Raw genomic sequence first — 55,231 nt, 5'->3', positions numbered from 1 at the left:
ATTTTGACTAGTAATTAGTGCTATTTGAAAAAATCAATACATGTTTATTACTGTTCCGTCTGTTAGGTACGAAAATTTAAATAAAATATAATTAGTAAATAATTTAAAAATATATTGGTAAAAATAATTACTATTATATGATAAAAATTATTGTAGACAAAAATTAAGATAATTAAATAGTTCAATTAAGATTAACAAAATTATAAATTATAAAATTTACGTGTATAATCATATTTTCAAAAAGCAAAAAGACAAATTATGTATGACGAACGAAAATAAGGCCATCTCCAACCCTCCACTCTATTTTTGCAGTTGCTACAGTAAAAATACAGTTGATCTGCAGTAATTTTACGCCAACCATAAACTTCAATTTTCACTCTAAAAAGTATATTCTCTGTATATTCCTCTTTTATATTATTTTATATAACTTTTCATATTTATAAATTACACCCCAACTTTAATTTATTTTTACATTAGATTCATACACATAATTTATATTACTTTTCAACAGTAGAATTATATATCAATTTAGAAAATAAAGTTATACATTATTTTTTAAGAAAATAAAATTATATTACTTTTCAAAAATTAAAATTATATCACTTTGAAAAATATAAAATTATACATTATTTTTCAAAAAAAAAAAAAATTACATACAACTTTTTAAAATATAAAATTATATATTATTTACTAAAAAATTAAAATTACACAATATATCCAAAAAAAATACCAAAAATATAAAAAAACACCACAAAAACTCCACTCCAAAAATGGAGTGGAGTAACAGTGCTACTCCATTTTTAGAGTAACACTGTGCATATCTGTAAAAATGGCATTTTGTAGTGAGTTGGAGATGATATAAAAATTAGGGACACTTAATGTGGGATGGACAAAGAAGTATTTGAAATGAAAATAAAAGTGGTGATTACAATTTGGAATTAGAGGAGGAAGTTATATTGAAGACTTTAAGGACAAATCTTGTCTTGGGAATACATAATTTAGTCTCTAAAATCGAACCAATTGTTGAAATTAGTTGTCTCTTGATGTTTGTATTTATGTCGGCCATTGATGCTATTTCTGCAAATGCTGCTGCCTCCTTTGTCCCTCCAAATGTTAGGCCAACCGAACCCTTTATTAGTATCATCACCAACTGTTGTAATTAATTGTACATAAAATCAAATCATTAGGGTTTATTCACATTTTTACTATGCCTTTCTAAATATATATATATATATATGATTTTAATAAAAAAATTTAAGCTTATAAACTGAATTTAGACCCAAAAGAAATACACATTAAAAGATTAAAAAATGGTAGGCCACCATGTCATAAATTTTATATAATTAATGTTTGTGTGTGTTTGTTTTATAAGATCTTTGGAATAGAATTTTATTTTATTTTTTTTAATACCGGATATAGAGAATATAAAAATAATGAATATATGCAATGTATTAATTTATTTATTTTTAGAAAAATGCATGGTAAAAAAATAGAAAGAACAAATATGCACACATAAATTGACACACCGTATGCACGGGCGAATACACATGTGATGGGTGGTGCTAAGTGTTATTAGTAATTTTATTTCAAATTTTTTTGTGGTACCTCTAAAAATATCAGTATTTTTATAATTTTATTTGAAAATTTGAAATATACACGTTATTCAAAAAATTTAATAGATTATTTAAAATTTTAAATGTTATCAATTTTTAAATAATTAAAATTTAATTTCATCAAGATAATTTTTTTTGCATAAATATATAAATACACAAAAATAATTTTATATTATTATTTTAATATTATATATATATATATATTTTATCTATTATACGGCGTGGATAACGTGCGGCTTATCGGCACCTTGTGAAGGCACTGATGCAATGCTGTCTGGTCCCGCTATTACCAGTTTTAGTGTACTTTTATATAAAAAATTCCGTATTTTGAAAAAATAATATTCCTTTCGTTTTTATTTTTGTGCATTCCAAGATAAGATTATCTTTAAATTTAGTAACTGTAACATAATAAATATTTTTTTTAATTTATCATATATTATACAAATGTAATTACTATTTTTGTCTGTACCAGCAAACGACAACCTTGCATCGAGGGACGAAAGGGAGTAATAATAATAAATAAAATACTGAAAATATATTTTTCAAATATATATAATATATTTTTAAAAAAATATTACAAATAAATTATTGCAAAAACTTCTAAATAATATTAAGAAATAATAGTATTTAATTAAAATGAGATAAAAAATAAAATATAAATGTGTAAAATACCCTCTTTTTTTGCTTTTTGGAGGGTTTAAAAATGAGTCAAAGTAATTTTGAAAAAGCTGAGAAAATAATATTATTATAAAGTGGAGATTACAGTTACTAAATAAATAAAAAAATATGACAATTATATTAATATTCAAAATATTAATGATATATTAATTTTTTTTACAAAAAAAAGGAAGGAAGAGTTTTTTTTTTTAAGAATTTTTTTAAAAATAATATATTACTGTCATTTTAATATTATTTAAACAATTTTTTTATAATTTAAGTAAAAAAAATCTGTGTTAGGTACACCTGATTTTACTATTTTAATTTTTTTTTCTAAAAAACATCAAATTAAATACTCAATTTTTATTTATTTTATTATACTAAAATTTAATTTTAGTGTCAAAAATATCAAATATATATTTATATCATATCAAACAATTATTTTAATTTAAAATTTTATTATTTAAAATCAAAACTCAAAACTAAAATTCACGGATAAACGCACCCAAAATATAAACAACAGCTATAATAATTGGCTCAACACAAAAAGGAAAATCTGAGGAAGAATTCTTACAAAACAGGAAGACTATCAACGACAAACCTAGCCTAGGGTTTGGCCACAAACACAGACCGAGCGGTTACCGATGATGCTATGGCGATCCGCTCAAAAACATTAATTGAACCTCAAGCTCGTCGTCATCGTCATCGAACGAGCGTAATAATTAAATAGAAATTGAGATGAGATTCAGATACGTACATTTTCGGAGACTCCGACGATGCGAGAAACTGCTTGGGTGAGGTCGGAGAAGAGAGGATCGGTGTCGACGGCGTCGAGATTAACGTTGGTGGAGATGTCGAGACACGGCATTCTAATCGCGTGCTTGTCTGAAACTGAATGATTGACTGATTGATTGGCCTTTGCTGCCGTTGTGGTCTTCGTAGCCTCTCTCATCTCATCTCTATCTCATCTCATCTCATCCAATTGCATTTATATATAGTGGCGTCGATCGTGCGCCACTTTTGCATTATTTAAATAAATTAAATTTGTAAAAAATAAAATAATACTCCCACTATTCTAAATAATTTGATTAAAAAAATTAAATAAAATATAATTTATAAATAATTAAAAATATATTAGTAAAAATAATTATTATATAGTAAAATAATTATAAATTAAAATTTAAAAAATATAAATTATAAAATTTAAAATCATATATTTTTTTTAAAAAAATAATAAATTATATAAAATAAACGAAAGTACAAAATTGACAATGAAACCGACAGACTACTGAAATGAATAATTAATCCATAAAATTCATTTCACTTGGAAGGACGTGCCGCTATAATTTCCATCTTATTATTTTATTGTTTTATAATATTATTTCAATAGGTACTATTTTCTATTTTGTCCTATTAATTTAGATAGTTTTAAATATTACTTCCTCGGTCACACAATACAATAGTATTATTTACCATTTTTATTTGTTCTAAAATAATAGTTTCATTAAATAAATAATTATATCATTATAAAATTACTTTTATCTTTTTATTATTATTACACAGTTATTACTATTTTTTACACTAATACACTTACAAGGACAAAAAAGTATTTTACATATACTTTTTATTCACTATCAATATAATATTAATATTTTTTGAATTCCGCATCAAACATCAGACTATAGTTTTAAGACGGAAGAAATATATAATTAATAAATATATTAATAAAAAATAATTATATAATTAAATTATAATAACTAAATAATTTAACTTAAATAAAAAAAATTATAAAATATAAATTTTTAAATATAATTAAAATATATAATTATATTTAAAAAAAATAATTGAACAAATTAAATGAGATAAAAAAAAATTAGCTTAGAAAATATACTTTTTATAGGCTTCCGGCCTCCTTATATTAGACCGTAGCCATAAATTCAATCTGACTTTCTACCGAGCCTAGACATAAGTATATTTTATTTATGCTTTTATCAAAAAAATTTAATTCATTAAATAAACTCATGTCTCATACAAAATAATAAATTTTGTCATAATATCATACTACTAGATACTGCTATTTATCTTTACTTGCAACTTTTATACTCTTTCCTTCAGCCACTTATTTATCTGTTTACTTTTTGTACGTATTTTAATATTATTTTAATATGTGGTACAATTAATATACATAAAAAGTATTATATCCTTTAACATTTATGGTATTAAGTTGTATTATTTGATGATATTTGTATAATATTATATAAATGATGGGATAATTTTATATTTTAATAGAAGATACATTTACTGAAAAATGAAATAGATACATTTGCGATGGACATGTTAAAATGACAAAATTGATAGATTGACGGTGGAGAGAGAAAATATATAATTCTTGATGCCACGACGACACGACAAATCCCAACTACAGATATTTCAGAAAGATACTTCATCCATCAAAGTAAATATATTTATTTGACTTTTGAACGTAAATTTTGATATATTAGTGTAAGTTCTTTTTTAATCATTTATATTAGTATTATTAAAAAATAATGACAAAAAGTATTTTTACTAAAAATGTATTTATATATATATTTTACTAGACAAATAAAATTAACAAAATAAACACCTTTATTTGGACAAAGATAATATTATTTATCTTACAATATATAATTTAAATTTTGTGTATATATATATATATATTGCTAATAATCAAACCCATTCCTATAAATATGTTTTTTTTGTTAATATTATATCCAATGTTTATTTTATCAATAGATTAGAATATATATATATATCTAATAATCTAATAATTGTTTTACTTTAAAATTGCTAAAATGAAATTTTAGTTTGATTAACAATAACTTTGAAATGATTTATATTTATTTTTCTATAAAAACATACAGAAGTTCATTACAAAAAATTACATTTAAAATTACTATGTAAATAAAAAATTAAAATCATAATCTAAAAAGAAAAGGAAAAAAAGAACACGTGTGTTTGATTGTAATTTTACATTGAAATTAGTACTATATATAACTATATACAATTTATAATAAAATATACTATTTACTATCATAAATATTATTAAAATAAAAATTCAAAAACTATTTAACTTTGAATTAGTTTTAAACTACAATCAAGAAAATTTTAAAAATACAAAAATATACATATGTGGCATTTGTTTGCTTTGACATTTTTTCTTGTTTTTTTACTATATAGTAGTATATCATTTTATAAAAAAATATAATATTAATATTTTATAAAAAATTATATTAAATATATTATTGAAATTATACATTTGTTTTTTAGATTAAAAAAAATATATATTTTATTAGTAAGTATGATGGATAAATTTTTGTTTTTAATTTTGTTGTATTTAGGAGTATTACTTATAGTTATGAAAATATGTGAGAAAAATTTGATAAATTTATCATATATATTACATATTTTATGTAGAAGAGGAATGAACGTAATGAATAAAAAAGATTTATTTCATAAATTTAAATTATCCTCTACTCAATTAAATAAGAAAATAATTACTCTTATATTTGAATTTTCTACTCTATATTTTTGGATGGAAGACACTCTTAATACCATTATTACTATCGTTATATTTAATTAATAGAAATATAAAATTTGTTTTCTTGTGATTCATGAAATTGTTTAAAAAATTATTTTTTTTAATATAATATAAAAAAAATTCTATAGATAATACTTTCTCCATCCCACATATCATATCGGTTTATGTCCGTCCCACATTTCATGTTACTTTATTTTTTGGAAAATGATTATACACTGTAATCTCATTTTAAACTTTTAAATTATATATATATTTTTAATTTTAATTAAACTAATTAGTTATTCTTAACTTATTTATATTATATGATAATTATTTTCACTAATACATTATTAATTATCTACTAATTACACCCCTCATAAAATACCGTGTTTACAGTATAACAGACACTGTATGTGGGAGGGAGGGAGTATAAAAATAAAAAATATATTTAATATATATATTTTTAAAAAATACTCTTCTCATCCAATATAATTTGTTTATTTTTTCGTGATATATTTCTTAATTATTTACTAATTATATACTCCATACGTCCCATAACTAGTTATCAATTTGTTTTTTTATGGAGTTTTAGAAATATTAGTATTATATGGAATGTAGTAGGAATAAAGTAGAAATGATTAAAATAACGTTATCAGTAACAGTAATATATTATAAATTGTAAAAATATTTATAATGTTAGGTATATAATACTTACTAAAAAAATAAATAAATAAATATTTTATTATGAACAAACTAAAATAATGGAAAGGAGAAAGTAATATTTAAAAATTCTTTCTCCTAATTAAAATGGACAAATAAGTTGGGAGGGAATATGTTTATTTATTTATTTTTGTACAAAACAAACTCACTCAAAATTTTGGATTATATTGCAACTGCAAATAAAGGTCTGATTTAATATTAAAAATTACGAAATCGCCACTATTCCCCTTAACCATCTTTTTCCGATCGGCGATGGAGCAGCGCCTCCTGGCCGACGTCGGCCGGAACCCTAATTTATCCCCGAAGTGGACCGACGCTGCTCTCTCTCTCATCACCAATCCATACACTTCTGATCAGACGCTGTTTTCCATTTCAGAAAGCCTAATTCTCCAACTCCAGGATGCTGATTCCGATCACCGCAAAATACTCTCTCTACTCTACGCAATTTCTCGTCACCACCCCCGCCTGCGCCTCCGCATTGCCGCCGCGTCCCAGTCATTTATATACTTGCCGTCGACTCCAACTTCATCTCTTCCTCACGCTATATCTCTTATCGAGCCTGGTCATTCTGCCCCGATAGCCCCATTTGCGGACGAGTCTCTATTTCTTTCTCTGTGCTTCTGGAACTGCGTGAAGACAAGAAGATGGATGCTGAGAAACGTGAGCGATTATCGATTGAGGCCGTCGCTGTTGCTTATGGTTCTTTTGGGGTTAACTAAAGATCCGTATCCATATATTAAGGAAGCTGCGTTGGATGGCTTGGTGATGTTATGTAATAGTGTTGTGGTGGATGATCGGAGTTTGATCGAAGGCTGTTATTTTCGTGCTGCAGAGCTTCTTTTTGATGCAGATACCTCTGTCAGAGGTGCTGCTGTTCGTGTGGTATGCTATTGCCATTGCTAACCATTATTGCTTTGATACTTTAGTATGAACCATATCAGATGAACTTAACTATCATCAATCATTTGTGCAATCAGATAGCAAAATTCAGCGCTCTTTGATTTTTTTCCATTTTTTCCCCCTTGGTTTCAGGTCAGTAAGTGGGGACGGTTGATTCAAGCAATGAATCCTGATACAACTCATGGAGATTGGTCCGATGCATTGTTTGTACAGGTTTGTTTTTCATCCTTCCTGGTATCGTTTACAGTATGAGTGTTAATAAAAATACAGTTGCATGTATTGCAAGATAATGAGGATTGGCTTTGTGTTCTGGATACATGTTTTAGTAAAGAATGTAAGCATACTTGTTGAAGATATCTAACAAGAGAGTTTCACTGCTTAGCATAATTGTAGATGCGATGAAAAAATGAGGTTGCAGATTGTGTAATTTTGAATGAAAAAACACATGGTAAGTAGTCTGATCCATCGTCTATGTGTTGCAGTTGAATCTGTCAGTTATTCGTAGGATTATAATGGTTCTTTGGGAAATGTTTGCTCTCACACAACCTCATAAACAGCCTATATATAATAGTTCTATGTTCATGCAATCGATAATTTTGCTATTGTGGAAGGCAGTTAGGATGTGTTCTCTTTTTAGGTGGAAAAATTGTTTGATGTGATGTTCTGTATGAAAACTACAACCTTGTTGTAAGAGGAAAATTGAGAGACTGAATAGGAAAAAGAAGAAAAAAAACTCAAACCGGCAAACCCTTAATTAAGTAAAGATCTTGTTTTACATTTTTGGCATCATATTTGTGTCCAGTATAAGTTTTCTGTCTTTATTTATTTATTATTCCATTTGATTAATTATTTGGTTGCCGATATTCATAAAGCTCTGTATAATGGTAAGAGACACGGATATGGAGATAAGGGTTGCAGCTTTTGAAGCGCTTGGAACTATTCAAAACGTTTCTGAGGATATCCTGCTGCAGACACTGTCTAAAAAACCTTTGGCCGCAACCAAAGATAAAAATTACCGAGGACAGTACACTGCTAAACTGTTTAAAATCCCAGCTACTGCTGCTGCTTTTTCTTTCATACATGGATTAGAAGATGAATTTTATCAGGTAGTATGTTTGCCCTGAACACCTACTTCGTATAAACGCATTTAAAAGTGCTGCCTTATGCTTTATTGTCTTATGTCGGATGTCAATTCAACATAATTCCATCTGTACCCCCCCTCTCATTGACTATGCTGCTACTTTTAATTATCATTTTCTTTTCTTTGTGAAGGTCAGAAGATCGGCTTGTTGTGCCCTGCAAAAGCTGGCTGTTCTTTCTGCTAAATTTTCTGGTGGAGTGGTAGATAGAATGATGGATATGCTGAATGATGATGCAGTTGTTGTAAGATTACAAGCTTTGATCACTCTACATCATATTGCTATGAATGGCCATTTCACAGTGGAAGCATCTCAATTACAAATGGTATAAGCCTATTTTTTATGTTAACAAAGTTGTTGCTGTGATTTTTTTTTTTATTCGATTTTATGTGTTAGTTTTTCTTGGTTTACTTGAAACTGCAGTATGGTTTGTATGGAATTTATTTGTCCTATTCTTTGACAAATAGGAAATTGTTGATCCATCTGGAAATTCCATTCAATTACCTGCTTCTAATTAAGTTGTGTGAAGTATATTGTCATTTATTTTGAGGATTATGCATGTTTTGGAGAACTTTATGGAGTTCTTACGTTGCTTCTGTTACAATGTGTCAACCTTTGATTGAGCTTGAGCTTCACTGCTTCTGCTTTTATATGTTGGGCTGTTGCTTTCCTTTCATTGTGGGTATATGAATATATTCAGTCAACTGTTTTTGGACATAGAGTTGGACAGGCCGTTCCTGACCTTTATAAGGGCCGGGCCAAAACTGAAGTAAAGACCTTTATAATTATGTACTTTTTGACATACAGAAATACACAAATAAATATATTTAAATGATTAAGATGGAGTATATTTTTCACTTGAGCATCTTGAAATATAAAATTTATTTATAATAATATCAATATTGCCATAATACTTGGTAAAATCATCTGCAAAATCTCTAATTAAAAAAATGTACATTTTTTTTTTTTTTTATTTGGAAAAAGATTAGTGCAACATACTCTATTTACTGAAAAATCTCTATATATTTTTAATCTCATCTTGCAAATAAGCTTAATAATGTATTTAACACCACACATATATGTATACATATATAATTTTTAAGATTCTGGTCCCCCAGTGTGGGCCCTTAATGCCCCTGCTCGAGCAGGTGCTAGCTATCTATCTCTGGTGCAAACTTGAGGAAGTTCTGTAGTACAGTATAATGAATATTCTTGGGTTTCGTGTGATTGGCTGATGATTCCATTATTTTCTTTGTGTCTTGTTCTTTTTCATTGTGTTGTTTGAGGTATAACTACTGATTATAGTGTTCTTTCTGAATTTTTCTACTTGTTTCACTTGGTCTAGCTTGGAAATTGATATTCATCTACCACTTCCTAATTTTTTGCATGTCTAAACTTCTTTATCAAATAAAATATCTCTACTTTCCCATTTTTTAACCAGTAGTCCAATGAATTTGTTAAGCATTACTTGGTTCGGGTATATTTTGATATTTTTTAGTTCATTGCAGTTCTTGGGCACTTTGATTGATAATAATGCCTTGATAAGGTCTGCTGCAAGGAAGAGTCTCCAGTTAATTAAGTTGCAGAAGTTGGCGATGTTTAAATCATGCATAGATAGTCTTATCAAGAACATGGAACTGTATCCAGAGGTTTGTTTGCTCACAAAAGTTGTTCTTTGAAAATTGAACATATATGTGTTATGCTACCAAATTAGTGTTCAGGACTATTGTTTACATTGTTTTGGGCATGGAAAGCGTAGAAATTCTCCACCTTTCTGTGTTACCACATTCTTGGTTGAATAATTTTTGGAAATTTGCTGTAAGCAGTCAAAATGAGCATAAATGAATTTTTTATTTGTAACTTTTCATTCTTCAGTTAATCTTTCTTGACAAAATATTGCAGGATGAGGCTGATATTTTTAATGTTTTATACAAAATTGGTCGAACTCATGGAAAATACGTGACCACCATCATAAATGGACTTTCTGAAGAGGTGAGTACATATTTAACATTTTCTAGTAGATTTTCCTTTGATGCCCACTTTCAGAACAAAAATTGTATGATAATTGATATGTCATCATTCGCATCGGTGATTACAAATGAAAATTTTCAGATTTCTCCAAGCAACTTTTAAGTGGTAAATCTAGCTGATTTGATTAGAAGATCCTGGATAACTTTGGAATGGCATCATGAAAACCTTCCTTGGTTTGAATCTTTAAAGTGTATAAATGCATGCTGGAAAAATATCTTTGCTCTGTATAGTTTTTAGTTAAAATTCCTACCAATTGATTTTCTTTTTGTTTGAATGTTATCAATATACATATCCCAGTTAGAACCTTCTTTTGATGGAAAGTTGGATTCCAACAAAGCAAGAACAGCCGCTTTACTAGTACTGGCTATCTCAGCTCCAGTGTCACTTGAACGGCAGATATGCAGCATTCCTCCACAGATATATTCTTGTGCAGTTACACTATTGGGCAGAGTATCCTGTGGTCTTGTTGATTTCACAGATCAAAGCACCCTTTTATCACATCTGACTCGTTGCAGCCGATTCACTATTGCCTCTTCTTCAGAAAGTTTAGAAGGTGAAGTGCAGGGTTTTCATTCAAATCATGTCCAGTTTTTGAGGAAGGATGCGGAATGTTCTCCCCTTTCTCTTGAGTCAGCGGGATTGCTGAATCTCAAGGTATCAAACTGCTTGGAGATTGTCATGCAAAAAACTGTAGATTTGTGGTCGCTGGTGCAACTTGGATGCATGAATGAAGTACTTCAAACATTGAGGTAAATGTGGTGGTGCTTTTAGAATTTAAGTTGACATTTCAGTAATAGCTATTTTGGGATTGGTTCTCATTTGATGGAAGTTCTAATGAAGTTGCTTTATTTTGCAACTCAACATATCCCTGAATGTCCTTAGGGTTTGTAATATATTGATTGGAAGGAGAATATCGCTGTTTAAATGCGTAACTTTTTCCTTATCAGATCATATTTCCTTTGAATATGTTACTTGAATGATTTTCTTCTCTAATGATACATTTCTATATGTTTTCTAGCTGAGATTGATCGAATATATAAGGTTTTTGAAAAAGGTTCTCTTGAAGTAATGGTTCTAGGAGCTTTTGAACTGGTTTTGATGAAGGAAAGTTTTGCATGTTTTGTGATATATAGTTCATGACCTCTATAATTCTCATTTCTGCAGTTCAATTTTATGGCACTTGCAATCCACCTTTAGCTGTTTTTCTTTTGCATGAGCTGTCTCTGCAAATGTTTTCTTGTTCTATGTTTGCATGGCTAATGTGTTTCAAGGTATGCATGTGCAGGAGCTGGAAAGAAGAGCTGAAGTTTTTTTCTTGTGGATCATGCCAACTTTCTGGTGTCATGACTTTCGTATTGAAGTACTTACATGTTATAAAATTGCTTGCAAAGATCTGGTGCGAGACAAGTCTTCATTTCAGAGAGATGAGGGTCTATGATGCCCTGTTTGGTAAAATGGAAAAAAGACTCAAAGAAATTCTATACAGGTTCGTGGGTCTAGGGGGACAAGAAAAATTGCACATCCTTGAGCTAATGCTTGTTACATATACCTTGAAAGCATATTGTGGAGGGATCTGCTGTTTTGATGATTGTATGAAAAAGTTGAACCGCGTGCTTTTCCATGTGGAATGTCTTCAAAAAGAAGGATCTGTTGAACTTTCTGATTTTGTAATTGAGCTTCAGAAAGTTGTATCAGGTGAAGTTGACAACTTCAAAGATGGGAACACTCACCGGTTATCCTTGCTCAAGAAGTCTCTCAGCCTCTTCACCCTGAAACATATGGTGCTGGCCAAAGAACTGAAGTACTTGGATGTCAAATTGGATATCTCCGACAACGATTTCCAAAATCCTTACCCATTTATTCCGGGAATGCCTGTTGGAATCCCACTAGACATCACATTGTCCAACATTTCTAATGGAAGCAGGTTTTGGCTTGTTATTAATCTTGGAGAAAAATGTACTCAGTTTGTGTTCATGGATTTGGATGAGTTCGAAGGGTGCAATAAATTAAGGAAGCTTACACTTGTTGCTCCTTTCTATAGGACACCTAAAGTAAAGCACTTCTCATTGAAGGTTTCTGTTGCTATGGAATGCTTGTTTGAGGATCATTACTCCGGGCATAGTAATAAGCCAAAACATGAGCTTATTCACCTATGCAAAGGAAAAGAAGTTCATCTGTCTATGACTGTTAAGTGATGGAGAGTATTCTGTGTTATTTGGGTGGATTATTTGTGTGGCAATGTGACACTTGCTACATGAGCGTGAGGCATCTACACGCGCAGGCCAGTTGCAAGGTCTCTTGATGAATACTTGGTGATGGTTTGGTCACTCATCAGTGTTGGTCGACGAGTTTTTCTTCATCCTCTCAAGCTTTGTTGTAAGCTACAAGAAAATTGTGAGGTAATGGATTTTCTGCTACAAATTTCATTCATGTACATTGTGTAAAATGTTTACTTTTTCATGTGATTGTAACTTATATATTTCAGAACAGTTGGACAATAACACCTTTCTAATGTTTTATTTTTATCCTATTCAAACAGATCCCAGCAGTTCTCTGTTATTCTGGAAAATGGAAAACTTACATACAAGGTTGCTGCAGATTCATAATATTCTTTAGAAGGTTGGTTTTCTCTAAGTGTGGTTCTTTGCTTTGACTTAATTTATACCCATGTAATGTGCAACTAATCAAACTTCAACAAGTAGGATCATGTCTGTTTTTCTTTTTTATAAAATGAAGGATTGATTTGCATCTGGTTGTATGAGCAGGTGGTTTCATGTGTTTGTGGGGTGTCATTCATATTCTACTATGCATTTGCTTGACTTGACTGCACAAGGAATAATTAGAAATATCTATCTGCCAAGAAGTAAATTTTTTGTCTGTCATGCCAACTCTACAGAAAGTGCAATTGTACTCTTTGGTTTACTGGCAATTAATCAAACTCTCCACATGGTTATCTTGGTTGGAAGCCCCCATTTTAAATTCCATTACAATGTGAACACAACTTTAATATATGTTGGATTACTGCCCCCAGTGAAGATCCTCTTTTGAGTCTTCCATTTTGGTCATTATTTGAAATCGCATTTTAACAATTGACAACTATGTGGGCAAAAGCCGATAATTTGCACTTTGATATAATGCATTCAAATATACGGAACTGTTCCTGACACAGCACACATCACCCTTATTATGTCATAGCCTCAACAAACAAACATGTGCAGATTCATTTCAGAGGAGCTCCGAGGACTCTCTAAGAAGATGGATGTGGACCCCATGAATTTTATCAGGTGTTGAGATCCCTGGACCTCCCAAGAATCCCATCACAACCACCGCTTAAATTCACGTATGTATGACATGACTGCCCCCTTACTTTCTTTTCCAGTTTTCCGTCCAGTCCACGAGCTTCTCTCTTTTTCACTTTCTCACACTCCCCATTCCCGTTTTCACACATAGACATGGAAGCTACTTCGCCCCTCTCAATCCAGCAAGCCCTGGAGAAGAATCAGAGCCCGCAATCCTCCCCAAAGCCATTCAAGAATAGGTTGATTGCCGGAGTATTCCGATCTCCTTCCTTCAGAGAAGACACATATCAGATTTCCCACCTCAAAAAATCCGAGAAGAAAGCCCTGGGAGAGCTCAAGGAGAGGCTGGCGGCATCCACCGATGGCCCCATCTCTATGTGGGGAATACCATTGTCTGAAAATGCTGACGACCGTGCTGACGTCATCTTGCTCAAGTTCCTCCGGGCTAGGGACTTCAAAGTGGAGGATTCCCTCACCATGCTCCTCAACTGCTTGGCTTGGAGGAAGGAATTCGGTGCGGACGCAATTTTGGGGGAGGAGTTAGGGTTCAAAGAGCTGGAAGGAATTGTTGCTTATATGCAGGGGTTTGACAGGGAAGGGCACCCTGTCTGCTACAATGAGTATGGGGTTTTCAAAGACAGAGAAATGTATGAGAGGGTTTTCGGAGATGACGAGAAGCTGAACAAGTTCTTGAGGTGGCGAGTGCAGATTCTTGAGAGAGGAATTAAGCTGCTGGAATTCAAACCTGGAGGAGTCAATTCCATCATTCAGGTCACTGATCTTAAGGACATGCCTAAGAGGGAGCTCAGGACAGCATCCAAACACATCCTCTCCCTGTTCCAGGACAACTACCCTGAAATGGTTGCCAGAAAGGTGTGTGTTCTTCTCCCTCTCTGTCTTCCACCATTATTTTTTCTTCTTGCTTTCAACATCCTTCTTTTTTCTCAAGTTGAATTTTTGTTTCAGATCTTTGTAAATGTGCCTTGGTATTTCAGCCTGATGTATTCAATGTTTAGTCCATTTCTGACCCAAAGAAGTAAGAGCAAGTTTGTGCTCTCCAAGGAAGGGAATACTGCAGATACTCTCTACAAGTATGTGTTTAAAATGTTGTCGATAGATTCTTGATGGGCTAATCTTTAATGCTGTCTGGGTTTTCGTGTTCATATATGTTTTACCATTTAAGGGAATAAGATTCTGCCTTGTCTGTCATTAACCAGATTCATCAGGCCTGAGCACATCCCGGTTCACTACGGCGGCCTGAACCGGCCGGGCGACGCCCTCGACGTTCCCCCTCAACCGGCGTCTGAGTTCACCATCAAAGGCGAAGAGAAAGTGAACATTCAACTCGAGGGTATCGAGGTGAAAATAATAATATTAATAGAAAAAAAAAATCATAGATTTGCTCCCAAATTCTTATTACCTAAATGAATTTCCGACAGGGGGGTGCAACAGTGACATGGGAAATTGTGGTGGGAGGGTGGGAATTGGAATACAGTGTGGAATTCATACCGACTGCTGAAGGTAGCTACACCATCGCGGTGGCGAAGCCGCGGCGGATGTCGGCGGAGGAGGAGGCTGTGCACAGCTCGTACACCGCCGGAGGAGCGGGGAAGCTGGTGGTGTCGGTGGACAACTCGGGGTCCCGGAAGAGGAAAGTGGGGGCTTACCGTTACAGTGTCTGCAGATCGTCCAAAGGTGTTGTGCTGCAAATGTGAGGGAGGTAAGAAGAAGAAGAAATCTGAAATGAGTTTTGTTTGCATTAATTAATTAATTATGTTTGGATGGTGTGTTTTAAAGTGGTGTTTAGTGTAATGTCATGAGGATGGTGATTATGTATTGTAGTAGAATTATATATATATATATATATATGTGCTTGTTGTTGACGCTTGAAATTTGAAAGATACATGTGATATGTAGTGTAGCAGTGAAATACTGAGCAGTGGGGCACAGAGAGTTTGGACTTTTGGAGCATTGTTTGCAGGGTAGGATGGGGGGTGGTCCTCCCTTTCTCTCTGAATATGGTTTTGTTGGAATTGGGAAGGTCCTGGAAGCAAGAAGAAAGATTGGGTCCGGGCCCTGCCTTGCCTTGCCTTGCCTGATTATAGTTATATCCTTGCGGGCCCTGTCTGGGTTCGATTTGGTTCCTCGAGTATTTACAAGAACATAAAAATATATAGAATAAAAGCGTCGCCTTCAAATTTGTTTGGAATTCTATTCGGTTTTCGGTTAAAGATATTTTATCTTTGTTTGTAGTCCGTGTCTGGTAAAATAAATTACTCAATAAAAATAAGAATAAAAAAATGAAAATATTTTTATTTTATTTTTAATGAAAAAATTATACTACTGTATTTCAATTGTACTAAAGTTCGGCAACTTAAAAAATTTAGTGTGTGTTCGTTTATAGGTTTTATGCGAAATTTTATTATTCATTTTTTTTAAATATTAAATTAAATATACAAATTCTTTATATATTTTTTATATTATATTTAAAATTAATTTTATATTCAAAATATCATATAATATCAATGTCTATTTATATTATAATTTAAAATTTTTATTATTTAAATTTCGAATTAAAAATCCAAACCCCAAACAAACAGAAAGGTTGTATTTTTTTATAAATTTTACGACAAATTTTTATTATTTAGACTTTTTCTTCCTTAAAAATATTATAAAAATTTATTTATACAATATCAAATAATTATTTAAATTTAATTTTTATTATTAAAAATTCAAACCCAAAAATTAAAACAAACAAACACATCCTTCACCGAACAATTAGATTAAACAAAAAATTCCATAATGAATGAATAATGATGACACTCAGCATCCAATTCCATGGAGAAAGGCTGTGGCATGCAGAAGGCGCAAGAAGTGGACATCCTTGTACGTGGCATTTCCTTGCACCTCCAACACATCCATCACCCCTCTTCCTATACAATTAAATGCCGACAACCGAATCGAATCGATTCGATCACAAAACTACTACTAGTAGTAGCAGCAGCAGTAGTAATACATCCATCCATCCAAGCTCCAGCAACAATGGCGCAGGCGACGATCTCACCTCAGGCCGGACAAATAGAATCTTACAGATTACCCAGCGGCCATCTCATACCTTCCATTGGCGTCGGCACCTGGAAATCTCAATCCCCCCGCGACTGCGTTCAGAAAGCACTAATTGAGGTACAGTACACACAATAATCAACTACGCTCTCCATTAATTGCTCGATTCTGCTGCAAGAGTAAGAGTTTTTAAATTTGGGATGCAGGGTGGGTACAGGCACGTGGATACAGCCGCCAAATATGGAGTCGAGCACGAGGTCGGAACCGGAATCAGGGCAGCAATCCACGCCGGAATCGAAAGAACTGCCCTATTTGTTACATCCAAGATTTGGTACTTTTACTTGTCTTCAAGGTGTTCGATTAAATTCCTGACTGGGACAACACAGCACACCACCATATTCATTAATTATTATTTGATTTACATTTACAGGTGCACTGATTTGAGCCCTGAAAGAGTACGCCCTGCGTTGCAGAAGACATTGAAAGAAATGGGCCTCGATTATCTTGATCTCTATCTCGTACTACTAACTTTCTGTTTCTTTTTTTTTTTTTTTTCATTTTATAAGTGAATTTGGAATTAATCTATTGAATTAATTGAAGATCCACTGGCCGTTCCGGCTGCGGGAGGGATCGGACAAGGCAGGGGATGTGTTGGATATGGACATGGAAGGGGTGTGGAGGGAGATGGAGAAGCTTGTTAAAGACAACCTTGTAAGAAGCATTGGTGTCTGCAATTTCACCATCAAGAAACTGAGCCATCTCCTGAGCTTTGCAGAGATCAAACCTTCTGTTTGCCAGATGGAGATGCACCCTGGATGGAGGAACGACAAGATGCTCCATTTCTGCAACAAAAATGGCGTCCACGTCACTGTAAGTAAATCTCAATTAAGAAGACGACATAATCCATTACAATGACTGATTAATTAATTAATGGGTTGGGTTGGGTTGGGCAGGCGTATTCGCCTTTGGGGTCTCAGGAGGGGGGCCGCGATCTGATCCATGATCCGACGGTGGAGAAGATAGCAAGAAAGCTGAACAAGAGCCCTGGGCAGGTGCTGGTGAGGTGGGCACTACAGAGGGGGACGAGTACAATTCCTAAATCCAATTCTCCCGACAGGATCCTCGAGAATATTCATGTTTTTAATTGGGAGATTCCTCAGCAGGACTTTGAAGCTCTCTGCAACATCCCAGATCAGGTCCATTTCAATTCTCATCATATTATTATTATAATTAAAATATTTATTTAAACAGCCATGGCTAAACTGGACATATATATATGTATGTATTTATTTGTGTGAGGTGCAGAAACGTGTGTTGGATGGGGAGGCCTTGTTTGTGAACAAGAATGATGGACCTCTCAAAAGTGTAGCAGATGTTTGGGATCATGAAGATTGATTTAATTCATAGTTTGGGAATTTTACTGTCAATTTAGGGTTTTTTTTTTTTTTTCCTGAGATAGTATATAATAAGAAACACATTATCAATCTTTAGGCACAAACCATGTATGTATATATAGTATATATATATTTGTTTAATTGCAAGACAAAAATTAGATCAGTACTAAAAATCTTGTTAATGGAACTAAAGACAATTGGAGGACAAAACCCTAATTGAATTACGCATCAAGATTAATTGCAATTCAAATAATGGAAGGATTTCATAATTCATGCATTTTCTTGTACGAAACCCTTTTAAGAAAGATCATTTCTTTACACGAAAAAAAAAAAATAGAAAAATTATCTTTACAAACTCACCACCATTGATGAACCAAAACTCCAGTCTCTCTAAGAGAAGTAAACAATTCCAAACACTGACCGTACGTCTTCTGATACTTTGTCGATCTCTTACCAGGGCAGCATTTCTGCCATCGATTGTAATGACACTCGAGAAACAGTTCATCAATCAAACAAATCCCTCCATTTTCAAACAACTTCGGAATCAAATCGAATTCAGTCCCCTCGACATCCATCTTCATCACCACATAATCCCTTTCGGACACTGTCCTCTTCAACCATTCCCCAAAATCAAACCCCTCAATCCGATCACCGTCCGGCGGCGCCGATGATTGCGCGGGCCTAATCCGGCCCATCCCTTTACCGGGTTCACCATTGATGTCGAAGAACAAGGTCTCGTTCCTCACCCACGCCGCGTACGGCAACAATGTCACTCCCTTCTTCCCTCTGTACTGATCATGAAATGCCCTGTCGGCCTCGACTGCGAATATCTCGAATGTTTTGTTCTGTTTTGGATACTGCTTCTTGAACCAGCTTACGATGCTCGATCCATAGCTTCTTGCGCCGACATCGATGTATATGTACCTCGTCTTGAAGCTTATATCGACCATTGATGGCAGATATTTCATGTTCTGTAAATTCCTCTTAAGTGTTATCCATGGCTTCTTTGGCTCTTTGGCTATTAATGGCTCTGCTTGATTTGCCAAACTCTGTTTGTAGGTTGGAACAGAGCATTTGTTCTTCTTCTTCTTTGGTAATGGAGTTTTCTTCCTGGTTTCTTCTAGAAGCTTCTGCAGAACAATTTGTTGTAGAAATGGCGTTTGGGGATCAAATCCTGCAATGTTTTTGGTCCTGAGGAATTTACAGAAACTGAAGAGATTGAGTAAGGAATGGAAACTGTAAGTGTCATTTGTTCTTGTGTGGACGATGAGAAACCCTTCGGGTTTCAAAGTCCGGTCAATCTCCGCCGCGAAAGTCGCCGGAGATGCTGAATTGGCCGCCGTGCCGGCGGCGCAGAACACGAAATCAAAGGTGTTGTTGATGAACGGCAGATTGGAGCCCTTCCCTGCAACCACCATCGGTTTGAAATCCTTCTTCGCAACGCCGACGGAATCCTCCACTCCGATCTCCCTCAGCGCGAAAACGTCGGCGCCGGCGGCTGTATCGACGCAGAGAGCTTTGAAATTAGGGCGGAGAATGGATTCGCCGATCAGATCCTGAAAAATTGACGAGTAGAATTCAACCGCCGTTTGGAAACCCTCTGTCGCCCACAATTTGGGGATTTTCTTCGGCGTCGACGGAGCAGTTTCGCCGGAACTTGTCACGACCGCCGCAGACGCCGATTTCCTCAGATTTCCGCCGCTCACGGCGGCGAAACTTTCCGGCAAGGAGACGAAACAGAAATCGCCGACGTCGCATGATTTTCCGCGGATTATAACGACGTAAGCAGATCGAATTGCGATTAAAAACACCGAGAAGAGAATCAAACGCACCGGAATATTCCTCAGAAATCCAGCCTTCCCGACCGCCGGCGTCCCCATCAAAAGAATTTCAAGGAACTGCAAAATTGCAATCCGAATCCAACGAATTCGGCACTAGCGGGAGCAGAATCGAGCGGAGGTGTGATTGGCGCCGACGAGGGAGGAGGCGGCGGAGGGATATGAAAATGGGGAAGAAAGGGACGCCATGGGAGGGTGAAAGGAAGTTATCATAGTACAGTTATGGCGTTGATCTGCAAATTAGGGACGACGAAATTAGGGTTGAGGTGCTAAAATTAGGAGCCGCAATAAATGATCGGCGTTGAAACTGAAAAAATATATATATATCGACGAGACGGCTGTATCTCTCACCGTACGTGTAACGGTAACGGCGAGGCGAGAGGGGTTTTGGAGAAGACGACGGGGAGGTTGACTTGGTTTGGGCGGCCGTTATCAATTACTGATGGATACTATTCCGTATTTAATGTTTAATCCTTTTGGGGATTTAATTTGCCGTTAGGGGCAAGTTAATAGGATAAATATATTTAAATTTAATAATTAATTGAGGAGTGGAGTCACGCGGAAGTCACGTGACGGGCATAGGAACTGGAATCCCCGGGATTCCATGCATCAGTAACGGCTTTTTTCCATTTCAGCTTTATTAGTATTTGCCTTTTTACTGCACCCCCACCCGTGAGTGAATGGATCCGTTAATTTCGTTCACTTTCGTTATAAGGAGGATATGGGGATTCCAATAATTTATATATTTTTTTAAATAAACCAAGTTAATAATAATAATAATAGTAAATTAATTGTGTGTGATGGGGCATGAAAATGATTGAAGATTCTTTACTTGTGGACTACGGGAGAATAACATTTATTCTCTTTATTTGGGTTGAGGGGCATCCAATTTGCATTTAAATATATATTTTCTAATTTTTGAATTTATTTAAAAATAATAGATTTAATCATATACTCCCTCTCCCACCTATATTCTGGATCTCATGACGTGGCAAATATAAAATTTTTATTAAATTAATTGATTATGAGTTCAATTTCGATTTAAATCATTTAAATAAAATTTTTATTAAATTAATTTTAAATTAAAATAAGCTAAAAAACATATAAATTTTCGTGAATAAATTAAAAAACATAAATAAACAGTAGATAAATGCAAAAAAGCCATCAATCTCCATAACGCAACTACTTAAAACAACAGAATCATCACACTGAAACAACTGGGACCTCTCTCTCTCTCTCTCTCTCTCTCTCTCTCTCTCTCTCTAATCTATATATAATCTATAAAGCAGGGAAATTGAGTAGATTATGATTATGCACTGTTGGCAGGAGGGAGGGAGTTTTCAATATTTGAAGGCATTAGTATGTTGAAGCCATCTGCAGCTGTGGACATGAGCATGCCTGGAATTTGTGAATGCCAATGGATCTCTTTCAAGTCCTTTTGACCCTGCAAAACTCATATACCATTCAGCAATCTATCGATATTATGCCCAAAAAGAATCGATTTTCGAAGCTAAAAGTTGTCGCCATTGTCGTCACCTGATGAACAAACAGAAGCTGCGGTGGCAGGTCGTTGGGGGCGTTCACTTGCTCTTTTGTGCTGGCTTTGAACTCGGCCTCTTCTTCTTCGTCCCTCTCCAGAGAAAGATCCCAAATCCTGTCAATAAGAAGATCGTCATTAGAGAATAATGACAATGCACAGGAAATCGAGGTTTGGTTGGTGTTCTAACGTTAGCTGATTGTCTGACGAAGAAACCGCTAACGTGGAGGCCTCATGTGGGCTCCACTCGATCGACGTGATTGGATGCTTATGGTAGTCAAAATGTGCCACAACAGAGTCTTCTTCCTGTTCCATGGAAATTACACTTGAGTTATCTTCGAGTTTCTATCACCTGTGAAGATAAATATAGAAATATTTTTGAAGAAAAAGAATGAGATATTTAACCTTGAGAAGTCGAAGATCTCGGATGGAAAATGTCCCGTCGTCACTGCCAGATGCGAGCATGCAGCTTGCAAGGCTAGTTAGAGAATTAACAATGGTTAAATGAATTAATATACTTAGAAGTATGATGAGGAATGTAAATTTTAATTGAGAATGAATTGATCACCTGTTCCATGTAATTACATTTACGTCTGCTTTGTGTGCTTTTATCAAAACTGCCGGAGACTTTCCCAAACGGATGTCCCAAATTGCAACGTTTCCATCAACCGAGCATGATGCAAAGACAAAGGGTTCTGTCGGACTCCACTGCAGATACAGAAAAAAGAATCATACGTTTTATTCAATTAAGATTATCAAATCAAATATCTATCTTTTTATTTATTATACTACTAAAAACAAAAATTTCATTCAAAACATTATATCAATGACCTATTTATATTGTTCATGGATTTTATCATCAGCTTTATGAATTAACTTCAAGATAGAAGGCACATCAAATAATGTTACACTTCAAACTTTTACTATTTCCAAAACCGCAAATCCAAATCCAAATTCATACCATAAAAGAACAAACAAACTCTATGTCACTTTAGGAATGGAAATTGCATCTTGGATAGATCAATTCTTAAACTATAAATGTGACAGAGGCATACCTGTAGATCTTCTACACTTGCAGAATGTCCAACAAACGGTTTTGGATCGACATTCCATGTTGAATCCGATGTGGGCTCCCATAGATGAATATTGTTCCTGCAATCCCCTGGAGAAATGGAATAGAAGTGCAAAAACCAGGTATGTAAATTCCGTAACGTATACTGTGTAATGTAGTCTGATGTAATTCAGAAATAAATGAAAGCTGATGCGCCAATACCTGAAACTAGCCTTCCAGCAACGAGAGGGCTCCAGTCTATAGCATAGCCTTCATCCTTGTGGCCAGTAAACTTATATAAAGGAGCTTGATTGGACACTGTGGTTGCTCCATTGACAGATTCGGTATCTGATTGTCCCAAAGCATTTAAATGAGAGGTGAAGTCCCACAACTGCATTGCAATTCAATTAGAACAAACTACGGCACATACGATATGTAGTAACCATGATGATAAATATTCCCTTGTCGGGAGTATATTGGTTTCAACCTTTTATCCAATTCACAACACTGAAACAATATATATAGAGACAAAAAAATCTACCTGAACATGGCCAGAATCAGCCCATGAAGCACAAATATGAGGATTTTGTCGCATAGCACGTATCCGGTTGACACATCCATTGTGAGAAACTTTGCGTAGCTGTAGATTTATCACGAAAAGATGAACCACATAACACAACTGAAAAAACTTCAATATCAGTAATAACAGCTTTGTACAAACAAACCTGCAAAACTGGGGTTCGAGAGCCGGCTTCCTCTTCCTCTTCCTCATCACTGTCACTATCGTCACTATCCATGTCCGAACCATCATCATCATCTGTCTTCTTTGGCACTAATTCACGTTTCTTACCAGAGATATTCAACACCTTAAATATTCCAATATAATTCCAGGAAGCTTTTTCTGCCTACATAAGGTTGGGTGAAATAAAAGAATCAACACATCACGGTTGAACATAACAAATCCTGGAAAAAGGATGGGAACTCCAATTTCAATGCCATCAATCATAACAGAAGGATTTTAAGACCATAACACATAAACCCTCATAATTATCGTATTCTAGAAGTTTAGCACTCACCTGTGTTCCTGCAACGCAATAAACAGTGTGTGGAAACTCAGTGCGCACCAATCCTAGGGAATCCTTCACTACGTCAAAACTGATTCGAAACAGAATTAGAATAAAATAAAAATTCACGTGCAATTTTGAAGAGAAACTTAAAGAGGCAAAGAACAACAAACTCCACAATTTAATGGACAATCAATATAACCTCAAACAAGGCCATCCAATGTGAAAAGCATGAAGAGAGTTGTAAGCTGAAGGATCGCACTGGAGCTCCTCCCCCTCCTCCAATTTGTCTACACCCGGTTGCCACACCTTTGCTGCCACCGAAGGTTGGGAATTTGACGACGATCCTTCCCCTTTCTTAGAACTCTATTGATATTATCAATTTTAAATACAAATCAATCAAATTCCTCAACTAAAGCGAAATCAAGCTTCTAACAACCTCGAAAAAATTCGAAAGATGGTAAAACCACAATCGGTATATCATATGGCATTATGTACCTTATCCTTTTGTTTAGATTTCTTAGGTCTTTTCAAGCTCCGAACCATCTTGAAATCTCGATTATTCACGAACTAGAGCAGACGCAGAGAGACGAAGAGCGATGGTGCTTGTAATTGGGGATTATTGCTGTAGGAATTAGGGTTTGTGATTAGGGTTTATCCGGTAGAAGGAAGGAAGTCTAATGGCCAAAATCTCATTGGGTCCATTAAATAATAATTCCGCCCTTATTGGGCCATATAAAATTGGGCCACAAAATCCGGGCCTTGAATTATATCTTATAGTCAAATCACAAAAAGTTCACGTCATGAGTTGACTTTATAACTTTCCACATGCTCGCAACACAACACGTGTAAGAATCCTAAACAGCACACATTAATTATATGAACTATATTAATATAATCAAAATATACGTATTTAATAAATAAAGTTACATTACATGATAAATATAAATTCCAAGAAATAGACAATATATAAAAATGGCAGTTTACTATCTCCTATAATCAGTGGATTCAAACATTGTAAAACATCTAAATTATAGCGTATTATTATTTTCTTCAATATTATGCTTAAGTAATGTATTATTAGTAATAAATTATAATATTATTTTATTATGTTTATATCAATAGTATTATTGATATTTTAAATATTTTAAAGATTATATAATATAATTAAAATATATTTATTTATTTATAATTAATTTGATCATCTTTCAAAATCATAACTTTAAACCAAAATACGACGAACGAAACACTTTGTAAATTTAAATCAGTATATTCAAATAAACGAATCCCAAACCCAAAGGCTCGAAACTTGCTGAAAAAATAAATAAATAAATAAATACCAACCTACCCGTAGCGTGAAATAAGTAACACTCGATTGGCTATCATTAATCTGGAGCTATGGCCCGTGGACTCCCCAAGAATTATAGAGCTCCCAGCCAACTGTAAATTACATAGAAGAGAAAAAAAAAAAGACAAATGGAGAGCAACCGTTTCTGAGTTGTCGGAGAGTTCGAAGTTGACAACGTATTCTTTCTACAACAAATCATCAATCCACAAGAAACTTCATGGAAAATCCCGCCGATTCCAAACCGGACAAGTCAAATCCACAACCGCCGCCCCCGGATTTGGAGACCGGCGGCCCTGCGCCTCCGGCGGTGCGCGGCGCCGGCGACGGCGACGGCGACGGCGGAGTTGCTAGCATCGTTGAACGATGGAAAAGAGAAGATGTCCTAAAGAAAACCTCATTGGCGTCGCGTGGATTAGGCTTCGTTTTCTCTCTTCTGTCTTTCATTGTCATGGCGACAAATAAACATGGCGATTGGAGAGAATTCGACAATTACGAAGAATACAGGCATCCTTAATTAATCCCCAATTCTTAACCCTATCTCAAATTAACGTTGTTTACTTTCTCCGATGTTTAAATATGCTCTTGTTTTTTATCAGGTACCTCGTAGGAATCGCGATCCTGTCAACACTCTACACAGGATTTCAAGTTTTCAGGCAATACAGAGAACTTTCTAAGAACAGACCTCTTTTCTCCTGGAAGCATTTACCAATGGCGGATTTCTTAAGTGATCAGGTTTGATTTGTAGCTATGTTCTTCCTACGTTGTTATTTAATTTTCTTTGTAAGAACTCAGACAGGATTGGATTTTCATGGAACCTACCGCAGATTGTCGCATATTTGTTGATATCATCAGCTTCATCAGCTGTGCCATTGACAGACAGGATGAGAGAAGGTGCAGACAGCATCTTCACCGATGCATCGTCGGCTGCGATCGCGATGCAGTTTTTCGCCTTCTTCGCAATGGCGATATCCGCCGTTGTTTCCGGTCATAAACTTAATAAACAATCCTATGTTTGATCGAATCAAATTCACGGTTCTTTTTGCTATAAATAATGTTGTTTCTTCTTTACAATGCAATTGTATATTTCTTACCTCGAAAAATTTGAACATGTATACAAGAGATTCTTTCTACATTTTGAAATATGATCATACAGTATATAATAGTTATTTATGAATGTGTTTTCGGAGGCTTTGTTCAGGCGAGAAATGTGTCGAAAAATGAGGCATCTTTGGGCTCATCCTTGGCGACGGTCAGCGAAGAATTCTGTGTGTGTCGAATCTGTTGGTTGATGTAAGAACCTGTGGGGTTTCGGAAGCTTCCGGAAAGTGTGTAAGAATATTGCGCCGTCTGAGGATAAGACATTCCGATGGAGTGGCTATTTATGGTGGTGTAAGAACTGCTGCTTCCTCGCGCTGCAGGGACGTCGTGATTGTGCTTTCCTTCGTAAGTTGTGATTACGGCCCTTGAGTCGTGGCACGCTCGTTCGACGTGTTTTCTTACAGAGCAGCTGTTGAATGTGCATTTGTAGTAACTCCTGGAAAATGAGACAGTTTTGGATTAGTTAAGGTTAGTTTTATTGCTTTAAGTTTCATGTGTTGTTTATATCTGTAGTACCGAGGATTCGGATTGCCCTTTACGACTTTCTGTCCATATTTTCTCCATCGGTAGCCATCGTCAAGTATGTCGATGTCGCTGGTGGTCTGGACAACAATTCGTGGCTCTCTAACCATTCGGCTTCCAGAAGCTTCCGGACCATCGTTCTCTAAAGTCCTTTTCCTGAAAAAGACAAGATTTTTAACATTAAGGCTGTTATCTGATTTCTAACATTGTTTGAATCTTATCAGTTATTACAAAAGCTAACCATCTCTTGGCTTCGGGGTCGAATTCGTTGTCGTTGCTAATTGAAGAGCCCTGTTCTTGATCGACATCATAGTCCGCAAACGAAGCTGTCGAAATCTCGGCGGGTTCGATTTGAGAATTGTCGAGCATTGATTCGATTGGATTTTGATTTGGAATTTGATTTTGATTCGAAATTGAGATGGCCAAGTTGGCGTAAGTCGACGATCTCCGATTCGACTGCGGCTTGGGATGATTGTGGCTGCCTTTGTAGACGATTTCGGTGACGTATCCGTCGAAATTTCGCTCGACTTTCTTCTTTGTAGGACAGCTTGGATAAGTGCATTTGTAATAACTACGAGGATTCTCACTGCCCTTCACCTGTTTCTGTCCATATTTCCTCCAGTTGTAGCCATCGTCGGATTTCTTCTGATACCTAATGTAATTTGATGGCGGAACATACTGCATTTCCCTCATGTTTGATTCAGATTTCATCCCTTCTTGCATCTGCTGTCTGAATGAATCCTGAACGTAATAAAAAATACTCATGGAGTAACTAACACGGCCTCCGTTTTCATAAGGCCTGTAAGTAAACACGGCCGTGTTGATGGATGAAATGAAAAAAAGAACATACCGTTGCAGAAGAGGCGTGGGACTGAAACGAGAACAGCTCGGTGGTCTGCGACGGAGCAACCTAATCAATACAAACGTTAGTTAATTAATAATTACAGAACAAAGCTTAAACTTTCAGAAAAAAATAAAAAACTTACAGTGGAAGGTGGGAGAAGGGAAGGAGAATCGAGGAAAACAGAAGGGCTGAGAGGAGGAGGAAAGGCAAGAAATGAAGAAGGATAGGGACAAGAATTGGGGGACATGAATGGATTGCTGATCGAAGATCTTCTTCCTTCATTAATCGAACTTTCTTCTCCTTCTGTAATAATCGTCGCAAGATCGCTGAAATTAGTCATGTATTGGTATTGCATCTTCAATTCTTCCTCTGACTTGAATGCAATACTGGGATTTTTTTAAAGACGTCGAAGGAGTTATATATATATGTATGTATGTATATGTGTGGGTGTATGTATTCGTATATGCAGAGGTTGTTCTTGTTCTGAGAAGAAACAGGAATTTTGACTGAAGAAAATTAGGGCTTTTGGTCAAAGCTCGTGTGTCTGACCGATTCCCGGCGGCTGAATCTGACAAGAGGAGCTGTGATTGCGTGCGGACGGTTCACCTGCGCTGTAATCTCTGAGATTAGATCCGACGGTGATCATTGGAACAGCTCAGCAGCACTAATTTGTGATTGGCTGATGACGTGGCACTTTCTTGACAACCTTTTATCAAACCCCACGCAACCCTACCATGAAAAATCTTCTTTTTGTGTCGTTTCTCACGGGACATAACTGAAAACCATCAACTTTAAAAAAAAAAATATGTCTTTTATTTATTAATTTTTTTTTTGTAGATTCATCTGAGGTTGAATTCACTATCAACCAATGCAGATTTAGGTTAGTGATCGATTATACATAGAGAGTAAATTGTAAATAATGACTTTGACCCCTTCAGGAGTTTGATATGAGTATGACCAAAATCCAAAATCAAGCTAAACCCAAAATTGGGATTATGTTAATTGATATTACAAACATACAACGAGACAGCAACGTTGTTGAAGAACCAGTCCGAAACAATTATTATTGACTCAGCACAGTATGCATCCATACATATATATATATATATATATACACACGCGCGCGCGGGGGCGGCAGCTGGTGGCGGCTATGGTGTTAAATTTTAAATTCACACTATATTACTTCTGACAGCACATATTAATAATAATATACAACACACAACAATTAAGTTTAGCATGTGACATACTCTTATACAACACAAATACTGAACAATAAATAGTGTAAGACTGATTCAGCTGTAAAATTTGAGGTTAAAAGCGAATCAGCTGCTATTAATTATGAGTTAGGATTAAACAGGATTCTAACAAACCCTTAATCCGACAAACAATTTCTAAAGATGTAAACTTTTCAGTCTTCTGAGCCAAAGACATTCGGCAATTCGATCAAAACAACTGTAATTAAAACTAACAAGAACTAGGCACAAGGCAATAATTGTTGAAATAAAAAACAGACTATACCAAGACAGGTAACAAAGCCACGAATTCGACGAGCCCCGTAGAGATTATGGTTTTCAGGATTAGTACCAGTTTCGCTTTCATTCCGCGTCCGCAACCTGTAATTTCCAGCACTTGGGATCGTCGGAATCAGCCTGTCGACAGAAAAGAACGACGCGAATTCTTCAGACAAAGAACAGCGAGCGTAATAACAAGTTTGGCGAACCCCGGAACTACCTGAAAGACTTTGTCTCTCCACTGGAAAGCGCAGCCTCGCGCATCCAAATGTCTGAACAGAAGCTGCGGTAATAACGACTTAAACGATGCGTGAAGCTTCACTTTCGTCAGTCCACCGCACGCCAGAAGTGCAGCCGCCAGCCCGCCAGGAGACAACCCGTTGAGGTGGAGGACTGTCAGGCTCTGTAGGCACCCGATACTTGCGAGTGACAAAAGCCCGACGTCCGTCACCGACGTGTAGGACAAATTAATCTGCATCGGTAAATAAGAATACGTCATATCGTTTTGTTTTTCCCCGTTTTGACGAATAACCAGCGAACAATACCTGCTTGAGATTCTGACAAAAATGAGCTAGCGGGATCATTCCGGTATCATCGATATTGAGACATTTTTTTATGTCCAGCTTCGAAAGTTGCTTGCATCCGACAGCGATAGCTGTTATGCCCAACGATGTAATCATACTACATCCTCGACTCTCCAGCGTGTTCAATTTTGAGCATTTCGACAGCGACATCATCGAACGATCGGATATCAGTTTACAATAGGCTATGTTGATCATTTCAAGGCCCGGGCAGCCCGTAGCGATGGCTAAAATACTTTCGTCGGTAATCCCCGCCGATCTGAAAGAAACGACGGATTATATTCTACGTAACGATACGACCGATGAGAACAAGAATCGCGATTTTTCTAACCTGTACAAGTCCACTTCCTTGAGCTTCGAACAGCCTGCGCCGATATGGGCAAGTCCCTCGTCGGTTATGTTCAAGCAGATTCCCAGCTTCAAGATCGAGAGTTTTGAGCACCTCGAGATAGATTTCAGGCCTGTATATAAATTACATAAGAATAACGATCATTTCTCCGCCGTAAACAAAATTCAACAATTCACCTTCGTCGTCGACTTCATTATCGGTAAGGTCGAGCTCCTCGAGAAACTCGCATCGCTGCCCGATCAACACAAACGCTTCGGCAACAATTGAGGTGCACAGCTCCATCTTGAGGGATGTCAGGAAGGTACAAGAATTCGTAATATGGGCAAGCGAAACGTGTGTGATTTTGCGGCAGCAAGTGATGTCGAGTTTTCTCAAGTCTTTGTGTTTCGTAACAATGGAAGAGAGTCCTTCGTCGGTCACGCCGATACACTTGCTTAAGCTCAGTTCGTTTAACGATACGCACCAGTTTCCGATTGCTTTCAGGCCCGAACAAGTGACCTGACAGTCGTCTAGTTTGATCGATCTTAACATGGAGAGCTTTCGCAGACTGTCGACAAGGGCAAGATCCACCTGAAATTTGCAAGACAAATTATTTAGAATGGAAAATATAATTGCTAGAGGATGAGGATAAGTCGCAGAGACTTACACGAGCACCGTATGATAAAATGATTTTCCGGAGGCATCGCACTGCACCGGTTAGGGAAGACAAGCCCACATGACTTACATTCTGACAGCTCGACATATCAAGTGTCTGAAAAATGACACCAAACATTTTGTAACCTCGATGTAATAAACGATTAAACTCTAACGCATATAAATCCAAACAAGCAATTTTTTTTTGAAGAAGAAAAAAATTAGAACCTCCAAGGATTTGCATCCCGGATTGAGAGCAGCAAGGCCGTCGTCATCGATACCAAAACACCCTTCCAGAACCAAATCTTCAAGGCATTGTAGCTCCAAGATTTGTGATATGCATTTATTGGTTATCTGAACAACACAAAACAATGAGAATAGACGACATCGAAAGATACTAAACGCAAAGGAAAGAAACTACACAATATTATATATATTATTGTGACGGATTAGGATTAATGATCGAATAATAAACAGAAAATATAAAAATACACAAATTTATGTGGTTCACCAGCAACCGGTTGGCTATATCCACAGACAGAAATGGAGAAAAAATTTATTCAATACGAATCCAAAAGTCAAATACTGCGTACAATTGGACCGGGGGGGCATTCTGTGCCCCCGGACCCCCTTGACCCCCCAACTCGCTGACTGGGCAGCGAGACCCCATGAAAGCTCAACGAAATGGCATACTAGATTCATGCACATCAATATATATATTGTCGAAGCTACTTCGGAAACCATCATTCTAACATTAAAAACATCATAAATCAGACAACTTATTGAGGTTCCACGCTCCTCAATACAAGCACGAACGGACAGTCGAAAATCAATCGAGCACGTCGAATCGAAGGCATGAACTAGCAGTATGCAGAATATGCTAATAACACTAAATCAATCTATAAAAAAGCAAACAATGCATCTTTCAGAAATTAATGCTTCTCTTACAATCCACAAATCTTCATTAACTCATGTCATTACTCCCTAACAAACAAAAGCCTGTAATTATTGCCAGACATGTTCCAGCTCTTGAGCATTTCTTAAGCAAAAAGACACGATCAAACAAAGCCATCAGATCATCAACTAAACCAGCAAGAATTGAAGAAACATAAGAACAAAAACAAATCACAAACAAATGCAGAAGGATGAAGAATCTAATCCAGAGGAGAAGATTTAGATTTTCTTACAGGCAGATAAGAGAGATCCAGAGATCGAAGCTCCTTGCATTTAACAGCGATTAAGCCAACCCCCAAATCGCCGACACCCAAACACCATTTCAAGCTAAGCAATCTCAGCTTCCTACACCCCACAGCGATTCGACCTATCCCAATGTCTGTAATCGATTTACACCTCACCAGCCGCAGCCTCTCCAAGTTCTTAGCCTCGCCCACGGCTGCCGCTGCCAAATCCCTAAGATCCGTAGCGTTCGACAGATCAATCTCCACCAAATTGCCGCAGTTCATCACCAGATTCGACAGCCCCGAATGAGTGAAAAACTTAGACCTCGATAGATTAATCGACTGCAAGGCTCCGCCGCAGCCGCTCGAGATAATGCCGAGCGAAGCGTCGGTGATTCGCGGGCACAGCGAGAGATCGAGATTCGAGACATACGGATATCTGGTGAGAACTTTCTTCAAGTGCTCCGAGCGCAGAGGTTTCAGGAACTTCCTGTGACGAGACTCGTGAGAGTGGAAGGATTTGCAAACGAGGGAGAAGGATTTTTTATCCAGAGGATTCTCGTTTAAGAAATCGAGGATTATGAAAACTATCTCCTCCGAGAGAAGATCGAAGCGGCTGAAACCTCGGTCGGATTCACCGTCCGATTTCTGCTGCTTCATTGCAATTTGCAACTATACCTCAGATCTTCGCAGCTGAATCCACAAATCCTGATTCAAATCAAAGCGAGCTTCACATTGAACCCTAATTTTCGTAGCCACATTAAAATCGTGAGCTGGGAGAAAAGCTGGAGGCAGGTGGGGAAGGTGCAGAGGAAATGAAGATGCCCTTAAATACATACATATATATATAGAGAGAGAAAGTTGAGAAGGTTGTTTTGCAAGATATAGAAATACCCGTCAACAGAAAAGCACTGTCGACGATTCTGAGCAGTTGAGGAAGATACAGCGCATGTGAAATTACAAGAAAGCCCTCGTCGAATCATCTCCACCCCCACAAGTTAGGCCATCTCCCTACATGAGAGAGAAGGGGTACGGAAAAGGACAGAAAAGGATGGGGGAAGAGAGAGAGGAGGGCAAAAGGGTAAAAGAGGAAGAGGGGGTGGGGGGGTGGGTCGATAAGCAAGACTGGATTCACTCGGGGGAGAAACATTTGAGGAAGGACATATTCTCTCTCTCAAGTACAAACACAACTTTTTTATTAATATCATATTCTCGTTGGTTTTTTCTCTTACAAATCAAAAATCAGACGAAAAAGATGCCTTCTTTTTTTTCTTAATATCATATATATATATTTATTAGAGAGAGAGAGAGTAGTGGATAGTGAAGATAGGGCCGTACTTATTAGGACCGGCCAGCGAAGATATAATCAGTACACACCTTACCCTGATAAGAACTCCCACGTCCATTCCTACACTCACCTCCACCCACCTCCCACCACCCCACAATAACTACATACATCTGTATGTATATATATACGCAAAGAGTGTGTTATATATATATATATATATTATTTATTATTGTTGATTAAATTTTTCAACTATAAAAAATAAAATTTAAAAATAGAAATTATGTGCGAATTTAATAAAATAAATGTCTAAGATTAATAATCTCTAAACAATACATAAATAAATTAGAAAAATAAATACTACAAACTGAAAAAGTAAATGATGATCCTCAAAAGAAATTCCAGTGAATTTAATGTCGATTGAAGATGATTTTTCCCGTTGCGAACCCCCTCTTCAAATATTCCCTAAATAAACGTTTTGGAACCGTCGTCTGTTCGGTTACAGCAACTGCCGTCAACTGCCCGCTAATTCCTTGACGCATGTTTTACGTGTTTCACCAACCGTTCCCATCAGTTACAAAACCTAATTGTTTCGACCGACCGCCTCCTGGCACCTTACCTCCTTAAATGGACGGCTGGTCTCAAACGACCACTCAAACGCCCAGCAAATTTTAGACGGATTGCAGACCGACCGACTGCCTTGAGAAACCCTTAATCAACTAATGGATCTAACGACGGGCCCACATCTCCTCTTAGTCCCTTTTTCTGACGGATCATACATCACCATCCGACTAAGAAATCGTTTGGCCCATCCACCGACTGAACTTACCGAATAATCCAACGATTGACCAACCGACCAATCCAGATACTAACTGGTCGCTAGACCAAACGACTATCAGTTGCCCACTCGAGCGACCACCATTCAGTCCCTTCAAAACAGCTGAATAGCCATTCGTCCAGATGATTCACTGGTCGCCCAACCAAGCAACCAACCGACGCCCTTTCAAGCGACTGAACTACTGTTTGACCAAATGACCAGCCAATCGACTAAGCGATTAATCACGTCGCTTAGTTAAGCGACCAATTAACAAACCTTTCATTTCGTCCGACCTCTTTTTGACCAATCTCCGCATCGACCGTCTTATCCTTTTTCATCCGACTTCCTCTTTTAACTAACCTCAGTATCGGCCGTCTTATCCTTCTTCGCCCGACTTCCTCTTTTGACCGACCTCCGTATCGGCCGTCTCATCCTTTTTCTTTGCCCGATCTTATCCTGTCCAACCTTCGTGTATGCCGATACTTTTTCTTTGCCCGACCTTATCCTTTCCGACCTCCATGTCTGCCGATACTTTCTTTGCCCGCCCTTATCCTGTCCGACCTCCGTGTCTGCCGATACTTCTTCTTTGTCCGACTTTATCATGTCCGACCTCCGTGTCTGTCGATACTTCTTCTTTGTCCGACTTTATCCCGTCCGACCTCCGTGTCTGCCGATACTTCTTCTTTGCCCGACTTTATCATGTCCGACCTCCGTGTCTGCCATCTCATCTTTCTTCGCCCGACCTCATCTTGTGCGACCTCCGTACAAGGCCCTTTGGACTATACATCAATCTAATTTATAAGTTCAATACATTATTATTATTATTATTATTATTATTATTATTATTATTATTTGTAGTTAACAATTATTATTATTATTTTATAAAATATTAAATTAAAATATTTAAATTATCATTTCAATTTTAAATTAAAACTAAACAAACTTAAAAATTATATATTAATTTATTAAAAGAAATTAAAAATGTAAAGGTTCCAATGTTGACGGCCTAATGTTTAGTTAGCATATATAAAATAGATAAGACAACACATATTTATCTATATAATTTTCATATTTGTAAATGTGTCAAGTGCATATATATATATATATATATAATACACTAGTATATTATTAATTATAAAAATTGTGATATTAATTTAATTTTATATTTTAAATAATAAATTTGTATGAAGATAATAAAAATAAATTTATATAAATAATAAACTATAAATAAAAATTACTGTAATTAAATAAGATTGAAAAATATTTTATTAGTGAAAATAAGAATAACATGTACAATAATAATGGAGTATTAGAACATTAAAAATTAAATAAAATAATAAATACATACATAATAAGAATGAAAAAAGAAATTATATTAGTAAAAAATAAGAATAATATAATATAATAATTTTAAAAAATACATATACAATAACAATGAAGTATTAGAAATTATTTTCGAAACTAAATAAATTTGTAAATAAATATAATAATAATAATAATAATCGATTAGTAGAAAATTAAAATTAATTTAATAATATTATTATATATAATAAAATAAAATAAATAATCTTTCTACTTCTCTTTTTTCTCTTGTATTTTTTTTTCTCATTCTTTCTTTCTCTTTTTTTTAGACTTTTTTTTTGCATTATAGTATGGATAAAAAAAATTAATTAGTAAAAATTTTCATATAATAAAGTTTAAATTGATAAGTCGAAAAAAATAAATTTACTACAAAATTTTCACTATATAAAGAAGGATAATAAATTATATGCATAAATAATAGTTTATAAAAGAGATAATAATATTTTTTTATATGAAAAATCTTTAACTCCCTTTAAACTATAATTTCTATGATTTTTCATAAATTTAACAAAATTATTTTGTATTCACATACTTTTTTACTTTTTTTTGTAATCTCACAAATTATGATGTTGAATTTCCCCGTCTAAATTAGCGTAATGCTCAAAGTTGAAGACAATATAATAATTGAAAATTATACCGAATATTAATAAAATATATGTATATGTAATTATATATATATAATGATTGAATTTTAATAACAAAAATATACAAAAAAAAGAGGTTAGGATAATTATATACATAGATATGCACATTATATATACAATTATATAGAATGTGATTGGTAAATTGATTTGATTAGTTATGATTTAAAAATATTCATGAGATATTATTTGATGAGTTTGTTATCATTCCCTAGAATATATGTGAAATTTTTAATTATATCCATGTGTTCAGCTATTTTGTTAATTTTAGAAATATAATTTGCAAATAATCAAAAGAAAAAGTAAAATTAGTTTAAAAATAACATAAAATTTCAAATTTATCCACAAAAAAAAAAAGTAAAATTATTTTTTAAAAAAAAATTCAAAATTACGAGAGTGCACCAATTGAAGTGTCTTGTGTTATATATTGAGGTGTGTTTGTTTGGGGGTTTGGATTTTTGAGTTGGGATTTTATTAGTAAAAATTTTGAATTTAAATAGTTATATCATAGTATATAAATAGGTGTTGATTTGATATTTTGAATGTAAAATTGATTTTTTAGTATAATATAAAAAATAAAAAGCAGGTGTTTAATTTAATATTTTTTGAGAAAAAAAAAAGATAGAATAGTGGATTTAAAATCCAATTCTCCAGACAAACACACCCATATAATATATGAATATATGATATATTTACTAAAGTGAAATCAATAATATGTTTTTAAGAAATGTTTTGTGTTAATTTACGTGTTTTATTTATATTATATTAATCTAAATCACATATATATATATATTTTTATTAAATTTTAAAATTTATTTATTTATTTTTTATGCAAAAATTAAAAAATAATACTCTTTCGCCCCAAATAAAGTGTATTATTTTAATTTCAACGGGAAAATTTAGATGAGTAAAATAAAATAAAAATGATGTGATGTGGTGATAAATAAACGTATATTTATTTTATATTTAAGTGATGTGATTTAATAAAATACAATTAATTATTTTTATTTTAAAAATATTACAGCATATATATATAATGCGTATCAAAATAAAAAAAAATACAGTATTAAAGGATATAAGAAGAATAGTTAAAAATAATGTAAAAAAAATAATTATTCTTATTTTATTTATAAAAGTAATACTCTATGTCACTTTTTTGAAAAATAATTACACACTTTAATTTTATTTTAAATTTTTTAATTTTTTAATTTTAATTAAACTAATTAGTTATCTTAATTTTAATTTATAATTATTTATATTATAAAATAATTATTTTCACTAATATATTTTTAATTATCTATTAATTATCTACTAATTGTCTACAGTGTGGCAATCACAGACGGAGGGAGTCATATGCTAATAGTGTGGCCCTATTAACATTATACCAGATTTTATACCTCTATTATAGCACCTACATGAGCAGAGCTGGCGAATTTAGCAACTTGGGTGGTGCACCTTACAGACTTATTTTAATCCTATTGTCAAAATAAATCAATTATTCCGTACACGTCGCGTTTGCGCTACGGAACTATACAATCAATTATTCCCAACTCGGCTTTCACTTTCTGTGCTTCTGTATTGCTATAAATTTAATACTATAATCAATTTCCAATCAAAGATTTGATTTTTGATCATAAACCCACCTTTTGGATAAGAATGACCTGACAGAGAGAGAGAGAGAGAGAGAGAGAGAGAGAGAGGTTTGACCTTAATAGGGATTTTGAAGTAGTACTATATAGTACCACCACCATAGTCATAGAAGACTCTACACTACAGATGACATAAGAATATATATATATATCAGTCAGTCCACGCCATAAACATTCACAGAAAGTGAGGGCAGGCCACCATTGAAGACTAAATGAACACTTGTTTAATGGAGGAGATTAGACTAATTGGTACCTGCCTACACCAGCAATAAAGTACACTAGTCAAGCACTGATTTGAACCACCCGTACTGACAACAACTATGGATTCTTTGATTGTGTATTCAATAGGAAAGTTAACATGTAATACAATATATATCTATATACCTTCAGATTGATTATAAACGCCTTTTCATCACCACCCAAAGAACAATCAGCAATTCGAATTCCCCCAACAAAACTGTTTCAATTCAATCAAGAACATACACATGAACCCACATTGGGAAAGGGAGGGGGTGCACTAAAAGACTTTCCTTACATGGCACAGAAAATCTTCAAGCACGGCAGCAATGAATTGGGAGTTTTTGGTTTACAGATACACATAATCTTCACATCCGGCTTTGGAATCCTGCAAAACATATACCTTTAGTGGTGATACTGAAAAGGGACAGTAAAGCCGACATTCGGCTAGCATCTTGAATTAGAAAAAGCGACCAGCTTGTTCCATGCTTTAATTCAAACTATGCAAGAAAATGATGCTCACAACTCTGTCACTATCCATTCCCTTCAAAGGTTCAAGATCAAAACTGCCTGGTCCAAGACTTCCTTATAAATCACCTACTCATTAAATAAATGAAATTGACATACAAGCAGGATTAACAAATGTGAAATTCATAGCTCATATTGAGGCAGGCTCAACTAGATATTTCCTACTCAAGCTGATGCAATGCTGAAAAATTGTATCGATGGAACAGTGGGAATCATAGGAAGTGTGTGAGGTCAGGGAGTGGTATTAAACAACACAAGTGAAGTGTACTATACTGTTTGAAGTTCAATAATTGAGCGGATACTCAGAAAATTACATGATAAAAAATGTGTGCCATTATGGCAGTACTCATTCTTTTGTAAGTTGTAACAGCTTAAAGCATAAAACATTCCTGTTGAGAAGTTTAACAAAAGGGGCACTTAAATTCCTTTTCACTAGAGACTAGAGCTGGGTAGAATTAAAAACTTGAAGGATTCGACAATTTATAAATTCAAATTCAATGATTAACATTCATGCTTCTTTTTACATTCAAACACTAGTAGGACAGTAATATCAATGCATTATCTAGGATAATGGAGGGCTTGCAGTTTTACTCCCCAATTCTCCAATTGAACTGCTTTCACTATTAGTGGCAGCAAAAAAAATAAGGGGTTGGGTGTTGAACAGGGGTTCTTAGTATACAACTCTATCTATAAGAATCAAAACAACCTGATTCAACCTAAAGCAAAATCTGTAGACATCAACAAGAAGAAGCACATAAACAATCAATTAAAATGACTATGGGATGATTTGATAACTGAATCAAGAAGCTAATATATTCTGAGATTCAACAAAGAATGGATCTACACATCAACACTAACATGTGAAGTGAACATAAATTTATAAAGCACAAAAGCTAACAAAAAGACTATGTAAACAACAATTAGGAAATTCAGCCCACCTCTTTGCGAAAAAAATTATCAAGAATCACTGACAATCTCATCCGTATCCGAATCACTCGCATTGTAACCTACAACAGTCACAAATTAAATGAGCGATCTGAAACAACGAACAGCTGTGTAAGGCAAGTAAAAAAGGAACCGAGCGCTCACCTGGACGTTTATGGCTAACTTTCCAAGATGAAGACCTCATCCTCGAAGCCCTTGAAATCCATAATTTTCCCTAGATTCTCAAAGCCAACAGTAACTTCAGAAATTGGCAAAAGCTATCAGGCAATTTAATAACAAAATCACAGGAACTTTCCAACTAAATCAAGCAGCGATCGATGAAAGACATTAATCCACCCATCGAGAATCTAAAAAGAAGACTAAATCCCAGAGAGAAATTGAATGGACCTTGTCAGCGTCTTTGGGAACACCATACCCGCTATAGTACATCTGGCCCACAAGCACCTGCATGTTGACGTCACCAGCTTTCGCCTCCTTGAGCGTGTCCTGAAACCACCGCTCCGAGCAATCCAAAACCACCGCCGAAAGAGGCACTCTCCGCTGCTGCTCCGCCATATCTCCGGCTTCCTCCGCCTGCGCCGTCGCCTTCTTCCTCTTCGCTTTGTTAGTATTATCGCTGTCGTTATCCTTCAACTCCCGCCTCTTTCTTCCCATACCGCAGCTCCTGGTTAAATAATTATACTTCCTTTCTTTTCGTGGAGCTTATCAGTAGCTGCAGGGACGTGTAAATTTCGCATCAAAAATAAATAATCAAATTGGGAGATTTTGGTAGGGTTTCTGAAACTGAAACAGGAATTGCTCTCCAGTTGTATCAGGCTGTCAATTGTCAATGGTGACATAGACGACGTCGTATCGTAGCAGCCGTTTTTGAATACCACGGATTCAAATTTGGGCCAAATTGGGCTTCTTGGTCAGCCCAATTGGGATATCCAGATCAGGCCCGCAATAAATTTTTTAAAATTATTTAAATAAAAAAAATAATAAAATTGGATAAATAAATCAATTGATAACATATGGAAATGTTCACTTTCAATGAATTGTGTCTTCCCACTGTCTAAAAATACATCATACGAAGATACATGGAAAATGCAAAGTATACTCCAATAACAAAGCCAACAGAGTATGTTTGTACATGTATAATTTGTAGAATCAGCTGCAATATATATAGAGATTCATGTATATATATACCATCAAAACATTTACACACAACGTTAAAAGTATATTGATATATATATATAGCTCCACCAGCTTTACTCGTCCCGGAATCGAAGATTATACATGCTTACATTTTGTTGCAGACTCCCGGCTAGCGCCTGTGGCAGAACTGTAGAGCAATATATAACCATCTAATATTTCCTATGAATCACTCCAACTATCATCATCATCTTCGTCGCTGCCAGCAATTGCCTGCAATAAACACCAGTTCCATAATTACATTTGATCCGAGTGATGGAAAACATACATGGTAAGGTTGCGAAAGCCCTTTACGGAAAAAAAATTGTGACCTGGCGCATAGCGTTTGCTTTCTCCAAAATCGCAGCAACATTAAGATTGGCTGCAGGAGCACGATTTAGAATGCTAGGTCTTGATGATGTCGTTGTTCGTTTCAGGTTGAATGACTGACAAAGTGGAAATGCTTGTGAGTTTGACAAAAGTAGTGTGTATGCATATAACAAATCTATATCTGGAAAAAATCTTACCTTGGTCCTAATTTGCTCGAGGAATGAATTTTGGTCATCTAGCTTGGGTACCTCAGGGATGACTCGATCTCCAACTTTCCTTAGCTGCAGAGCAGTATTAAATGGTGGGTTCAGCATTTCAGGATATTGGTACCATCTCTAAAAGGGAGTGGCCATAGATACTTACTTTACTCTTATCGAGAACAGATTTGTCTTCAACAAGTGGATTGTGGGGAAGGAGCTGTTTCACTCTACGGCTGACATTTGCTGCTTCATTTTCCTCGGATTCAGGCATGGATTCACTTGCTGGAGTCGGCATAACACCATGCTGCTTTTCTTCCATCTTTGGTGTAAGATCAGTGCTTTCGGGCGTACCATTGGTCCTAATTTGCTCCGAGATTGGGTTTTCATCTCTGTTAAGTAGTTGAGTCTCTTTTGCCGCAACTTCCTGTAGCAGCAGATGAGTAAAAAACAGTGCAAATTATATGACACGAAATGTTAGCAATGCCTTGAATTTTCAAATCAAGGAACAAAAGACAAACGTGAATCTTATCAATAGCAGCAGCATCTTTGATGGAAGGATTAGAAGTATGGGGTAGTTTCTCTGCATGACTCTCAATAGCTACATCTTCTGCTGGTGGCATATATTCATTCTCTGGAGTCAGCATAACAAGCTGCAGCTGTGTGCTGTTTGTCAATGGCGGATGATCAAGTGTTATCTTCTTATCTCCACTCCTTGTTTGCTCTTCCTCTACTTGAGAAGCACCCTCATTCGGAACATTCTTTGGCTGCATAATGGTGTAAGATTATGTATAGTTAACAGCCCAGTGAAGGTATTCATTGTCATGATCAATGATACTTACTTGGCTGTCATCAAGAGTAGAATCTTCAACAAGAGTGGCACCAGGCTGGGCCAGTTCTTTAATATGAACCTCATCAAAAGTAGCATCTTCAACAAGAGCAACACCAGGTTGTGCCAGTTTCTCTGTATGAGACTCATCCTGAGTAGCATCTTCAACATGGGTAGCGGGTAGGGCAAGTTTTTCCGTATGATTCTCATGACGAGTAGCATCTTCAACAAGGGCAGCACTAGGTTGGGCCACTTCCTCCATATGAATCTTATCACAAGAAGCGTCTTCAACAATGGCAGCACCAGGTTGGGCCAGGTTCGCCATACAACTCTCATCATGAGTAACATCATCAACAAGGGCAGCACCAGGTGGGGACAGTTTCTCCATAACAGTCTCATCAAGAGTAGCATCTTCAATAAGAGCAGCACCAGGTGGGGACAGTTTCTCCATAACAGTCTCATCAAGAGTAGCATCTTCAATAAGAGCAGCACCAGGTGGGGACAGTTTCTCCATAACAGTCTCATCAAGAGTAGCATCTTCAATAAGAGCAGCACCAGGTTGGGCTAGTTTCTCCATATGATTCTCATCACGAGCAGCATCTTCAACAACGGTAGTATCGGATTGGGTCAGTTCCTCCATAAGGCTCTCATCAAGTTTAACATCTTCAACAAGGGCAGTACCAGGTTGGGTCGGTTTCTCATCAAGGGTAGTATCTTCAACAGGAGCAGCACCAGGTTGGGTCAGCTTCTCTGCATGTCTTCCATATGCAACCCCATCTTCAGACTGAGAAATAGATTCACTCTCTACAGTTGGCATAACAAACTGCTCCTGCTTGCCTTCGATCTTTGGTGAAAGGTCAATTTCCTCATGCACATCATTGCGCCTCATTGGCTCCAAGAGCAGATCTCGTTCATCAATAGCCTGCAACTGAGGCCTATCTTGATCGGTAACTTCCTGCTGCTGCAGAGTGGTATAAATTTGTCAATAACAAACAAACCAGGGCACTAATTGCACATACATTAAATGAGGAACTGATGATACTTACTTCACTCTTATCAAGAGCAGTAACATCTTCAACAAGGGGATGGTGAGGATGAGGCACTTCCTCTGTGGAACTGTGAGGTAAAACTCCATCTTCATCCACCAGTGGCGACGGCTCACTCTCACGATTAGGCATAACAAGCAGCGGCTTGCTTTCTATATTTAACGGGAGGTCACTTGTCTCACAATCATCTTCTGATTCTAAATTAGAACAGCTATTCTCACCCCCCTCATTTTCTGGTGCAGCCTTGGTTACAGTTTCAACTGAAGAGAGTTGACTTGCTTCATGTGAAGAGCCAACATCACCACATGTCAACCGTGATTTAGTACTAACATCATCAGTGGATGCAATCAACAGAGAGGTAAATTCTGGCAATAACTCAACTTTCTTCAGCTCAACCTCTGTAGAAGACATCGTGTGTTCAAGTTTTCCGGTCCTCCACTGCATTGGAGGAAGAGGTGGCAAGGGAGGTGAGTCAGCCAGATTAACCTGAATTGCTTCACATAATGTGCTATCTGGAGTTAAGTTGGAATCACAAGAATCATCAGGGTATTCAGATACAGTAATGCCACTAATGCTTGGTATATGAGGCTTTGAATCTGAATTTGGACCTAATGAAGATGGTAAGGCAGAAACATTGGATCCTTTGTGACCTTCATCTTTCCCATGTAATCCTGTAAGACTGTTATTTTTCTTGTCAAGTTCATTCAGACCTGAGTTCTCGAGACAATGAATATGCTCTTCTACCAATTCTTGAAGACCGTCACTTAAAGGGGGATCACCTGCTACAGGATTTTTTGAAACTTGCTCGGTAGAAGCCCAATCTATAATATTTGATTTCTCTCCCTCTGAATGAGACCCACCAAACTCTACAAGATCTGCATTTAGCGATTTCTTGTCCACAGAGTCACATAGTTCGGCAACTTCCTTGCCCACTGAACTTGTGAGCAATATGATGTCGTCCACTACTAAGGGGTCTGATTCTCCTGCAGGTTCTTCAAAATTTTCAAGCATATGATATGAATTTACCCGAGTTTCTTTGTGGTTGGGGATTACAAGATTTTCAGGCACTGTTTTCTGATGCTCAGGAATAATATCTTCCCCAGTGGAATCATCATGGCGCAGCTGCAAGCAATCAGGGGTTATCTCCAAGTGCGGCAATATCAAAGATTCGGAGCTAGTCTGATTCTTGGTGGACGTAGCAGAGACATTTTCTTCAGCATCTGACATTTGAGCATGGAGTGATGATGTTTCATCAGATGTCTTCTCAGGAGATGCCACCACATTACCAGATAAATAATCATAAGCATCAACAGGAACATTTGAATCCTCCATACCTTGCTTGTAGGTTACATTTTCTTTTAGGGAAACCACTGGCATCGTGTTATTAATATCATGTGCTGTATCTGGATAAACAGACGAAAAATCCTCATGCAATCTTGAAAACTCATCATTTGATGTACTTGTAATTAGGTTTTTAGAAGACCCAAATTGCCGGCTGCCAACAGTGCGCCGAGAACGATCTTTGAACTTATTTGGCCTGGAAGCCCTCTTATCTACCAAATTCGCATCCTTGTTATCTGATTCATCCTCATGATTTACTTCAGAATCGGAAACATAGGGATGGCACGGTACATCTATGACCATATTTGGCTCCTTATCATTATCATCCAAGGAAAGGGCTGTCCCAGGTTGCCGTAACATATGTTTTGTCACAACTCCAGGATCAGAATAAGATGAAGATGATATCGATTCGTTCCTGCACAACCTAGAAGATGCCTGCTCTGAGTCAGATGCTCGGCTGTTGGTTGAATTTGTTCTTGTGTGTGTACTATTGGAAACCACTGGCTGTAAATAATGATCCATTGGAACTTCACTGGCACCTTTGTGTAAAGAAGATGCACTGCCTATCTCAATCTCAGGATTATCAGCAGATGGGAATCCTTTGGAAGATTTTTCCAGGTGTGAATCTTCAGCAGATGTACTCGGAGAATCAGAACAAGAGAAACTAGAGATTTCTTTTCTCTCATCAGACATCATTGAATCTCCAGTAGATCGAGAATCTGATGACCTATAAGTAATAACTGCTTTATTTGCATCAGAAAGCTGCTGATGACCTCTTATAGGCGGAGAGACAAAATCACTGTTTATTCTCAGCTTTGGTTCAGTATCCATATCAGACTCAATAGTTAAAGGAGCATCCACAAAATTTTCTGCATCGCTGGAAAGGCCATCAGATTCATATCCAGTAACCTTGTGTTCCCTACGGCTTTCTGCATCTACAGCTATAACTTTTTCACTAGGCACCTTATCAAGAATGGATGAGGAGATGCCATTACTTGAAATTCCATCATCAGCAGAAACCTCACTGCGATCATAGATGGAAAGAGTCATCCCAATTTCCTCTCTATCTGGAGATGGGAGGCTTATTTTTCTTCCATCAGCATCTCTGTCAGTATTTAATGTTCTGACCTCAAGGGCGTCAAGCCCAGATCCATCCTGAATATTCCTAGCCAGCATTAGAGATGGCAATGCATTTTCATTGACTTCATGGAGTAAATCATGATCTGGGGAAGAAGTCTTGAGTAACTTTTCCATGTAGCTTTTGCCAGTTTTTGAGTCAAAAGGAAATCCATTCAGCTTCCTCTTTAATTTCACACGACGTGAAGTGTTGCTAACACCAGATTCAGCACGCTCCACTGACAAAAGCTCATGGAGTCTGTAATGGATATAAGTGTTATTAAATAAACAATTTTCATCTTCAAGATAACTGAAAAGAGAATGTATGCCAGATATATAATAGATGTCTCACTTGGTACTAGATGCTGGTATAGTTTCAGGGGTTTCGCCGTTTCTCCAGCGTGACCCTTTCTTCTGTGAATACAGAATAAAAGATGAGATGCCAGGGCAGGAACGAATTAATTGGAAGATCAAGTGGCTACCAAAAAGATGATAATTATCATAGAAATGAAGATAGATTTCTGATTGTTCAATTGGAAAATGAAGCCTAAACATGACATGGCCACTAAAACAAGGATTAGACATTGTTTATAAGACAAGTGATGAAATTAACAGCTGATGCATTCATTTAAGTAAGAAAAACTATTTGAAGAATATAAATGTCACACTATTGAGAGGTAGAGTAGGCATGATATCTTATATGTGACATTCCGATTTTGTAATGAAACACATAAAGACACTGCTCTCTTGCTATGCCCAAAAACTTAATTGACTAAAGAGAAATACCTTTCGTCTAAGAATCTTCTTTTCCCTCTGGACATCAGAGCTAGACATTCTAGATATGTCTACCTTGAAAAATGAAGGATCTGTATAGCGTTTTAGACATGCTCCAGCGCCTGCAACATCAAACCTAAATTGAAGACTATTTCAGATACGAATTCAGAGCAAGATGGACAGGTTGACCAAAATGAGAAAATCAGATCATACTTGTCTAGAAGGAATAACCGAGGGGGAGCCCTGCATTCTTCATAGGAATCCATTACAAATCGAGGTAAATCTCCCTGTGTGACAAGATTCTCATCCACCCGTAGATTAGAACGCCAATCAATACCTGTAACACAAAGTTTCATCAAGATTATAACAAGATCTTACAGGCAGCTTCTTGCATATCTGACTCAAGCTTCAGCCAAATGAAAATTCATGTTACTTACAGAATGAAAGGTCCAGTGATTGCTAAATAATGCAATTAAAAGATAAGCAGGCCTAACCGTCATTGTAGAAAAAAGAGGAATGATCTCTCTGGGATAAAAATGCCCTCTCTATGGAAGGAACATCCGTCTCAAGCTGTTGAACCCGAACCATTAAGCTATGCCCTCTTGCAGCAGTTGACATCACCTCCTCATGTAAATTATGAAATATCTCCCCAGCAAACCTTCAGTATTTATATGTATATAAGCACTCTACAAAGTTAGTTGAATTAATTATTTCAGAAGAAATTAAGAGGAAAATTTTCTCAAACATTATTGGGTGTTGGAAGTTACACGACTTCAGTGGCAATGCACCAGCCAGACAATAGCACAAAAGAAACATTAAACCTTCATAGAGTTTCTCCGAGTTGATCAAGTGGATGGAACGATAAATACCAATATATAGTGTCCAGTAATGACGAGAAAAGAGAAGGAACATAACTCAAGTATATTCAATTGCATTTAAACTAGTGCGCTACATCTTAAGAGCATCACTAATATATACAGTTATCACCTCAATATAAGCATGCATGAGCATGTGCATCTCGTGGAAGCAGAAAATATCCTTGTACGAATGCCAAGACAATGGCATGGAAGAAACATTTAGTTAATTCAAATCACATGTTTTGACCATGAAAATTCATCATCACCGAATCATGCATGAATTGCTGAAAATTTTCCAGAATAGAATCTACTCATCGGGACAACAAAAGGTAATTACATTTCTCCAGGTTAAACTTACAGGGGTGAAACAAAATGAAAGAACTACTTCAAGCTATAAAAAATGGCTAAAATGCTCAACCCAAAAGCTTCTCAAGATGGAAAACAAGTAGTACAAACATCAGTATGACAATCCCTCAAAGCACTGCTCTCCCAAAGTTAAATTATAATCAAGAGTACAATACATTGTAACAAATTGAAAGGTGCAGTTCTGCTTAATCGTTGTACCTTTAACATCAATAAAAAAATTAAAAATTAAAAAAACCTAATTTCCTCAAAATTCAGTGATGAACTTGAGATTATATAATAAACAACCAGAAAACAATATCACCAATTAAGGATGGAAAATTCAACAAATATCTAACTCTGGCGGTGTCCAATTATCAATTATCACATCAAATATTTAACTAAAACGTTCAAGCGCTCAATTCCAGAATAGCCAGTTCTTCCCCACAATTCATCCAAACACAAAAACTTCAAAAATCAACCAAAAAGTAAAAAAGAGAATTCAAAACTAAAAACTCACTCGGCGAGGTCTCCAAGCTGGCGAAGTACTCCAACTAAGCCAGCCATGGCCACGCCTTCAAGCAAAGCCTCTGGATCATCCTTATCGGCAGCTCGATACAGTTCCGGATCGGCTAAACTATACTCGTTCCTTATCTGGTATCGCATCATCGGCATTCTTTTCTAGTCCACCCAAATGAACCCTAGCCGAAATTCATTAATTTCCAAGCAAAGCACCCAAAAACAACTGAGCTTAAAGCACTGGAGAAAACGGAAACCCCGCTGGATATGCCCAAAGTGGTGGAGGTAATGAAGCAAAAGTATCACATAACACCGGATCTACACTTTGAGGCAATTTTTACAACAACATTCAGTTTGGTCGGAACTGAATATTCCGATTATCAATTGGCTGCCACACCGCTATTTCTTCGAACGATTTCGGCCGTATCACTGCAAAATCACCACAAGCAGACGTTGTGAAGTGAAAATTTCCTCGATGATCAGCAAGGTCATGGAAATGGGTGAGCAGATTGAGAACGACTCGAGAAGACGAGAAAAGGAGTCAATTGTGGGTCGATATCCTTTGAAATGTATGAACTCTCAATTTTACTGTTCTTTTTTAAGTGTGTTAATAATGCCAATAATAGGGGTTTAACATTGGATTTGTTTCCTTCTCGTTTTATTTATTTATATTTTGTAATTTATATACTAATAAAATTTAAATTTAATATTTTTATTATACTTTTTTTTTTCGAATTACTTTATAATTTTTATATGTAATTAATAATATTAATAATTTTAAATAAAAATATATATACAATTAGAAAATTAAAATATATATTTAAATATTTTAAATATATATAATATAAGTATCATTATATATAAAATAAGATTTTTATAAATAACAAAAAAAATTATTTATTTATTTATAGTTAATATAATTAATTTTATAAATGATGTATAATTTTAAATATTAATAATTAATTTATTTTTTTAAAAAAAAATAAAAATAAATGAGTTTTTAATTAAATTAATTTATATTTATTAAATATATTTTAATTTAATAAATTTTATCAAAATACAAATAGTGATTATTACTTGACAGGCAAAAATATGAAAAAATAAGTATCATTCTTTAAAAGTAAATTTTTATGTTTCCAGCAAATACACCATTCATTATTGGGCCAAAGTGTCAAAATCTAGGCTGTATTTTTTAGGTTTTTTAAATAAATGTGCTAAGTAAGAGTTTTTTTTAAAAAATAGATCTTAAAGTAATTTTCAAAACTATTTAATTTTGATAAATTGAGGAGTTTCCATAACTCTTTGGTTGTAGATTTAAAGAGTTATGAGAACTTTTTTTTGTAATAAATTATTTAATAATTTTTAAAAACATTATAAGAAGTTTTGAAAACTCCTTAAATTTACGAACAAAAGAATTTTAAGAACTTTTTTTAATTATATATATTATAATATTTTCTTTTATATTTACTTTTTTTGTTGTTATATTTAATATTAAAAATATTCTTATATTTGTATAATTTTTCAGTACAATTGTCATTTTATTGGCATTAGAAAACATTAATTAAAGTATTTTTGCATTTTTTTTTAAATTTGTACTATATTTTGATATAATAATTAATATTCAAATATACACAAAAAAAAATAAAAAATAAAAAATAAATTGGACCTTTGGAGCAAGATGGAAGTAGTATAACTTTTCTTTTGTTCATTATCTTCTTCCTAATGTAATTTAAGATACGTTTCTTTTCTTTTCTTTATTTTTTTTTATTTTTTAATCTAAAACATAATTTTATATTTGTTGATATTTTATTGCTATATTAAAAAATATTTTACACATTTATAACAATTTTGATTTTTTATTTTTTAAAATTTTTGGATTATATTGATAGTTTTAATGTAGATTTTATAAATTTTTTAGTTTTAAAAAAATTTTGTGTGTTCTTTAATGAATATAATATTAATAATTAATTATTTTTTTATTTCTATTTTTTAATAATTTTTATAAAAGAAAACCATAATAAAAAAATTTACAAAATTATATTTTATCTCATATTATTTTTAACCATAAAAATTATAAATATAAATATATCATAGAGTTTTAAGCTAAATAGAAAAAATTCAAAATTTCAAAAACATAAAATAAAAATATAATAGTAATAATATTGCAGATCATATATCTTTTATATATATATACTAACATAATATTTGTATAGATATAATAATGACTCTTTTATATTTTTTTTATTACTACAAAGTAGAAATAATGTAAGATAAAATATAATTTTACTAATAATTTTTATTATGACTAACTTTTAAATAAAAATTACTCTATTTGTCCATTTAATAAATTTATATTTATCTGTGATGTTATTGTGCTTAATGTTAAAAATATTTTTATATAATAATAATTTTTATTATACAAATATCATTATATTTGTTTTATAGAATAAATATTTTGTTTTTTTTTTATCTTGATTTGTACTACTTTTGAATATAATAATGTAGTACTACTTCTTAATATAATAATTAATATACAAAAAATAAATGTCAACTTATTGAGTGGACGAAAATGGGGAACAAAAGAAAATTTTTATTAAAAAATAAGAAAAAATAAATAAATTAATATGTATATGGTGTGTTCAGTTATGAGATTATACCCCAAATTTACTATTTATTAAATTTTTTTCTCCAAAAATAGCAAATAAATACATATTTTTTATATTATACTATAAATTAAATTTATATTTAAAACATCATATCAATACATATTTATACCACATCATACAATTATTCCAACTCAAAATTTTTACTATTCAAATCTCAACTCAAAATTCAAACTATCAAACAAACACACTCATAGTTAAAAAGAAGTTCTCAAAACTCATTTGTCCTAAATTTAAAAAGTTCTGAGAACTCCTTAAAATGTTGTTAGAAATTATTAAATAATGTACTACAAAAAGGAGTTTTCAGAACTCCTTAAATTTACGGTAACTCTTTAATTTGTCAAAATTAAATAGTTTTGAGAACTATTTTCAAATCAAGTCTGACTTAGGATATTTATTTAAAAAATCCGTATTTAGTTTTGGTACGTTTGTGTTGTGGGTTTGGAAATTGACTATTGAGTTTTAAATAGTGAATTTTTAAAATTAAATATTTATTTAATATGATATTTATATATAATTTAATTTATATTTTTATATTAAAAATAAAAATATTTATGTTGACGCATTTTAAAGTTTTAATATTATTTATTCATAATAAACCTTTTAAATAAAAATATCATGTTTATGATCTATATTATTACAAAACTCCAAAATTTCGATAATTTCTTTATAAATGGAGCTATTTTTTTTAAAAAAAAATATGAACAATAAAAATTTAGATTAAATCTTACAACAAAAAATATATATACTAATTTTAGTCGAATGTTTTAATAAATATACTATCTCCGTCCATTTTAAAAATTAATTATTATATCAAAACGTAAGTATAAATAAAGGAAAAAATACAAAATTCTTTCTATTAGTGATTTATAATACAACATTTGTGAAAAAAAAAAATATACAAATATAATAATATTTTTAATAAAAAAACACACCCATAACATACTTTTAAAATATGAAGGAAGGGGTATTATTTATTATTGAATGTCCCAACAAAAAAAACAAACAAAAAAAAAGGACATTGAATTTATTATGTATTTAATGGTCATCAATTCAATTCTATAGGATATTCTCCTATGCAATTCATTTAAATAAATAAATAAATAATTTATACCAGCACCAATTTATTGAAACCTTTTATTTTAGTAACTAACATCGCCCCACGTATAAATTTATAATATTATATTAGTGCTTCACATAAGTTTATTGTCTTAATATTATAAATTCAAATAATAATAGCACGAATCAATGTACTGTTATATGTGATTTTATCAACATAAAATAATAATAATATTTCAGCAGTGTTGTTTTTTAATAATAATATTTTAAATTTAAATAATTATTTGATATTATATAAATTGTTATTGGTGTAATTTTTAAATATAACATCAATTTTAAGTGTAATATAATATATAAAAAAATTATTTAATTTGATATTTTATAAATAAAAAAAAATTATACAAACAAACAAAAGATATATGTATTTGACAAAATATTATGTATGAATTGTATTATTATTTTTTTTTTGTTGGTTTTGGAATTGATTTTGTGTTTTTAAATTAACTAAAAATTTGAATTAAAATAATACTATTTGATGTTATATCAATAAATATAATGTAATACTATTTTAAAATGTATTTTAGCTTTTAGTATAATAATAATTTTAAAAAAAATGATTTCATATTTTTAGAAAAAAATTTACTTACTATTTGGACTCTGCGATTTTCCGAAAAAAAAAAAAAAAATTTCTTCTCACAAAACATCATATCAAATATTATTTTAATACCAAACTCAAACCAAAATTTTACCAAATCTATCAAAGAAACATATAAATTTAAAACTAATAACACAAAAATAGGCAAAGTAATTGAAAATAAAATATCATTGAGGCGAGTTAGGTCATGCCATCAATGTTCCCCCCGAAATTGGGTGTTATATATACACACACTAAAATAAATGTTTAACATCGTATTTGTATGAAAAATAATAATAATTTGATATAATATTTTGGAATAAATGTTGTGAATTATCTTGTTCAATACTAATACTCTTGTCACTCCAATTTGTTGTCATTTTCATTTAAAAATATTTATTTTGGTTTATAGTAAAAGTAATTATATATAAATATCAAAGTACCTATTATTTTTAAAAATATATTTTTTTTTTTTATTTTTAAAAACAAAAATATCAAAATTATTTTACACATTCTCACTAATTAATAAAATATTATTATTTTAAATTTATTATATTTATATATTTCACTAGCATAAAGAGAGTATAACTATTTTATTTTATTTTATTTTATTTTTTTACTTTCAAAACTTTTCCACGTATGTCTTATAAGTATATAAAGTTAAATGTTAACTTATAAGTGATCAAGGGGTGACATATCCTGAGAGTTAGGTCCTGATTCGATAATATATTTTTTTATATAAAATTTACATATAATAAAAAAAAAATTAAAATCAAACATTTATTACATAAAAGTCAAAATAATCTTACGAAATATAATAATAATAATAATAATAGGTTATGGGTGTCACGCTTACCCTAGGACACCTACCACTGTATTATTGAACAATATTTGCTATATTATATAGTTAATTAATATATACGTAGTCAAATTATTGTGGTAAGTATTTGGTACAATTACTTAATTATTATCCAAATTCAATTATCAATTATTGGCATTCGAATGTCTTTAGTTTACAAAAATGGTAACAATGCTAACAATATACAAATGTTTGTACAAATTATACAAAAGTTAGATCAAATTATGGTAGATCGTATATGTTTGATATTTAACTTACTCGGATTTTGGATTTTAGTTTGAATATTATGCACATTTAACTTGAATTTTGGTTTGGATAATGCAAATATATCCTGTTTGATCACTTATTTGAACTATTCATCATAAATATTATTAAAAAAATATAATATAAATACAATATACAATATATATTTAAAAAATTAATAATTTAATATAAATATTATTTTTTATATTACTAGTACAATTCTCTATATATAAATAATTTTAAATTTTATGTAAATAAGTATTAAATTTAAGTAGGCAAGGGATTTGTTTTGGTTCTGATTTTGAAATATTTTAATTGATATAGTATTATAAATTATTAAATGATGGTAAATTTAAACTAAATATATAATATATAAAAAAGACTTAGTTAAGATTATTTTAATGCAGCCATTCAAACCATTGGGCATAGGTAAATGAATAATAGATAAAATGAATTTAATAGAAAATAATAATTGGTTACTCTGTCCAATAAGACAAAAAATTCAATTGATGGTTATAAAAGAATGAAACGATCTGAATGAATTGAAGAAATTGTGAATTCGGATATAAAAGAAAAATAATTTTAGTGAGTGAGAATATATTGATAAATAATGTTGGTGATATTTGTTTTTTTTTTTTTTCTTCTTTTGTTTGATAATAAACTAGATATGATTTTGGTAAAATTCGAATAGACTAATTTTAAAGAAAATTGTCAAAAATAAATAAAAAAAATTACAAATAAACACACTCCATATTTCTTATAATTTTATTTTATTTCATATGTACTCAAAGAGAAATGAAATGAATGAATAACAAAATAATTATATCTATCTACTCTTATTTTTTATGTACTAAACCCATATTTAGATTTGATCGTAATTTACTTAAAGTGCATTAAGAAGAAAAAAATAAAATAAAATATAAAATAATAGGACCTTTTAATAATTGGCAAAAATAAAAAATTAAAGTCTGAGCGTTACATGAAGCAAAAGCCCAAGTGAAGGCCCACTGGCCCAGAAATAATCGAGAGGCCTGATGGTGGGTGATTCAAAATTCCCAACATTTCTTTTCTTTTGATTTTCCTCTGATTTATTTTCAAAATATAGAGGCAAGACTATACTTCTTTTATTTTATTTTTTATAGTTGGAGAACTCAGATTTGAACAATTCTTACTGCCAATATTTTTATGCTGATTGATTGCGTTAAAAAAATATATAATCCCTCGTTCCTTTCAGAACTATAGTTATTTATAAAAATTAGATGGACAAAAATAGTAAATATAACTATTTTATTGAAACGGAGAGAATATATTTTTATGTTATTAAATTCTTTAACCACTCCGCAAAGTAACTTTGACTTCGATTCCAACGAACTAAAATTCAATTGAATTTTTAAACGATACACCTATTTATACAAAAATTTGTTGTTTACATATAACTAATATATTATATTTCCTCCGGCCGTAAATGTATTCGTTTACTTTTATATGTATATTTTAAAATATTAATATTTTATAGGTGTAAAGTACTATTAGTACAATGAAATGATAAATAATACCGCTCTTCCCTTCCCGTCCAAAAGAATTGTCTTGTTTTTTTATTTTCATCCGTTTCAAAACAATTATCTCGTTTCTTTATTTAATAATTGTGGTATCTACTTTATAACAAAATTATTCAATATTTTTTCAAACTACTTCTAATTATTACTCTAATCTACTTTTAAAAATCCTTAAAAAAGTAAAAGTATTTTGGTCTTTTACATTTTACTTTATACTCACTTTCAATTAACTACTATTATTTCTTAATTCCGTTGCCAACATCTAATAACACGTCTCTTTTGGGATGGAGGAAGTATATTTTA

At 33.8% G+C, this 55,231-nt stretch overlaps 11 protein-coding genes across 17 annotated transcripts; 4 read left to right on the top strand and 7 right to left on the bottom strand.

The window, feature by feature from the left end:
• Positions 1-854: 854 nt before the first annotated feature.
• LOC127250972 (uncharacterized) lies at positions 855-3,249 on the bottom strand. The gene is made up of 2 exons (XM_051274487.1): positions 3,028-3,249; positions 855-1,150 (listed from the first exon to the last, which is right to left on the bottom strand). Exons 1-2 carry the CDS (start codon positions 3,220-3,222, stop codon positions 926-928), a joined length of 420 nt encoding a protein of 139 aa, XP_051130444.1. The 5' UTR covers positions 3,223-3,249; the 3' UTR covers positions 855-925.
• Positions 3,250-6,744: 3,495 nt separating this feature from the next.
• Positions 6,745-14,007, top strand: LOC127250902 (protein SIEL). 2 transcript variants are annotated; one of them, XM_051274376.1, is made up of 10 exons: positions 6,745-7,428; positions 7,579-7,659; positions 8,319-8,552; positions 8,719-8,910; positions 10,094-10,234; positions 10,488-10,577; positions 10,914-11,365; positions 11,902-13,015; positions 13,156-13,235; positions 13,835-14,007. In XM_051274376.1, the coding sequence occupies exons 1-8, from the start codon at positions 6,799-6,801 to the stop codon at positions 12,809-12,811; spliced, it is 2,730 nt and encodes a 909-aa protein (XP_051130333.1). In that variant the 5' UTR covers positions 6,745-6,798; the 3' UTR covers positions 12,812-13,015; positions 13,156-13,235; positions 13,835-14,007. The 2 variants fall into 2 exon arrangements, with proteins under 2 accessions (XP_051130333.1, XP_051130334.1); XM_051274377.1 differs by lacking the exon at positions 13,835-14,007 and having other exon boundaries at positions 13,156-13,394.
• A 61-nt stretch (positions 14,008-14,068) lies between these two features.
• Positions 14,069-16,127, top strand: LOC127250903 (patellin-6-like). Its single transcript, XM_051274378.1, has 4 exons — positions 14,069-14,788; positions 14,882-15,006; positions 15,133-15,274; positions 15,355-16,127. The coding sequence occupies exons 1-4, from the start codon at positions 14,069-14,071 to the stop codon at positions 15,628-15,630; spliced, it is 1,263 nt and encodes a 420-aa protein (XP_051130335.1). The 3' UTR covers positions 15,631-16,127.
• Positions 16,128-16,880: 753 nt separating this feature from the next.
• On the top strand, positions 16,881-18,543 carry LOC127251026 (aldose reductase). 2 transcript variants are annotated; one of them, XM_051274566.1, is made up of 6 exons: positions 16,884-17,098; positions 17,185-17,309; positions 17,409-17,496; positions 17,579-17,848; positions 17,932-18,174; positions 18,284-18,537. In XM_051274566.1, exons 1-6 carry the CDS (start codon positions 16,958-16,960, stop codon positions 18,371-18,373), a joined length of 957 nt encoding a protein of 318 aa, XP_051130523.1. In that variant the 5' UTR covers positions 16,884-16,957; the 3' UTR covers positions 18,374-18,537. The 2 variants fall into 2 exon arrangements, with proteins under 2 accessions (XP_051130522.1, XP_051130523.1); XM_051274565.1 differs by having other exon boundaries at positions 16,881-17,098; positions 17,185-17,496; positions 18,284-18,543.
• LOC127251025 (uncharacterized) lies at positions 17,508-20,655 on the bottom strand. Of its 2 annotated transcripts, none has more exons than XM_051274564.1 (2): positions 18,733-20,649; positions 17,508-18,155 (listed from the first exon to the last, which is right to left on the bottom strand). In XM_051274564.1, coding segments are annotated over exons 1-2 (1,521 nt in total). In that variant the 5' UTR covers positions 20,253-20,649; the 3' UTR covers positions 17,508-18,154. The 2 variants fall into 2 exon arrangements, with proteins under 2 accessions (XP_051130521.1, XP_051130520.1); XM_051274563.1 differs by lacking the exon at positions 17,508-18,155 and having other exon boundaries at positions 18,729-20,443; positions 20,562-20,655.
• A 683-nt stretch (positions 20,656-21,338) lies between these two features.
• On the bottom strand, positions 21,339-24,535 carry LOC127251156 (protein HEAT STRESS TOLERANT DWD 1). Its single transcript, XM_051274757.1, has 12 exons — positions 24,361-24,535; positions 24,065-24,228; positions 23,875-23,953; positions 23,524-23,703; positions 23,340-23,438; positions 23,021-23,189; positions 22,803-22,909; positions 22,316-22,455; positions 22,153-22,225; positions 21,938-22,053; positions 21,747-21,864; positions 21,339-21,654 (listed from the first exon to the last, which is right to left on the bottom strand). The coding sequence occupies exons 1-12, from the start codon at positions 24,406-24,408 to the stop codon at positions 21,520-21,522; spliced, it is 1,428 nt and encodes a 475-aa protein (XP_051130714.1). The 5' UTR covers positions 24,409-24,535; the 3' UTR covers positions 21,339-21,519.
• Positions 24,536-25,319: 784 nt separating this feature from the next.
• LOC127250907 (CASP-like protein 4B1) lies at positions 25,320-26,241 on the top strand. The gene is made up of 3 exons (XM_051274381.1): positions 25,320-25,714; positions 25,807-25,942; positions 26,035-26,241. Exons 1-3 carry the CDS (start codon positions 25,428-25,430, stop codon positions 26,224-26,226), a joined length of 615 nt encoding a protein of 204 aa, XP_051130338.1. The 5' UTR covers positions 25,320-25,427; the 3' UTR covers positions 26,227-26,241.
• Positions 26,242-26,404: 163 nt separating this feature from the next.
• Positions 26,405-28,176, bottom strand: LOC127250906 (probable WRKY transcription factor 26). The gene is made up of 5 exons (XM_051274380.1): positions 27,817-28,176; positions 27,681-27,740; positions 27,072-27,571; positions 26,825-26,986; positions 26,405-26,744 (listed from the first exon to the last, which is right to left on the bottom strand). The coding sequence occupies exons 1-5, from the start codon at positions 28,027-28,029 to the stop codon at positions 26,405-26,407; spliced, it is 1,275 nt and encodes a 424-aa protein (XP_051130337.1). The 5' UTR covers positions 28,030-28,176.
• Positions 28,177-28,951: 775 nt separating this feature from the next.
• LOC127250905 (F-box/LRR-repeat protein 3) lies at positions 28,952-32,979 on the bottom strand. Its single transcript, XM_051274379.1, has 8 exons — positions 31,936-32,979; positions 30,977-31,102; positions 30,762-30,866; positions 30,292-30,685; positions 30,098-30,227; positions 29,731-30,025; positions 29,406-29,657; positions 28,952-29,323 (listed from the first exon to the last, which is right to left on the bottom strand). Exons 1-8 carry the CDS (start codon positions 32,584-32,586, stop codon positions 29,270-29,272), a joined length of 2,007 nt encoding a protein of 668 aa, XP_051130336.1. The 5' UTR covers positions 32,587-32,979; the 3' UTR covers positions 28,952-29,269.
• A 5,062-nt stretch (positions 32,980-38,041) lies between these two features.
• Positions 38,042-40,223, bottom strand: LOC127251111 (uncharacterized). Of its 2 annotated transcripts, XR_007838836.1 has the most exons (5): positions 39,778-40,223; positions 39,535-39,604; positions 39,384-39,452; positions 38,441-38,514; positions 38,042-38,305 (listed from the first exon to the last, which is right to left on the bottom strand). XR_007838836.1 is itself a non-coding variant. In XM_051274695.1 (4 exons), exons 1-3 carry the CDS (start codon positions 40,042-40,044, stop codon positions 39,403-39,405), a joined length of 387 nt encoding a protein of 128 aa, XP_051130652.1. In that variant the 5' UTR covers positions 40,045-40,222; the 3' UTR covers positions 38,042-38,305; positions 39,384-39,402. The 2 variants fall into 2 exon arrangements, 1 of the variants encoding a protein (XP_051130652.1); XM_051274695.1 differs by lacking the exon at positions 38,441-38,514 and having other exon boundaries at positions 39,778-40,222.
• Positions 40,224-40,393: 170 nt separating this feature from the next.
• Positions 40,394-48,493, bottom strand: LOC127250869 (protein SCAR2-like). Of its 3 annotated transcripts, XM_051274312.1 has the most exons (13): positions 47,916-48,493; positions 46,691-46,854; positions 46,410-46,533; positions 46,209-46,332; positions 45,775-45,836; positions 44,300-45,681; positions 42,966-44,185; positions 41,933-42,880; positions 41,612-41,857; positions 41,257-41,517; positions 41,091-41,174; positions 40,896-41,009; positions 40,394-40,797 (listed from the first exon to the last, which is right to left on the bottom strand). In XM_051274312.1, the coding sequence occupies exons 1-13, from the start codon at positions 48,068-48,070 to the stop codon at positions 40,747-40,749; spliced, it is 4,935 nt and encodes a 1,644-aa protein (XP_051130269.1). In that variant the 5' UTR covers positions 48,071-48,493; the 3' UTR covers positions 40,394-40,746. The 3 variants fall into 3 exon arrangements, with proteins under 3 accessions (XP_051130269.1, XP_051130268.1, XP_051130270.1); XM_051274311.1 differs by having other exon boundaries at positions 42,966-45,681; XM_051274313.1 differs by lacking the exons at positions 46,691-46,854; positions 47,916-48,493 and having other exon boundaries at positions 42,966-45,681; positions 46,209-46,318; positions 46,410-46,526.
• Positions 48,494-55,231: the final 6,738 nt, after the last annotated feature.

This window comes from Andrographis paniculata, unplaced genomic scaffold (genome assembly GCF_009805555.1).
Source record: "Andrographis paniculata isolate CXL003 unplaced genomic scaffold, ASM980555v1 Contig38END, whole genome shotgun sequence".
NCBI classification, from domain to species: domain Eukaryota; kingdom Viridiplantae; phylum Streptophyta; class Magnoliopsida; order Lamiales; family Acanthaceae; genus Andrographis; species Andrographis paniculata.
Note: the sequence above shows the minus strand (reverse complement) of the source record. Positions and strands in the feature narration are given on the sequence as shown.

Coding starts and splice junctions, on each gene's coding strand:
- LOC127251111 (XM_051274695.1), bottom strand. CDS start 40,044: ATGGGAAGAAAGAGGCGGGAGTTGAAGGATAACGACAGCGATAATACT. Junction 39,605..39,777: donor TTCCCAAAGACGCTGACAAG/GTCCATTCAATT, acceptor TTGAGAATCTAG/GGAAAATTATGGATTTCAAG. Junction 39,453..39,534: donor AGTTAGCCATAAACGTCCAG/GTGAGCGCTCGG, acceptor TGACTGTTGTAG/GTTACAATGCGAGTGATTCG.
- LOC127251025 (XM_051274563.1), bottom strand. CDS start 20,252: ATGGGGACGCCGGCGGTCGGGAAGGCTGGATTTCTGAGGAATATTCCG.
- LOC127251156 (XM_051274757.1), bottom strand. CDS start 24,408: ATGGTTCGGAGCTTGAAAAGACCTAAGAAATCTAAACAAAAGGATAAG. Junction 24,229..24,360: donor AATCTAAACAAAAGGATAAG/GTACATAATGCC, acceptor TAATATCAATAG/AGTTCTAAGAAAGGGGAAGG. Junction 23,439..23,523: donor CTCGAACCCCAGTTTTGCAG/GTTTGTTTGTAC, acceptor ATAAATCTACAG/CTACGCAAAGTTTCTCACAA.
- LOC127250907 (XM_051274381.1), top strand. CDS start 25,428: ATGGAAAATCCCGCCGATTCCAAACCGGACAAGTCAAATCCACAACCG. Junction 25,715..25,806: donor GACAATTACGAAGAATACAG/GCATCCTTAATT, acceptor GTTTTTTATCAG/GTACCTCGTAGGAATCGCGA. Junction 25,943..26,034: donor CGGATTTCTTAAGTGATCAG/GTTTGATTTGTA, acceptor AACCTACCGCAG/ATTGTCGCATATTTGTTGAT.
- LOC127250905 (XM_051274379.1), bottom strand. CDS start 32,586: ATGAAGCAGCAGAAATCGGACGGTGAATCCGACCGAGGTTTCAGCCGC. Junction 30,867..30,976: donor CGGGATGCAAATCCTTGGAG/GTTCTAATTTTT, acceptor GTCATTTTTCAG/ACACTTGATATGTCGAGCTG. Junction 29,324..29,405: donor GGAGAGACAAAGTCTTTCAG/GTAGTTCCGGGG, acceptor TTCTGTCGACAG/GCTGATTCCGACGATCCCAA.
- LOC127250972 (XM_051274487.1), bottom strand. CDS start 3,222: ATGAGAGAGGCTACGAAGACCACAACGGCAGCAAAGGCCAATCAATCA. Junction 1,151..3,027: donor TCGTCGGAGTCTCCGAAAAT/GTACGTATCTGA, acceptor TAATTACAACAG/TTGGTGATGATACTAATAAA.
- LOC127251026 (XM_051274565.1), top strand. CDS start 16,958: ATGGCGCAGGCGACGATCTCACCTCAGGCCGGACAAATAGAATCTTAC. Junction 17,099..17,184: donor TTCAGAAAGCACTAATTGAG/GTACAGTACACA, acceptor TTTGGGATGCAG/GGTGGGTACAGGCACGTGGA. Junction 17,849..17,931: donor AAAATGGCGTCCACGTCACT/GTAAGTAAATCT, acceptor TGGGTTGGGCAG/GCGTATTCGCCTTTGGGGTC.
- LOC127250906 (XM_051274380.1), bottom strand. CDS start 28,029: ATGCAATACCAATACATGACTAATTTCAGCGATCTTGCGACGATTATT. Junction 27,741..27,816: donor CCCTTCTCCCACCTTCCACT/GTAAGTTTTTTA, acceptor TGTATTGATTAG/GTTGCTCCGTCGCAGACCAC. Junction 26,987..27,071: donor GACCCCGAAGCCAAGAGATG/GTTAGCTTTTGT, acceptor TGTCTTTTTCAG/GAAAAGGACTTTAGAGAACG.
- LOC127250903 (XM_051274378.1), top strand. CDS start 14,069: ATGGAAGCTACTTCGCCCCTCTCAATCCAGCAAGCCCTGGAGAAGAAT. Junction 15,007..15,132: donor ACTGCAGATACTCTCTACAA/GTATGTGTTTAA, acceptor GTCATTAACCAG/ATTCATCAGGCCTGAGCACA. Junction 15,275..15,354: donor TTCAACTCGAGGGTATCGAG/GTGAAAATAATA, acceptor AATTTCCGACAG/GGGGGTGCAACAGTGACATG.
- LOC127250902 (XM_051274376.1), top strand. CDS start 6,799: ATGGAGCAGCGCCTCCTGGCCGACGTCGGCCGGAACCCTAATTTATCC. Junction 7,429..7,578: donor GAGGTGCTGCTGTTCGTGTG/GTATGCTATTGC, acceptor CCTTGGTTTCAG/GTCAGTAAGTGGGGACGGTT. Junction 10,578..10,913: donor TAAATGGACTTTCTGAAGAG/GTGAGTACATAT, acceptor TACATATCCCAG/TTAGAACCTTCTTTTGATGG.
- LOC127250869 (XM_051274311.1), bottom strand. CDS start 48,070: ATGCCGATGATGCGATACCAGATAAGGAACGAGTATAGTTTAGCCGAT. Junction 45,682..45,774: donor ATACCAGCATCTAGTACCAA/GTGAGACATCTA, acceptor TATCCATTACAG/ACTCCATGAGCTTTTGTCAG. Junction 41,175..41,256: donor CTGTTCTCGATAAGAGTAAA/GTAAGTATCTAT, acceptor ACTGCTCTGCAG/CTAAGGAAAGTTGGAGATCG.